The sequence below is a fragment of the Sorex araneus genome, chromosome 1 (assembly GCF_027595985.1).
Source record: "Sorex araneus isolate mSorAra2 chromosome 1, mSorAra2.pri, whole genome shotgun sequence".
In the NCBI taxonomy this organism is placed as follows: Eukaryota; Metazoa; Chordata; class Mammalia; order Eulipotyphla; family Soricidae; genus Sorex; species Sorex araneus.
In genome coordinates, this window is record NC_073302.1 from 79394458 (window position 1) to 79466546 (window position 72089).

Genomic DNA, 72089 nt, shown 5'->3' on the forward strand with positions numbered 1-72089 from the left:
TCAAGATGCATCATCACAGCATAGACAAGAGAAGAGGGAGCTTTGTGAAGAGACACAAAGTGCTGGCACAGGTCTTCTAAAAATTCACAAAAATTGGAAATCCTGAGCAATAAAAGTAGTGAAAATTCCATACATGCATTTATGAAAGATTGAAAGAGAACAGGATACGGAATATCATCCTTATGCTGTGATGATAAAAACCTGCCAGAAAGGATTAGTAAATTATGTTGTTTAGCCTCCTTATATTAAATATGAAGAAAAAGACACTTGAAAAGTTTCAGTAAATGGTCATCATTTTAGAACGTTACGTCATGGTAGAAGTGGGTCCGATACATTTAGAATTTAAGAATTTTATTTTTTTAATTAAAAGTTATTTGAGGCACCTTGTTTTCAATATGGTTGATGATGGGGTTTCATACATCCAATGTTCCAACACCACATCCCCTAGCAGTGTCTGCTTCCATTCATTATTGTCTCAGTGTTTCCATGAACTTAAAATTTTTCCATTATATCTTTTAAAATTGTATTTTTTAAAATTAAAAAAATTATATACTGAATATATTTGATACTCACTATTCAATTGTTATTCAATTATATATTCCATATTATCCCTGAGATATGTTAAATGTTATAATCAGATGCTGCATGGCACCAATAATTGGTCAAGAACATTAAGAGGTAATTTTTGGCTAAGTTTGTCTGTTGAAGCTAACAAGAAGAGGGGAAAGAACACTTGAAAGGAAGAAATCTTTTATGAAGGGAACCCACAACCTATAGAAGACAATTTAGTGGTAATTATTACCAATACACATTGAAATATCATCTTGGTACCATATAGTATATAAATTGTACAAGTTAAATGGAAAGAAATAAAATAAGTCAAATGGAAGACATCGTATTAAATGAAGTAAGACAGAAGAAGAAGGACAAGGACACAATGGTCTCACTTATATCAGGTATATAGAATAAACGGATTTGTGAATGCATGTCTCAAAGGGAATGTCTAGATCACCCTTGTCCCAAAAGTATGGAGAGGGGATGGGCAGAGAAGGATAGAAATAAGGGCTTAAGGAAAGATAAATGGAAAACAATGGGGAACAGGATCAATGGGCTCTGAACACACAGAGATGGAAAGGGGCAGTAAAGCTAGATGTCCAAGTCTCAGTCAGCAACACTGAAAACAAGAGATCCAAACTTCAATAGACATACATTAAAATGTGCTTGTCATGGTGGCAGGCTGGGAGCAGAGGGGCTGGGAGAGAACCTGGAAGGAAGAAGACACTGATGGGATTGGTGCTGGAGCATGTATCTAAAACCCATTTGTGAGTTGTAAGTCATGGGGCTTTAAGAAAATGTAAAAGTAACGGCGGCGGCGCTTGGGGTCGGCGTGCCGGCCACTCGGCCGGCAGTCCGGAGGGGAGGGAAGCCCGGGGTGCTCAGGGCCGCAGAGAAAGGTATAGTAGAGATGACATCTGCATTTCCATGTTCATTGCCGCTCTGTTCACAATAGCCACAATATGGAAAAAACCAGAGTGCCCGAAAACAGATGATTGGCTAAAGAAACTCTGGTATATTTACACAATGGAATACTATGTAGCTGTCAGGAAACATGAAGTCATGAAATTTGCATACAAGTGGATCAACATGGAAAGTATCATGTTGAGTGAAATGAGTCAGAAAGAAAGAGACAGACATAGAAAGATTGCACTCATATGTGGAATATAATGTAACTGAGAAGTACAAGTTGGCAACGATGCAACTTCTGGCAGATATCTCTCTGGACTTAGTTACTAAAATACTAAATTACAGAAACCCAAAACTGAGAGGCCGCTAAGTGTGGTCACTCGACCTCATACCTCTTCATCCTCAGCAATGGAAAACAAATTATCTAATGCTTCCTTTTCAGCAGGTCTGACTTTAGGGGAGAGACTCTCCAAACAATAATAGTGAGTTTTGTTGAAATATTGTATGCAATCAAAGTGAAAGTAAAGTGAAATTTATTAGTTACACAGGCGGGGGGGGCTTAGAGTGGGGGGGCTAGGGGCGTGGGGGGGTTTGGGGTGTGAGGGGGCGGGGTGGAGCTATACTGGGATTCTTGGTGGTGGAATATGAGCATTGGTGAAGGGATGGGTATTCGAGCATTGTATAACTGAGATTTAAACCTGAAAACTTTGTAACTTTCCACATGGTGACTCAATAAAAAATTTAAAAAAAAGAAAATGTAAAAGTAAAAATTTAAATTAATAAAATAACATAAATGAATCAGCAATTTACCAAATACTCTATGTATTAAAAGGAATTCAAATTGATGTGATTTCTTATTTTTAAATGCATTTTTTTAAAAAGAAGTCTATACAATATCAGAATTTTACATGTGCATTTGTCTATGTCCATTTTGTGACAATATGTCTATAAGGATGGGTTGCAGAGAAACTGAGAGAATGAAAGAGGAGGAACAGGGAGAAATATGAGAGGAGTGGAAGAGAAGAAAGGAGAAAGAAAAGGACCAAATCATAAGTTTGACTTATTATACTGACTATGCTTTTCTCCTAAGACTAAAAATTAAACAATATTTTCTGTTACCCACCTTTGCTGCTTTTAGAGTCTCTATCAGTGAAAAGCTCATTCTAGGATCTTCCTGGTCCTCTTTCCCCCCTGTCTTTTTTTTTACGCTTTCCCAATGGATGACTCATTCAGCTCCAGTGAAGGAAAAATCTTCATTCCGTTGAAAACGTTGGTAGATATAAAATGACATAGAACACATCACTATTTACAAATACTACTTTAAAACTATGTAGAAAGATTTTTTGCTCTAATATTTCTGTGGCAGTAAAATATGCATTTTTGCTTTTATTATATTGACATCTTATAACATTATATAAACTTTAGGAGTGCATCACTGAAAATTATCATGATTATTGTTTTACTAATTTCACCAGTTAATAAAACAGTTCTTCAGCATGCAATTGTCTCATTTAGCAATTTACCCGACTTGTTCCCTTCCTTTCTGGTAATCACAGACTGTTAATATAGTCTAAAAGTTATTTTTTCCTTAGCTTTCTATTGGTTTTTTATATTACACGCAGAAGTGAGATAATATCATGTTTGTTTTTCTTTGTTTGACTTATTTTACTGACATTTTTAGTGCACTCATGTAATTAACAGTATCATTTCTCTTTAGCTTAAAATAACTAAAATATTTCAGCATGTGTGTGCATGCACAAATGTATATATTACATCTATGTTATATAAATGTTACATACAGAAAACAATGGACAAAATAAAAGACACTGTACAGACTGGGAGGAAATATTTACCCACTGCTCATCTGATAAAGATTTATTACCCAAACATAAAAAATATTGGCAGAACTGGAAAAGAAAAAAATAAAACCCCATAAAAAATGGGGAGAAGGAGAGGAACAAAAATTTCTTCAAAAAATACATTTAGATGAGGGGATGGAGAGAGTGATAGTATGGGGTGGAGCACTTTTGTTACATGTGGATGATGAGAGTTCGGCCCCTAGTACCCTCTATGTCCCCTCATTCCTGCCAGGAATGATCCCTGTATGCAGACCTAGAAGTACAGACTGGTCTGCTCCAAAAACCAAAGCAAAAAAGACATACAGATTGCCAGAGGGTATGTGAAAAAAAAGTTCTGCGTCAGGGAATTGCAAACAAAACGGAAATGAGATAATTCCTTACTATAGAGTGACTGGCACATCACCAAGGACATTTTTGGAAAACAATATGGACACTTCTCAAAAGACTAGTAATTGAGCTTTCTTTTTTTTTTTTTAATTGAATCACCAAGTGGAGGGTTACAAAGTTCTCAGGATTATGTCAGTTATACAATATTCAAATACCCCTTCCTTCACCAGTGCCCATCTTACATTCCCAACCCCCCCAGTCTATCTGCCGCCCCCTCCCACCTCCCTAGTCCCCACCCTTATACGTGATAAGTTTCACTTCATTTGCGCTTATCTCGATTACATTCCATGTTTCAACACACAACTCACTACCGTTGCTGGGGTTTCCCCCCAAAAAGAAAAAGACAGTCCTATTGCCAATGAGGCATTTGATAATTCTCCATTACTAAGCATATAGAGATATTAAGTCCTGCTGTTTGTTACATAACTTTTCTTTTTCCCCCTTGCCCCGCGCCACCGAGTTCACGCCTGTTTAGTAATCGCCACGCTGTCTGACAAAGGGAAAAAAAACCGAAGAGGATGGTTATTTCCCGTCATCAGCCGGCGTGGGGCTCTGGCTTAGTTGATAGTCTAGTAGAGTGTCTGGAAGCAGTTTCTGGAACCAAAGCTCTTGCGCTGATATCGGCTCCGGCTCGAGATACCACCAGCGTCCCGCTGGTCCATGTACCTAATTTTTCCCCTTATTTCCCATTCCCACGCCACCAGGTCTGTTTGCTTAATGGACATCACACTATGTTTGACACCACGCCACGTTTCTTCCCGAGAAAGAAGGATATTTCTTCTCAGCCGGCGTGGGGATATAGCTTAGTTCAGTCTAGAGAGATGGCTACCATTTTGATTGCCTTCAATATTTCAACAAAATACTTACTATTCTTGTTAGGATCACCCACAAAAGTCCGACCCATTAAGAAGGAACCATTACATACTGCTGATACTAAGATGACATTAAGTCGCGCGGCCGCGGCAGCGGCCGCGCGGTTTTGGGTTTCTGTCTAAAGTCCAGGGAGAAAGTTGAAGGAGAGAGAGAGAGAGATTTCCGCTCGGGGGACCTGGCGGAAACTCTCAAGTCACATACTGCAGGTTGCTGGTGGGCTGCCGGTGTCCCAAGCAGCTCCGTCCTCTTCGTCAGTCATTCTGGGGGTGCGGGCGCGGAGAAATGGGCGTAATTGAGCTTTCATGCGGCCCAGCAATTCCACTTCTTGGTATCTACCTTAAATGTACAAAAGCTCTATTCAGAAGGACAAGTGCATTTATACGTCCACTGAAGCACCATTCATAATACCGAAATTTGCAAGCAACCCAAGTGTCTAAGAACATGTGATTGGATAAAGAAATTATGTTATATAAATAAAGTTAAATAAAATGAAAACTAAGGATACCAGTCTAATTGTTCATAGTTTTCAATGTGCAATCTTTTTACAGTCTTGATTTTCATCACTCCTGTTTTTTTCCCCTCATGTTCCTAAGATTAAATCCAGGACCTCTCCAGTGCTTGCCATTAAACACTGTACACTGTACACTGGCTCCACTTCTGTTGTTGTCAAGAACAAACAACTTGTTTGAATTCTTACTACTGCCTCTTTATTTTCTATTTGAATGTAAATTTAGCAAATCAAGGACAGATCTAAAATAATCTCTACAGGAGTCTCTCAGTATAAGTAGAGCTTGCATTATAGTACTTGCATTTTGGTTTTGGGTTAAATTCAGTAAAGACTGGGATAATAATACCTTTTTCTTAGTGAGTTGTGTTGTTTGCATATAAAATTTATTTTGGATATTCCCTTTCTAATGGTCTCTATGCACTTTATGAATTTACTGCTAGTATTGCATCATTTTGTACATAAATAACTTTTGTATTCTTGAATATTATTTGATATATTGTTGAATTCTTTGTTTTATTATTTTAATTTCATCATCATTTGAAACTGGCCAGTCAACAATTAGACATCTGATTAGAAATTAGATTTAGATTCTTAGAATGACTAGAGTGAAAATGAACAGTAACAGGCTTCAGTGAATTTTGCCGCTTTCTTTCTACCTTGTATTTTGAAATTTGTTGCCTTGAAATAAAAAGATATTGCTGATATACTGATATATAACTGATACTTGTTATGACCCCCCTTCACTTTGGTTAGCTTAATAAGAGTATGTCTTGTCTCAGATATCTTATGACACATTTTTTTTTGCATCACCAAGTGGAAAGTTACAAAGCTTTCAGGCTTAAGTCTCAGTTACATAATGCTTGAACACCCATCCCTTCACCAGTGCACATATTCCACCACCAAGAACCACGGTAAACCTCTTATGACACATATTAAAGAGAGAATATTTTCCAGAAGGATCACTGATGTGTTTCACAAGTAAACATAATTTTTACTGGGAAAGTGCTTATTTCATATTTTTTTCTGTTCTTAGTAGCATGTGGGAGTATCACAATTATATTTTTTATTTAAAACTTTTATTTTATAAATTAGTCCAGAATATTTGATTACACTTAATATTTGAACATTAATCCCACCACCATTATACCTAACCACCACCATATTTTGGATGTTTCCATCCTGAACCCTACCCCCTGCCCCAAAGCAGAACCAAAATAATATATTTTGTATTGTTTGTTATGAAAAACCACTGAAAATGTTACAAAAGTTTCTTTAGAAGAAAGAGTATGAAGACTATTGTATTTCACCCAGGGGTCATAAAGCACTTCTGTGACATCACAGGGCTGGAGCGATAGCACAGCGGGTAGGGCGTTTGCCTTGCGACCCAGGTTCAATTCCTCTGCCCCTCTCGGAGAACTTGGCAAGCTACCGAGAGTATCTCACCTGCACGGCAGAGCCTGGCAAGCTACCTGTGGCGTATTTGATATGTCAAAAACAGTAACAAGTCTCACAATGGAGACATTACTGGTGACTGTTTGAGCAAATCAATGAGCAATGGGATGACAGTGTTGTGATATGATAAGAAATCACTAACATGTTGTTAAAGGTTGAGACTTGTGTGCTCATATATATACATATATGTATACATATATATACATATCTGTAAAAGGAAAATTTCCCTCTAAAATTGATTGTCTCCTACTTTGAACTCCATCAAATATGGTGCAGTACTCTTGGAATATGGGTGGTGTATGATATGAAGTGTCACGTGGCTGCAAATGCTGCCACATGGTCCAGATATAGGTTTATTTGTGGGTGAGGCTTGGCCCGACTGTGGGGAGTGGCCGTAAGCATGGTGGCAGTTGAGTTCTGGAGATTTTCAGCTGTTGGGGCTGGATCCCTTGGGGCGAGGAGGGATCTCCCCCCACCCCGGGGTGCCCTGAATAAAACAGCCTGGTGCAGGGTCTGGCAGCATGGTCATGGTGTGTGTCATGTTATGCTCCCTTCAGGAAGAGAAGGATATGTGAGTCTGGATCATGCCAATGACGAAATTATCTCGTGCCAGCCAGAGGTGACTTGTGGGTGTGACTGCTGAGTTGCTGGAGATAGGGGGATAGAGGTGGAGGACCCCCATTTCCGGTTTTGTTGAACCCAGAGTTCTCAGTCAGTGTCCCGCACACCTGGGTTTTCTGGGGATTCACTCATGGGTGAGACTTGGCCCAAGCGTGCGGAAAGCAGCCGGTATCACAGTTCTTACATATGCTCCAAGGTCAGTTCCTGTGGCCTGACTGTGTCTTGGAGGATCTGGATGGAAAGGACCATGTATAGAAACTATAAAAATCTGTAACCAGGTACAATGTGTAGAAACCTGGATAGAAGAGAGTTTCTCACACAGTCCAGTGGGTAGGGTGCTTGCCTTGCACAGGACTGACTTGGGTTCTGTTACCAGCATCCCATTTGGTCCAGTGCGATCCACAAAGAGTGATCCCTCTGCATAGTGAGCACATCTGGGTATGGCCACCAAATCAAAAACCAAACCAATAAATGAGAGAGCTGCTGAGACCAAGAAAGTTTCTACTCTGGAGAACTGAGAGATTTACCTTTTGTAGAATGAAAAACTGGTTCTTTGAATCTCCCCAAATCCAAGTAAACCATGGTCCAAAATACAAAGCATAGTTTCCAGCCCCACTTTCCCATAGGGATCGCTGATGCTTCCTGGGGGAAACTGGAGTTGCCTTTGCCAGGGTGGATTTGCATTTAAATTAGATCTTCATTTCAATATCTCATTCACATTTTATTACCTCAGACATGGGAATAGAAATGATATTTGGTCTGAAAATATTAGTCATTGAAGCATTTGGCCATATCTTCCCAGTCTCTGTGGAAACAGGTAAGACTCCTCAGAGCCAAGTCCCATCTCTTCTTCCTTCCCAATTGTTTACCCTGACAGTTGTTGGCTCCTTCTTTCCCTTGTCTCCAGTGTAAGCCCTTTGTTTCCTCTTCACTATGCCTATGAGCACCTGGGCACACAGGTGAGCTGGACAGGATAGTTTAGGGAGATTTTGTAGGCTTGTAGGCAACAGGAAGACCAAATGATTGGAGGGGCCAGACTATTTCTCTGACTTTGTGCAGGAAACAGAAAAAAAGAGAATTCAGGATTTTTTAGAGGGTTGTGGGGAGCACATTGCCATATTTGTAGTGGGTATTTCCTATGGAATTTCAGTTAGGGGAAAGTGCTAGGATGTTGTAGACATTAGCTTCTTTAGAAAATAAGGACTCTATTATTAAAAAAGGATGCTTCAGAGACAGACAACATGGGAAGAGGAATAGGACTACAGACGGCTCTGGGTCATTCTTGGTACGCTCTGGGGACCTTATTGTGGGATTCTAAAATTTTTTTAAATCTAGTTTGATGAAAACACTGCCAGCTATTGATTACTGCTTTCACTGGAAGGGAGAAAAGTCCCCCTTTCTGGGCCTTACATTATTTTGTTTTTAGTTTTTGCTCAAGTGAAAAAAATTGTTTGCTCTCTCATTTTCTTACTAACCCACAAATCCATGAAGATTCTGTTGTTCCTCTGATCAGGTATTCTGGGGTGTGTTATTGGCATTGTTGAGAGGGTGGTCAGCAGAGAAGTTAGAAAGTACCCACCATCTCCCCGGGCAAGGCAGGAGGTAAACAGCTTTCATGGGCTGGGGAGGATTTTCCTTTCTCTGCTACAGCTCAACTGCTTTTCTAGCTAAAAGTGCCTGACCTATTGATTCCTGAGATATGTTTCTAAAAGCATCTGGGATCAGGCAATTAGTTTCTTCTTAATGTAGAATGCCTAATCAGGGCCACTGATTTTCTAATTGATCAATTGATTCATTATTTTCCTTGCAGGGTTAGTTGCAGATAAAAGCCAATGGGAGAAATAAGCCAGAAAAAAATGGAGAAATTAGAGATTTATTAGCCCCCACCCCCAAAGAGATATACTGTTTATCCATTCATTTCCCAGTAATTGCTGGTTTATTAAGGTGGCCACTCAACGAGAAAGCCAATAGCAGAGATTGTAAGTGATAAAATGGGGTTATGTGTTTACTGTAAGTAGAAGCTATTGTACTTCAGATGCCAGAGCTCTCAGATCATAAAGGAGAACAGTCAGCACTGAAGCTATAAAACTCAATGTGGGATATGACCATTATGAAAGGGAAGCTTACTAGAGCTTATAGGTTTCCAGAGAAAGTTGCTTTTGGATAAGCAGAGTGACCCACTGGATGTGACAAAGTTTATATTAGGGTCCTGTGCTTGGACAGTAGCATACTGTATTTTGGTCTACTAATCATGGTTTCATATGCCAGTTTGTCATGTATAAATATTTGGATAATTTGTAATTATGGACTTACTTTTCAGAACTTATGATTATCCTTATCTGAAAGGAAAAATACCCTTTTAGTTAAGAATGTGGACTTGCAAGCTAGTATACTAAGTAGGATTTCCAGTCCTGCCACTTTCTTGCTATGGGATTTCTGTCTAGCCATTCAGTTTTCCTGTCCATGCCTATTTTTCTCTCCACTGGCAAGATGAAAGCTAAATTGTATAGCAGAATTGGTTGATGCCCAAACCCAGACTCAGCAGAGCTGGTTGACCTGCAGATGAAGCTTCTCATCTCAACAGTCTTGTATACACTCTTCTCTGAAAGAGAGCTTTGTTCTGGCACCAGAGTTTGTTCCATAGCTCAGTCAAAACCTGACTTGTAGCTGGTGTAATTTATGGAAACTATCAAGAAATGGTGATGAGATATCCACCTGGTGGCTATTTTAAGGGAGTAAAAGTTCCTGCTGAGACTCCGAGAACACTGGTCTGACTCTCTCACAGCAGTGAAATATCTTTCACTGAGAAGTCTTCTTTTAGTGATTAGTCATTAAATCGTTTGCTTACCTCCTTAAATCAACTCCTATTCAAGTCCTTGTCTCAGGGTCTGATTAAAAGGGAGCACATATCTATCAAGAACTCTAATATTTAGAGTAAAGGCATTTAGTGCCTGACACATAAGTAAAATACCTTGCACAAGTTATTAAGTTTATTCACACTGTTTTCCAGAAATTTATTTCTCCAAATCTCCAGATATACCCTGAAGATTTGGAGAAATAAATCATTTGATGGTATCTATTTTCATGTCTGATACATCTTAGATACAAAGAACCAGCTTCCTACCTGTCTTCATTCTCAATTCTATCTTGACTTAGTACCTTAGTCAGTGCTAAAGGAATTTAAGAATTTATAGGTTCCATATTTCTGGAAATTTAATAAGGAAAATAACACAAAATCTCACAAATATAAAACATACTAGCAAGATCAAAAATAATGTACAAGAAATAATGCACTCTCTTTTTTAAAAAAATATTTATTTATTTATTTAAATTTTTTTAAAAAAATTATAAGTTACTTCATAATATTTGATTACATTTAATATTCAAACACCAATCCTACCACCATTACACCTTCCCACCACCAAATTCGGGATGTTCCCATCCCAAGCCCCAATCCCTGTCCCAAAACACAAACAAAAGAATATATTTTGTTTTGTCTGTTATAAAGAACTGCTGAACATGCTTACAAAAAAGTGTTCATATAGAAAACAGTGTGAAGATTGTTCTACTTTGGCAGGAGCCATTAAGACATTCTATAGGATATCACTAACATGTTAAAGTGGGTGATGTATATATGCATATATATATATTTCCCTCTATGATTTGTTGCCTACTGTCTGAACCCCATCAAATGTGATGTGATAACTATGGAAATGGGTAGGGAGTGACTTATGATGTTTCCAGGAATATGTTCACTCATATGTGAAGCTCGGCCCGAATGTGTGGAAAGCGGCCTGGAGCATGGTGGCAGTTGGGATGTGGAGATCGGCTCCCAGAACTGGGTCCCTTGGGTGAGGACTGCTCTCACCCTCCCTGCTCTGGGGCGCCCTGAGTGGAGATAGCCTGGCACGGAGTCCAGTGGCATGGTTATGGGGCCTCATGTTATGTTCCCTTCCAGGAGAAGCAGCCATGAGTTCTGCACTCTTACTCAACTCCATGGGAAAACAACACGGGGCTATTCATGTGAAATGGCCACATACTGAGCAGAAAAAAAAGATTATGTACTTCCACTCCACCTGTGATTACTTTAGTACTGTGTAAAAGCATGGTTTTACACATGGTTTTACCTGGTCTTGAATCACTTTTTTTTAAATATTGCCCATCTTTTACTTCCCCAAACATATCAGTATACATACTCATGTAATTTTCTGACCCATAAAATAAAATGGCTATAGCTTTAAGTCATTATATTTTATTGAGGTAGAATTAATATAGCTGCACACATTTAATATAGCATATATGTCTTGAAAAGATGTGCTGTAATTATGCATCTATGAAATCAGCATAATCAAGAGTGAATATATTCATCATCCCCAAATTTCCTTACACAGCTTGTAATGCAAATAATGAGCTAGAAGAGAAAGCAATCAGAGTCTACTCCATTCAAAATAGTATTAAAAAAGCAAATGCCTAGGAATCAGCAAAAAAAAGATAAAAAGTCTATAGCAGAAAAACTATAAGTCACTTAAAGAAATAAAAGAAGACCTTAGGAAGTGGAAAAATATTCAATGCTCATGGGTTGGAAAAATACTGTCAACAAACCATCCTTCCTAAATTATTTTATATATTCAATGAAATCTTCCTCCATATTCAGATAAAGTCAAAGTCTTTTCAAGGACTTAGAAAAGTCAATAACCAAGTTTGTATAGAAGCATAAAACATCAAAGCATCAAAGAGCAATACCAAACTGAGAAATAAGAAATTGGGGTTTATAAAGTAATAGTGATCAAAATAATGTGGTACAGGAATAAGGATGAACTCTCTGATCAATGGGTTAGAATTGCATACCCAAAGACACATATCCAGATCTATGGTTAAGTAATTTTCAGCAAAGGAGTTGGGTTTATGAAGTGGAGTAAAGATTGTCTTCTCAACAAATGCTGCTGGGAAAACTAGATAAGCACACCTAGAACAGAGAAGCCGGATTCATTTCTCACACGTCAAAGGTCACACCTTTCTACAAAGGTCAATGCAAAGTGGATCAATGACCTTGCTAACAGCAGAGTCCATAAAATACATTTAGGGTTATATAGGAAGACTTCCTTAAGATTTGGACCTCAGGTGTTTCAAATGGTATTATTTCAATGACAAAGGCAATAAAGATAAAAATAAACAATTGGGATTACATCTGATTATACCCTTTTTGCATGCAAAATAAACTGAAGGATAACCAATTAGTGAGAGAAACTACTTGCACTCCACAATCAGATAAAGGATTCATAGCCAAAATAGAAAATGTTCTGACAGATATATGTGTGTGCATATATATATATACATATATATACATTTATAAAACCCCTATTAAAATGGGAGGAGAAATGAAGACATTTTCTGTTACAAGCACATTAAGCTATGTTCATCATCACTTAATATCAGGGGAATTAAAATCAAGATTACAATAAGACATTATTTCATACCAATGTGTAGTATACATTAAAAAAATAACTGGAAACAATCAGTGTTGACTGGGATGTGGTTAAATAAAAAAGGAATTTCCATCAATTGATGGGAATGCTGTCTGTTTCAACCCCTGTGGAAAAGAGTATGATATTTCTCAAAGAAATAATAACAGAGCTGCAGTATCTATTTCTTGGTAGATTCCAAGCAATTCCACCTTTTGGAATCTGCTCCTAAGAAACAAAAACATTCTTTCAAAGGGACTTATGTATACTAATATTCACTGCAGCATTTATTACTACCTCACACACTATTCTAGCACAACAGCTAGGATCAGTCTAGGTTTCAGACAACAGATTAGTAGTTTATGATAGTGTGGTATATAAACATGATGGAATACCATGCAGCCAAAAATTGAGGATGGAGGTAAAGAGGTAGCAGAATATAACAGGGCCAACACTACTGACACTAAGGCCTTTGTCCTTAGGCACATCAGTGATGGACAGCTGTAGTAAAAGCCTCACAGCCAACAGCATGGAGTGCTTGAGATACAGACTGCAGCAACTACATTTTAAAATGTACCTTTCAAGGAGGTACAATGTAGGGGTGGGGTGGGTGGAAGGTAACTGAGAATATTAGTGAAGGGAAAGTGATGTTGGGGGTAGTGGGACTAGAGTTGGAATATTACGTGCTCGAAACTGAAGTATAAGCAACATTGTAAAGTAGGGCATATTTTCACCCCAAGGATAAATGTTATTTGACTTACCTATACTATTGAATGAGTATTTGACTTGGTTATGCTGTTTAGTATGATCTGCAACTATTTTTGGAAACCTTTATATCTATCATCTACCTATCTACCTGTCTATCTGGAATGCTGGTCTGTAATTTTATTGTTTCTTCATCGAGCTTTGGTATTAGGAGAATTTTGTCCTCAAAAAGGAATGTGGGATTTTTCCTCTTGCTTTTCAATTTTGGGGAAAGAAATTATGTTACTTCATCTTAAAATGTTGGATTAGATTTACCAGGGAAACCATTTAATCCTGTTTATTTTTTTCTTTAAAAGGTGGCTTGAAAACCACAACACCCAAAAGGAGAGAGAGAACAAAAGGGAATGCCCTGCCACAGAGACAGAGTGGGGGGGATGGATTGGGGGGGGTGAGAGGGATACTGGAATCATAGTGGTGGAGAATGGGCACTGGTGGAGGGATGAATTCTCGAGCATTGTATGACTGAAACATAAGCATTAAAATATGTAAATCTGTAACTGTACCCTCACAGTGATTCACTAATTAAAAAATAAGTAAATAAATAAATACAAGGTGGCTTGATTACTGACACTATATCCTTATTCTTTGCCTTTTTATAGATTTTATATTTATGTCTTATTCTTGGCAAGACTTATGTTCTTTAGAATTAAACATGTCTTCTGGATTATCTGTTTTACATATTTATATAAATCCATTACTTTTGTAACATTGATTGCAATGTCTTTCCCTTTTTCATTTAATTTACTTAAATATTTCCTTCCCCCCTCTTAGTTTTCTCTTTAAACTATTTTTGTCTATTTTGTTACCTTTTAATGAAGAGCTCTTGTTTGTTTGTTTGTTTGATTGGATTTGGGGCCATACCTGGCAGTTATCAGAGCTTACTCCTGGATCTGTGCTTAATGATCACTCCTGGCCATGCTTTGGGGACCATATGTGGTGTTCAGAATTAAACAAGGATAGGCTGCAGGCAAGGCAATTTTCTTCTTGATATTTCTGATTTTGTATCATAATGCTTAGAAAAGGTATTTGCTATTACTTCAATCTCATAAATTTATAAGAGATAATATATTTCTTCCTGGAGAATGTTCCATGAACACTCAAGATAATGTATACTGAGCTGCTGTTGATGGCTTGTTCTATGTATGACTTTCAGTTAATATACAGTTTTTGTTTAATATTTCCCTACTGGGGGTCAGAGCAATAGATTGCTTTGTACAAGGCTGACCAGGTTTGATCCCTGCATTCCACATAGTCCCCCAAGAACCACCAGGAGTAATTTTGAGTTTAGATCTAGGAGTAACCCCTGAACAGCACCAGGTGTAGCCTCCGAACAAAACAACAACAACTTCCCTATTTCTATCTGAATAATCTCTTCATGGTTCAATGTGGAGAAGGAAGTACTGTACAATTATTGCAATTTTTTCTGCTTCTTCCTTTAATATTTCCATGTATATTTAAGCCCTCCAATGCTGATTGCATATATATAATTATTTTTATTATTTTACTCCTTTATCATATTTATAATTGAACTTTGTTTCTCTTGCTACAGTTTGTATGATTTCTATTACTTAAACACAGCTCTATCTGGTTTCTTGCTTGGTTTACAATTTTTCCATCACTCATTTTGAGCCTATTATCTTCTTAAAGTTAAACTAAATCACTTATATTTAGCAGATAAATTTGGTTCAGTTTTGAATTTTTTAATCAAGTCACATTATAGATATTAAAATATTTTATTTTATTATTTTTACTGAGGCACCATGACTTACAATATTTTTGGCTACAATGTTGTTGTTTCATGCACAACATTTCAACACCACATTCTCCAACAGAGGGTCAGTTTTCCTCCACCATTACCCAGGGTTTCATTGTATCTAACTGTTTCCTTGTCTTTGGTAAACCCAGTTCTGTAGAGCAGTTCTCAGATTCTGTTGCCTTTCACCATTTTAATTGTCTTACTATGTTTCTTTACAATGCATATATGAGTGATTTCTTTCTGTATCTATCACTCTCTTTCTGACTGATTTAATTCAGCATGATGCTTTTGAGTTCCCCTATACAGTAGCAAGGTGCATTATTACATTATGCATATAATACTATTTCTTTATCTATTAAACTATTTTTAAATATTGAGTTGTTTCTAGATTTTAGCTGTTATGAATAGTACTGCAATGACCATGGGGGCAGCATGTCTTTTGGAAATAGGCTTTCTAGAATAGATGCCAAGAAGTGGAATTTTTGGGTCATAAGAAAGCTCAATCTTGTTTTTTTTTTTTAGATATTCTTATTGTTCTGTAGAGCTTGGATAAGATGGTACTCCCTCAAAAATTGAATGAGGATCCCAGCACTGACAGCTTTGTTTTATATACATATATACATATATGTACATATATGTCTGTATATATATGCCAATGTCTCTGTGTAAGGTGGTATCTCATTGTTTTTTGATTTGCATTTAGTGATGCAAAATGATTAAGGGCATTTTTCATCCATACTTTTATTGACCACCTGTATTTATTTTTTAGAGAAGTCTGTTTTCATCTCTTCTGCCAATTTTTTCAAGTTTCTTGTTTATTGTTGTTTTACAAATGATTTGTATATCTTGTATGGTAAAACACTATTAGATGAGTGGCTTATTACTATCTTTTAACTTTTGTTTTTGTTTTTTATTTTAATTTTAATTTTTATTGAATTACTGTGACATAAACCCTTATAGAACTGTTCATGATTAGCATAATTAGATTTTAGTCATACAGTGTTCCAACACCCATACTCCCTCTAGTGTACATTTCCCAGCACCAGTGTCCCCAGTTTTCTTCCCATCACCACCCCACCCCACTCCACCCCAAATCTGTCTCTATGGAAGGAATTTTTTTTCTTCTCTCTCTCTCTTCTTCCTTTTGGGCATTATGGTTTGCAATACAGATAATGAAAGGTTATCAGGAATCTCCCCTTACCTAATTTTAGCACTCAGTTCTTGTGTAACATGATCATTTCCAGCTATTATTGTCATACTATTCCATTTTCTATCTTACCTACTGTCTGCCCTGCACACAATTGTGGCTCACTGCAACCATTGATCAGTCCTCCTAGCTCCTATTTTCCCTGGCCATGAATATTAGTTTTCTATAATATATATGTCTTCTAATATATATATATGTATATATATCACAAATGAAAGCTGTCATTATATATCATTCCCTCTCCTTCTGACTCATTTTACTCAGCATGATACTCTCTATGTCTGTCTATTTATAGGCAAATTTCATGACTTCAATTTTCCTAACAGCTGCATAGTACTGCATTGTGTAGATGTGCCATAGTTTCTTTATCTATTCATCTGTTCTTGGGCATTTAGGTTGTTTCTAGATTCTGACTATCATGAATAGTGCTGCAACGAATATAGGAGTGCAGATGGTGTTTTTGCTGTGTGTTTTTGAATCTCCAGGATATATTCCCAGAAATGGTATTGCTGGGTCAAATGGGAGCTCAATTTCTAGTTTTTTGAGAAATGTCCATGTCCACATTGTTTTCCAAAAAGGGTTGGACTAGTCAGCATTTCCACCAACAATGAAGGAGAGTCCCTTTATCCTCACATCTGAGTCAGCACTGGTTGCTCTTGTTCATTTGGTTGTGTGCCAGTCTCTGTGGTATGAGATGATATCTCATTGTTGTTTTGATTTGCATCTACCTGATGATTAATTATGAACAGCGTTTTTTCCTGTGCTGTTTGATCATTCGAATTTCTTCTTTGAGAAGGTTTCTATTCATTTCACTGCCCCATTTTCAGATGGGATTGGATGTTTATTTTTTCTTGTAAAGTTCAACTAGTGCTTTGTGTTCTTTTATATTAACCCCACACCAGAAAGGTATTGGGTGAATATGCTTGACTATTTTGTAGGCTGTCTTTGTATCTTGGTCACTGTTTCTTTTGAGGTGCCATGTAATCTCATCAACAGTCAAGATCCATTGACTATAAAACAAAGCTCCCTGAAGAGAGTGATGCAGAATCTCCTGCCCCCAAGCCAGGCTGTCTTCACCAGGGACACCTTGAAGGGGCGAGGGGCTGTTGAGTTTCCCTTTCAGTTCCAGGCAGAGCCTTGGCAGCCGAAAACCTCCAGAACCTAGCCACAGCCATGCTCAAGGCCACTCTCCACACGCTCGGATGAACTTCACCCATGAAGGAACTGACAGAGGAACCCGGGTATTGTGGGACATGAGGCTGAGATCTCTAAGCCTGCTTGGATTGGGACTGGACCTTTTCCACCCAGATTCCCAGTTTTTCAGTATGTTGGCAGTCACACCTCAAACTTCTCCTGGCGTCATGTACTCTCATCAATGGTCAAGATCTAGAGACTGTAAAACAAAGCTTCCGGAAGGGAGTGACACAAGTTTTCCTGAAGCGACCTCTTTATTTTTATTTATTTATTTTTATTCACACATGGAAGAGCCTTGCAAGCTACTCGTGATGTATTTGATATGCCAAAAACAGTAATAACAATGTGCAACTCATGTTCCTGGAGTGCGCCAGGCACAAATGAAAATGTTACTGGTGCCTGCTTGAGCAAATCGATGAACAATGGGATGACAGTGATACAGTGATACAGTGATTCATGGGGGTTTATTGTTCCATGGAATTTCAGGAGTGTTTGATTAGTTTCTTTGAAAAATGTCATGTGCATCTTTGTAGGGATCACATTGAATCTGAATAATGCCTTGGGGAGCATTGCCATTTTGACAATGTTAATTCTCCCAATACATGAGCAGGGGATATGCGTCCATTTCCTTACATTTCTTTTAAAGTTGGTTTTGAGACTATAAAGTTCCTGAGCTTTTTTAAACCCATGACCTAGTGTATCGTTCCTTTGAATCTGAGTAGAGTCTAGCCTGATAATGTATTCTGGGTGAGGTGTTCACTTCATAGAATTGTTTTTCTATATCCCATCACTGTTTCCGGGCTCAGATGGTTTCCCTCTGATAAGTCTGCTGTAAATCTAAGGGATGCTCCTTTGTATATGATTTCCTTCTTTGACCTTGCTGCTTGCAGTTTTGTCTCTATCTGCGGTATTCATCAATCTGATTATGATATGTCTTGGAGTCTTTTTATTAGGGTCTCTATTAGCAAACTTCTTGGATGAGTATGCCTGCATTCTCCAGCTCTGGGAACTTCTTGGCAATGATATCTTTAACTGTTACTACATCATTGAGGTTGTCTCCCTGTCCTGGTACTCTGATGATTCTTATATTGTTCCTCTTCAATTCATCCTGTATATCTCTTACTCACCCTTGAGCTATTTTGAAGTATTTTTTCCATCTTCTGTTGTAATCTGTATGCTTTACACAGCTCATCTTCAAGCTCACAGATTCTCTCTTTGACTGTTGTCATTCTACTGTTGAGGGCACCCACTGATTTTTTTTAATTCCGTCTACCAAATTTTTTATTAGTGACACTTCTGTTTGTAGCTTTCTTATTTCTGATTTCATTTTTCCTGTATTTTATTGGCTGTTCCTTCCATTGTTTCTTTCATATCCTCCTGTAATTTATTGAATGTCCATTCCACTATTTATCTTACCTCATTATACATTCTCACCATTTTATTTCTGAATTCTTTATCAGAGAGATTGTGTATGTAGGTATTCCCTGTTGAGGCTTCATGGCATTTTTCTTTATCCACTCATTGTAGTGAGTATCTATATTGTTTCCCTGTTTTGCTGTAGTAGTATGGAGATGGATCCCTTTCATTAACTATCAATTTCCCTGTCTCACTGCCAAGGAGGATCCTGGAAAAGCTTGGTTGATGGTGATCTCCTCTTTCCCATTCAAGGATATTACCTTCCTCTTTCCTGCTCTTGTGTGACTTATCTGGCGTCTCTAGAGCAGATTTAGTGAATGTGTTGTTTTAGATTAGGTTTGTGCAAATTATGTACTCACCATTATTTCGGTGAGTTTTGGGAGTATTTTGATTGGGATAGGCTAGCGTACTATTGGCCTAATGTGGTTGAGGTAGCCAAGCTGTCTTCATAAGAATTAGGTAATGCCACAATACCACTTCTGGGAATATATATCCCAAAAGTGCAAAACAATACAGTAGAAATGACATCTGCACCTGTCTGTTCATTGCAGTTCTCTTCACAATAGCCAGAATCTGGAAACAACCCAAGTGTGTGAGAGAAGATGACTGGTTAAAGAAACTTTGGTACATCTACACAATGGGATACTATGCAGCTATTAGGAAAGTGAGTACATGAAGTCATGGAATTTGTTTTTAAGTGGATAGTCATGGAAAGTATCATGCTAAGTGAAATGAGCCAGAAAGAGAGGGACTGACATAGAGTGACTGAACTCATTTGTGGAATATAAAATAACATAATATGAGACTGACACTCAAGGACAGTCGACACAAGGGCCAGGAAGATTGTTCCATAGTTAGAAGCCTGCCTCATGAACTGGGGGAGAAGGCAGCTGGAATAGAGAAGGGATCACTAAGTCAATGATGGTTGGAGGGATCATTTGGGATGGGAGATGTGTGCTGAAAGTAGATAAAGAACTAACATGATGATAGCCTCTCAGTATGTGTATTGCAAACCATAAAGACCAAAGGTAGAAAGAGAGAGTATGGGGGGAGATTATATAGAGACAGAGAGGGGTTGGAATGGGGGTACTGGGGACATTGGTGGTAGAAAATGTGCATTGGTCAAGGGATGGGTGTATGATCATTGTATGACTGAAACTCAAACACGAAAGCTTTATAACTGTATCTCATGGTGATTCAATAAAAAATATTTTAAAATTAGTTAAACTTCAAAAAATATAGAGCATACTATGTCTAAATTACTTTGGAATGCATGATATTTAATCTAAAATTGATACATTCATTCAGACCTTAATCTGTACTAGAAACTAGACTCTAAGATATGCAGAGTGCTTGATAGACAGTATAATTTATATCAGTTTTGGGGTTAGAAGAGGTGACGGTGTCTTTAATAGAAGTGCTATTAGAGAAAAATAAAATGACAATATGAAAGAAAAAAAGGATTAGGTAATGGAGGCTGAGATGTGAGTTTAATGCTTTATGAAAAGGAGAAAATAACTGATGAACCATTGGAGGCCACACCCCCAGCAGCTGCTGTACCTGTGGGGGAGGGCCCCTATGTTGGTGCTGATTCTTGGTCACAGTTCTACTTCCAGTAGTACTTCTAAAACCGCAGGTGACCCTCTTGCCTATGTGCTCATTTGGGCACCTAACTTGGGTACCTAAGCCAAGGACGGTCCTTCCAGTTCACTGTCGCTGCTTGCTCAGCCCTCTGTCCCGAGGGCTTATTACTATATTCACCATTTATTTGTGGTGCACAAGAGTCTTAATTTGATGTAGTTTTATTTATTTTTCTTAGCTTGCATTTTCTTGGTCAGTGGCTTTGAGACATTGAAGATGCTGTTAAATTAAATTTCAAAAGTGTTTGCCTATATTTTCCTTGATATAAATCGTATATTTAGATCTTATATTGAGTTCTTAACCCATTTTCAAATGAATTTTATGTTTCTTGTAAAGTTAGTTTTAAGATCATAAAATTCTCAAGTTTTTTGTCATTTCTCACTTCAAATATGAATGATTATTTAGAGTAATCATATTGGTTAGGCATTTATTTCATTGATGATTTTTTTCTTTATCCCCAAATTTTCTTCTATACTATAATATCTCATTTAATATATATGCTGTTAATCTTAATGGAGATCCTTTGTATGTGAGTTCCTTCATTAGTCTTGCTGCTTTCAGTGTCTATTTCTTTTGTGGTTTGTTATTCTGATTCAATATGTGTTGATATTTTTCTATTTGGGTTTAATTTTTGTCTTTGCCCTTTGAGTCTTTTGCAAGTGGGTAGAGGTACTCTTCACTGTGGAAAGTTTTTATGATTTCTCTGACTAGCAGTTTGTAAAATTTGCTTTCCTCATCCTCAGGAACTTCTATAATTCTACTATTTAATTCTATTATATAATTCAAGATATCTATTTCTTTTATGTCATCCTAGTTTCCTCATGCGCTGGTAATTATTTTAATCTCTTGCTTTCTAGATTTTTCCTGCATGTCATTAAAGTTTTCCAGTCTTTTACTTAGTGGCTGTCACTCTGCCACAGAGGCTTTCTAACCGAGTGTCTTATGTTTACCTATCTTCAGTATATGAGCTGCCGAAGCGAGCACTGTTTACCTATCTTCAGTCTGTCACTCCCAATTATAGGTGTTTTCATTTTTACTTTCATAATTTCTTATACTTCATTGGCTACCTGTACCATTATTTTTTGAGTCCATTAAACACCTTCATTTTTATGTCTGAGAGACTCGGAGCTCTTTGGTACTGACCAAGTCTTCACTCACTAAGCTTGATGAGTTTCTGTGTTGCACCCCTGTCGTATCTGTTGTGGTCTGAGAGGTGAATCCTTGCAGTTCACCACAACAACTTTTGTGAGAAATCTCTGAGGCATTCAGATGGTTGTTGGTTGCTCTTTCACTCCTCTGCCATACCTTTTTTAGCAACAGTTTGCTGTTACTGATTTGACGTTTTGAAGTCCAGGCATGGATTGTGGACTTACTTTCAATTACATCTTGGTCCACCCTTCCTCTCTTTCTTAGGGCTATAATTTAGAGCTTTATAGTTTGTTATTACTACCACTATCTTGTGAACATTTTTCTGTGAGATAGATAGATGGAGCTAGGGATGAGTTACTATTACAATGAAGTTCATGGAGGGAACCAGGGTTATACTGGAACCCGTGACTTCACTGCAGGAACTATAATTGTGTGAAGAGTGTGAAGACTGAGAAGGACAAAAGTGGTGCTTTGCTGATAAGTGGTCACACAGTTCTGCAGACCTGGAGAAATGATAGTGAGCTACACAGGAAGATTCGGTATCGAGCAGGTGGGTGCCTGGATGGGTAGGATACACAAGAATCTAAGATGCCAGGTGCCCATGGAAGGTTAAGTGGGAAGGAACAGCCACTTCATGGTTCTTTGGTTCTCTAATCAGTTTTAATACATTTACATTTAGATGAATTACTGATGAATAATGGCATGCTATATATTATTAATTGCTATTTCATGGTTCCTTTATTTAAACTAGTTATTTTGCATTCTTGATTTCATGCTAGCTTTGTTTTTAATAAATGCTTTACTGAACTACAGTATATATAAATTTGGACCAGCTCCATTCATGTGCTTAATAGTCACACGTATCTGTAATTACTACACTATATCATGCCATTCACTGCCTAATTTCATGTATTTACTTCCTTTAGTAATACCTGTTTCTTCAGTATTTGCAAAATGAGTTTTTTTTTCCCATTCAAGAAGCAGTTGTTTTTCTTTTAAGTCCTCTTAAAGCCACCTCACAGTGTTTATTCATTAATGTACTAAAAAAACAAAAACAAAAACATAAAACCCCAAAATTGGGTGAAGCATTTGGTTTCTACTACCAGACTGGTAGATTCAGATACTTTCAGATACTTTAAATAAATAACAAATGTGTCTCTGTGCTTTATCTGGAAAATTTTGGTGATAATTACATGAGCAAGATTTAAAAAGCTGACAACAGTTATGTAAATAAATGTTTATCAGTGTCAGCTGTTATTTTCATCAGTGTTTTCATTTACAAAACATAGTGTTAGATATTACATTAATAAACATGTAAAACCCATGACCTCTTAATTTAGTTGGCATAGAATGAAATGTGAGGAAATTTGAACTATTCACTTCAGCCAGCACTGTATCTGGAGCATAATGAATATCTAATGGATGCTTAAGGAATTAGTTGGCCCTCTAAGCAAAGCATTTTCACAGTGACAATATGATTTATTCTATATTTGTTTCTTTTTTTTTTTGCTTTTTGGGTCATACCTGTCGATGCACAGGGGTTACTCCTGGCTCTGCACTCAGGAATCACTCCTGGCGATGTTCAGGGGACCATATGGGATGCTGGGAATTGAACCCGGGTCAGTCGTGTGCAAGGCAAATGCCCTACCCGCTGTGCTATTGCTTCAGCCCCTATTTGTTTCATTTTTATTCTAGAAATAATAAACAAATTCAAATATCAGTAAGTGTATTTAATTTAAATTGTATATACTCTACTTAAAATATCCATTTTTGTTTGCACATATACAATAAGCATCCCATACTTCACAGGGATTTATAAGCAGTAGCAAGCATTTTCTCTAATAGTTACTTGTTACAAACAAAATAACAATCCCTACTATTACAAAAAAAACTTAAAAAATAAGAGAGATCATCTTTGGTTTATTATTACAAGATTGTTTATGCATTTAATTTATTTATTATTTGAACTACTGTGATATACAGTATTGTTAATGTCTCTGTTAATATTAGTGATGCGGTTCCATGGACACAGAGTTCCAGCACCACACCCACCACCAGCGTGTCGCTTTCCTCCCCTGGAGTCTCAGGTTCCCCTTCCAACCCCCTTTCCACCCTTTGGAAAGTACAGTTTTGTGTAGCTTTTATATTATGCGTCTTTGACTATTTGTTATTGTCACAATATGTTTATTTATATACAACATGTGACAGTGAAAATTCTATATCTTTTGCAGAACAGAACCTTCTTAATTTGATGTTGTCCCATTAGTTTATGTTAGTTTCTATTTGCTTGGTCAATAGCATTGAGTCACGGAAGTTGCCTTTAGAATTAACGTCACGAAGGGTTTTTCTAATGTTCGGGCCATTTTGCAATTTATAAAAAATGTAGGAACCTTGATTTACAATATTGTTAATAATAGTGTTTAATCAAACCACATTCCAACTCAACACTTGCCACCAAAGTATTGTCTCCTCAAGCCCCCAAATGACTCTCCGTTCTTTCCTCCACCATAGTAAGTTAAGTTCTTTAACTCAGCTCTTAGATTTTTATGTCTTTGGACATTTGTTATTATCTTACTATTTTTTTAATATACCACTTATCAGAGAGATCATTCCTTATTTGTCCCTCTAATTTCATTTGGTATTATACTCTACAGAACCATGATCTAGCAGCAAATAGCATAATTTCATTTCTTATAGCCTAGTTCAATTATGTATTTATACAACAGTTTATATAGTCATCTGTTCTTGGACACATGGGTTGTTTCCAGATCTTTGCTATTGTAAATAATGCTGCAAAGTCTATGGAGGACAAATGTCTTTTCTAGTTAATGTAGGAGCCTTGGGGTAGATGCCAAGGAGTGAAATTGCTAGGTCATTTGAAACTCAATTCTTAAATTTTACCCCCAGAAGTCTGCCAGCTGAATGTTTCTAAGTGTGTTTAGTAAATATATAAATATGAGTTGTCAACATATAAATATGAGTCAGTAAATATATAAAATAATTTCAGAAATAGATATGAATTAATAGGACGGATAACTTAGCTTAAGAGTCAATGAGCCTTTCCTCCCCAATTGTGCTTGTACCTTAGGCCTCTACATTTTAACCCTTTTTGACCTAAAACCCCCCATTTTTTTAGGCGATAAAGGGACTGACCAGTTCATTCACCTCTGGACTGTTTAGACCAAACCAGACTTTTTCCACATAGGTTAATTTCATATTAAGAATGTATGCCAAATAATTCCAAACACTTGTATTTATCTATAGATCATTATAGAAATATAGTTTCTATAATGAGTTTAATATAGTAAATAATAGATTAAAACTATTAAAGAAAACATTTTCCAGTGTGGATGGTTATATTTATTGCATTAATTAGAGAATCAACTATATATATATATATATATATATATATATATATCACTGTATCACTGTCATCCCGTTGTTCATCGATTTACTCGAGTAGGTACCAGTAACGTTTCTATTACACTCAGCCCTGAGATTTTAGCAGCCTCTCCTTAACTCATCTTTCCCAATGATTGGAGGCTCTTACAGGGTGAGGGGAATGAGAACTATTATTACTGTTTTTGGCATATCGAATACACCATGGGAAGCTTGCCAGGCTCTGCCTTGTGGGCAAGATACTCTTGGTAGCTTGCCAAGGTCCCCGAGATATATATATATATATATATATATATATATATATATATCTGTTACTGTATTTTGGATATGAATATGCCATGGGGAGCTTGCCATGGCATATTTGATATCATCAGAATGGATATCATCGAGTTGCATAGTTGAAGAAATTTAAATATTTACAAAAAGATTATTAGCTAGAGGGAAGTGCTCCTTGGGTATATCTATGATGGGCAGAAAACTTTTCTTTTTTTTTCAAATTTTATTGAATCACCATGAGATAGTTACAAGCTTTCATGTTTGGGTTACAATCTCACAATGATCAAACACACATCCCTCCACCAGTGTACATTCCCCACCACCGATATCCTGGGTATACCCTCCCTTTCACACCCTCCCCTTGCGCTTCTATGGAAGACAATATTCCCCATGCTCTCTCTCTACTTTTGGGCATTATAGCCTGCAACACAGACACTGAGAGGTCATCATGTTTGGTCCATTATCTATTTTCAGCATGCATCTCCCATCCCAACTGTGGTTCCTCCAGCCATCATTTTCTTAGTGATCCCTTCTCTATTCCATCTGCCTTCTCCCCTCCGCTCATGAAGCAGTCTTCCAGCTATGGGGCAATCTCCCTGGCCCTTGTATCTACTGTCATTGGGTGTCAGCCTCATGTGATGTTATTCTATATGCCACAAATGAGTGCAGTCCTTCTATGTCTGTCGCTCTCTTTCTGACTCATTTCACTTAGCATGATACTCTCCATGTCTATCCATTTATAAGCAAATTTAATGACTTCATCTCTCCTAACAGCTGTATAGTATTCCACTGTGTAGATGTACCAAAGTTTAACCAATCATATGTCCTAGGGCACTCAGGTTGTTTCCAGATTTTGGCTACTCTGAACGGTGCTGCAGTGAATATATAGGTACAGATGTCATTTCTACTGTACTTTTTTGCATCCTCAGGATATATGCCCAGAAGTGGTATTGTGGGGTCATAGGGAAGCTCAATTTCTAGTTTTTGAAGGACTGTCCATATTATTTTCCAGAAAGGCTGGTCCAGTCAGCATTCCCACCAACAGTGAAGGAGCGTCCCTTTTCCCTCACATCCATGCCAGCACTGGTTGCCTTTGTTCTTTTGAATATGTACCCCCAGTCTCTGTGGTGTGAGATGATATCTCATTGTTGTTTTGATTTGCATCTCCATGATGACTAGTGATGTGGAGCATTTTCTCATGTGCCTTTTGGACATTTGTATTTCTTTTTGAATGAAACTTCTGTTCATTTCTTCTCCCCATTTTTTGATGGGGTTAGAGGTTTATTTCTTATACAATTCTACTAGTGTCTTGTATATCCTGGATATTAATCCCTTATCAGATGGGTATTGGGAAAATATTCTTTCCCATTCTGTGGGCTCCTTCTGTATTTTGGTCACTGTTTCTTTTGAAGTGCAGAAACTTCTTAGGCCGATGTAGTCCCATTTGTTTATGTTTGCATCCACTTGCATGGTCAGTGCTGTTTCATCCTTAAAGATGCTTTTAGCTTCAATGTCATGGAAGGTTCAGCCTACATTTTCTTCTATGTACCTCATGTCTGATATTGAGTTCTTTAATCCACTTTGATCTGACTTTTGTTCCTGGCATTAGACAGAGGTCAGAGTTCATTCTTTTGCAGTTAGCTATCCAGTTTCACCAGCACCATTTGTTGCAAAGGCTTTTTTTGTTCCACTTTGCATTTCTTGTTCCTTTGTCAAAGATTAAGTGGCCATATATTTGGGAGTCTGTGACAGGATATTCAACTCTGTTCCATTGGTCTGTAGGTCTGTTTTTATCCCAATACCATGCTGTTTTAATTACTACTGCTTTGTAGTAGAGTTTGAAGTTGGTTAAGGTGATGCCACCCATCTTCTTTTTCCAAGGATTGCTTTAGCTATTTGTGGGGGTTTATTGTTCCATATAAATTTCAGGAGTGTTTTGTCTAAGAAAACTTTTCTTATAGAAAATAAAGCACTATGGCATTGTCCTCCCGTTGTTCATTGATTTGCTCTAGCAGGCACCAGTAATGTCTCAATTGTGAGACTTGTTGTTACTGTTTTTGGCATATGGAATATCCACAGGCAGATTGCCAGGTTCTGTCATGTGGGTGGGATACTCTTGGTAGCTTGCCTGGCTCTCTGAGAGGGATGAAGAAATGGAACCTGGGTTAGTGCCCTACCAGTTGTGCTATCGATCCAGTCCAGAAAGAAATCAAAATATTATTTCCTTTATATATATTTTAAGGAGATGCAAATATTGCTTTGATCCTTTTTATTTGACAATAGAAATTGAGGATAGATGAGTAAGACATAGATGTCTTGGCTATTTTTTTTAAAAAAGCAGTTTATTGTACTGTTCAAATAGATAGGTCTGGGCTCCTTCCCAATGTCCTGGCCTCTCCTTTTCCCCATGCATGTCCTCACTACCCCTCCACCTTCCCTCCCCCTGTCTATATGGTGGACAATTTTCCTCTTTCTCTCTACTTATTGTCCTGCTTTTCTAGTGTGTTAAACACTGGAACAAGTAGATGATTCATATGTTGTAAGACAGAATGAGGGATATCAATCAGGGGGAAAAGATGAGACCTGCATTGGGGCCGGAGCGATAGCACAGTGGGTAAGGCGTTTGCCTTGCACGCGGCCGACCCGGGTTTGATCCCCGGCATCCCATATGGTTCTTCAAGCACCGCCAGGAGTAAATCCTGAGTGAAAAGCCAGGAGTAACCCCTGAGCATCGCTGGGTGTGACCCAAAAAGCAAAAAAAAAAAAAAAAAGATGAGACCTGCATATTGGGAAGGAGCCCAGAGACTGTATTGCGTGTGGGTAAAGCTCTTGAGCTCCTGTACTAAGCACCTTCTTACTGCATGGGTATTCAAGCCTGGCCTGAATCTGCTGCCTGCCCAGTTTGTGAGCCCTGCCTGTATTCAGCCATCTGTCCAGATATGCAAGACCTATTGGATCCTGCATTCCATCTGGGTGTTGGCGAGTTACTAATTTGCTCCTGTGCCTGTGTAATATAATCCAAACAGTTTTAGAGGCTGAGGAGATAGTATAGGAGTTAAGACCCTTTCCTTGCCTGTGGCCTACCCTAACACTGCACTATGTATGGCCAGAGGTCACTCCTGAGCATAGAACCAAGAATATCTCCTAAGTATCCCCACCTCCTGTCAAAACAGTAACAAAATTGTTTGAGAATCACTAATTAAGGACAGTATTTCCATACCAAAACCATCTGCAGATGCTGAATATTATGTCCAGACTTGAAGACACAATACATTTGAACACAGTGAAGATTCTAAGTAGTTGCAATATATTTAACAGTCTTTAATTAACATTTTTCACCAAAAAGCTTTGCAATCAAACCTTTTTGTTTCTGTTCACGAAATTTATAATCTTACAGATTACCAGGATTCTAAGACTCAATTTGGAAATTTGAGACTTAGGCTAATTAAAGAAAACACAATCTAAATCTGCACACAATCACAGCCAGGCTAACAAATTGGTAATTTTATTTATAAAATAGAATTTTTTCTTAAGTTTGCTGTCTATGTTAAACCATTACTGAGGTTACTGAAGAATGTGTATTGAGAATTCAGTACTATCGATGGAAAACTGGTGAATGATAACAGCACATGGCAAATTGTATACAAAAATTCAAATAAGCTTTTTCAGTTTCTCAAGGAAAAATTTACATATTATTTGTATGGAAGCTACCTCCTAGAGTAAATCATATATGTGCATATGTACAGGTGTATATGGACGTGGAATTGGAAAAATAAAGAACATATTTGACAGTACTAGGGTTTGAAACTGGAATCATTAATCTTTCTACAATAGGTAAGGAGTTAGGGAGAACATTTTCTCTTTCTCTCCCCAAACACCATAATTATTTGCCAAGTGAACAATTTATTCCTTTTAGTATTGTTGTCTCAAATAATTTATAGATATTTTCTTTACCTTTGGGAAATATACATTTAAGATTGCTTCATTGTTAAGGCAAATAGGAGTTTTCTGATGGTGGTAATCAAAGAGTAAAGATAGATTTAATAAAAGTTAACTTTAAATAAGATAATTGATATTAAAATACCCTAAAATATTCTTTCCATTTAGAAGTAGTGTCCTGACTTTTAAGCCCTTAAATTACTTTTTTGTTTTATTTTTACCTCTTACTTATGTATGCCTGAGGAATAATGCAGAAGTTTGACCTGTTTTTGACTGAAATATGAATGGAATTATTCCGTAAATTTGTGTCTTACATATTGTACCTGACTTTGTCAAATTGATCTATGAAGTTCTATATCATTCTAATTTATTTTCGTTGCAACATATTATTCTCAAATATGAACATGTTGTAATCAAAAATATATATAAATATATACAGATATGTCAAAAATATATACAGATATATGTATATATACATTTTTTTCAGTTTATTTTTAATATATGACTTTCTGAATGACATCTGGAGGAAAGCCACCAAGAAGATCTACTCAACTTGGATTCATGTGTGAGATGACTTGGAAATAAACCTTTGCAATGCCAGATCGCCAAGACTGAATATATTTACTACAATAGAATAGCCTGCCCTAATCTGAGCAATATAAAAAGGAATAAAATATTCTTATTGGGAAAATTCAAGACTACAGTTCCTATCAAGTGTTCCAGGAATTTCAAAGAATTCCCACTTAACAGTACACCAGAGAATTTTAAATCTCATAGAGGAATTTTCATATGGAATATGGTACCATTTTCATGTCTATATCTACCTTATTCCATATGTGAAATAAAGTTGATGCTCAGAGGGATCGTTGACATAAACATAAATGTCAAATTTATATAACCTGCACATGGTAATATAAAGTTATATATATGCTCTCAGAAAGAAAAATAATTTTCTTTCTGCAGCTCTGCGGAGATCCCGCCGGCTGAGGACGTCGGCTTCCAACCCTCCCCAGAAGACACCCCTCCTCCATACACCCCCAGTGAATAAAAAGCTTTGATCAAAAAAATATTTTTAATGAAAATCCTAAAAATATTAACTGTTAGCATATGTCATTTAGTGGGCTGCTTTCAGATTATTATCTTTTCTGCTTTTTTTCTCTATAGTAGGGTAAAGATATCTGAAAATGGTGATGCCTGAGATCTTTTTTCAACCGGCCTTCTATTCAGTTTGAAAGAATAGTTGTCACTGGGAGGAATACAGTGGAAAGGATGAGGAAGAAAGGTGCCTAACCTTTGAGGAGATTCCTTAGGCAACAATTTTATCTCATCTGTAATTCTAATTCCCAGACAACTCATTTTCTATCTTTAAAATACTAACAAAGGCTTCCTTTTGGACCCGGCTGTGGAAGGAGCATGATGGAGGGGCCCGAGGGAGCGCCCTCGGACCCCAAGCAGCCCACTGAACTAATTCCGGCATGGGACCAGAGACCCCACGGCGTGCTGAAGCTGTGGGACCCGGGCATCCCCCAATTCTTTTAACCTGTCTCTCTCTCAACTCCTCCCTCCTGAACACAGCGCAGGGGCCGCGGTTTTCCTGAGCGCAAAACGGAGTCGCCGATTCAGCCAAAACAGGACGTGAGCGCGCTTGCGGGAGTCCCCAGGGGGCGGGGGCGGCGACCCCCGCCCACCGCAGTTAGATACTTAAACCCACCTCCCCCACGTGTGCTTCCTTTTGGACCCGGCTGTGGAAGGAGCATGATGGAGGGGCCCGAGGGAGCGCCCTCGGACCCCAAGCAGCCCACTGAACTAATTCCGGCATGGGACCAGAGACCCCACGGCGTGCTGAAGCTGTGGGACCCGGGCATCCCCCAATTCTTTTAACCTGTCTCTCTCTCAACTCCTCCCTCCTGAACACAGCGCAGGGGCCGCGGTTTTCCTGAGCGCAAAACGGAGTCGCCGATTCAGCCAAAACAGGACGTGAGCGCGCTTGCGGGAGTCCCCAGGGGGCGGGGGCGGCGACCCCCGCCCACCGCAGTTAGATACTTAAACCCACCTCCCCCACGTGTGCTTCCTTTTGGACCCGGCTGTGGAAGGAGCATGATGGAGGGGCCCGAGGGAGCGCCCTCGGACCCCAAGCAGCCCACTGAACTAATTCCGGCATGGGACCAGAGACCCCACGGCGTGCTGAAGCTGTGGGACCCGGGCATCCCCCAATTCTTTTAACCTGTCTCTCTCTCAACTCCTCCCTCCTGAACACAGCGCAGGGGCCGCGGTTTTCCTGAGCGCAAAACGGAGTCGCCGATTCAGCCAAAACAGGACGTGAGCGCGCTTGCGGGAGTCCCCAGGGGGCGGGGGCGGCGACCCCCGCCCACCGCAGTTAGATACTTAAACCCACCTCCCCCACGTGTGCTTCCTTTTGGACCCGGCTGTGGAAGGAGCATGATGGAGGGGCCCGAGGGAGCGCCCTCGGACCCCAAGCAGCCCACTGAACTAATTCCGGCATGGGACCAGAGACCCCACGGCGTGCTGAAGCTGTGGGACCCGGGCATCCCCCAATTCTTTTAACCTGTCTCTCTCTCAACTCCTCCCTCCTGAACACAGCGCAGGGGCCGCGGTTTTCCTGAGCGCAAAACGGAGTCGCCGATTCAGCCAAAACAGGACGTGAGCGCGCTTGCGGGAGTCCCCAGGGGGCGGGGGCGGCGACCCCCGCCCACCGCAGTTAGATACTTAAACCCACCTCCCCCACGTGTGCTTCCTTTTGGACCCGGCTGTGGAAGGAGCATGATGGAGGGGCCCGAGGGAGCGCCCTCGGACCCCAAGCAGCCCACTGAACTAATTCCGGCATGGGACCAGAGACCCCACGGCGTGCTGAAGCTGTGGGACCCGGGCATCCCCCAATTCTTTTAACCTGTCTCTCTCTCAACTCCTCCCTCCTGAACACAGCGCAGGGGCCGCGGTTTTCCTGAGCGCAAAACGGAGTCGCCGATTCAGCCAAAACAGGACGTGAGCGCGCTTGCGGGAGTCCCCAGGGGGCGGGGGCGGCGACCCCCGCCCACCGCAGTTAGATACTTAAACCCACCTCCCCCACGTGTGCTTCCTTTTGGACCCGGCTGTGGAAGGAGCATGATGGAGGGGCCCGAGGGAGCGCCCTCGGACCCCAAGCAGCCCACTGAACTAATTCCGGCATGGGACCAGAGACCCCACGGCGTGCTGAAGCTGTGGGACCCGGGCATCCCCCAATTCTTTTAACCTGTCTCTCTCTCAACTCCTCCCTCCTGAACACAGCGCAGGGGCCGCGGTTTTCCTGAGCGCAAAACGGAGTCGCCGATTCAGCCAAAACAGGACGTGAGCGCGCTTGCGGGAGTCCCCAGGGGGCGGGGGCGGCGACCCCCGCCCACCGCAGTTAGATACTTAAACCCACCTCCCCCACGTGTGCTTCCTTTTGGACCCGGCTGTGGAAGGAGCATGATGGAGGGGCCCGAGGGAGCGCCCTCGGACCCCAAGCAGCCCACTGAACTAATTCCGGCATGGGACCAGAGACCCCACGGCGTGCTGAAGCTGTGGGACCCGGGCATCCCCCAATTCTTTTAACCTGTCTCTCTCTCAACTCCTCCCTCCTGAACACAGCGCAGGGGCCGCGGTTTTCCTGAGCGCAAAACGGAGTCGCCGATTCAGCCAAAACAGGACGTGAGCGCGCTTGCGGGAGTCCCCAGGGGGCGGGGGCGGCGACCCCCGCCCACCGCAGTTAGATACTTAAACCCACCTCCCCCACGTGTGCTTCCTTTTGGACCCGGCTGTGGAAGGAGCATGATGGAGGGGCCCGAGGGAGCGCCCTCGGACCCCAAGCAGCCCACTGAACTAATTCCGGCATGGGACCAGAGACCCCACGGCGTGCTGAAGCTGTGGGACCCGGGCATCCCCCAATTCTTTTAACCTGTCTCTCTCTCAACTCCTCCCTCCTGAACACAGCGCAGGGGCCGCGGTTTTCCTGAGCGCAAAACGGAGTCGCCGATTCAGCCAAAACAGGACGTGAGCGCGCTTGCGGGAGTCCCCAGGGGGCGGGGGCGGCGACCCCCGCCCACCGCAGTTAGATACTTAAACCCACCTCCCCCACGTGTGCTTCCTTTTGGACCCGGCTGTGGAAGGAGCATGATGGAGGGGCCCGAGGGAGCGCCCTCGGACCCCAAGCAGCCCACTGAACTAATTCCGGCATGGGACCAGAGACCCCACGGCGTGCTGAAGCTGTGGGACCCGGGCATCCCCCAATTCTTTTAACCTGTCTCTCTCTCAACTCCTCCCTCCTGAACACAGCGCAGGGGCCGCGGTTTTCCTGAGCGCAAAACGGAGTCGCCGATTCAGCCAAAACAGGACGTGAGCGCGCTTGCGGGAGTCCCCAGGGGGCGGGGGCGGCGACCCCCGCCCACCGCAGTTAGATACTTAAACCCACCTCCCCCACGTGTGCTTCCTTTTGGACCCGGCTGTGGAAGGAGCATGATGGAGGGGCCCGAGGGAGCGCCCTCGGACCCCAAGCAGCCCACTGAACTAATTCCGGCATGGGACCAGAGACCCCACGGCGTGCTGAAGCTGTGGGACCCGGGCATCCCCCAATTCTTTTAACCTGTCTCTCTCTCAACTCCTCCCTCCTGAACACAGCGCAGGGGCCGCGGTTTTCCTGAGCGCAAAACGGAGTCGCCGATTCAGCCAAAACAGGACGTGAGCGCGCTTGCGGGAGTCCCCAGGGGGCGGGGGCGGCGACCCCCGCCCACCGCAGTTAGATACTTAAACCCACCTCCCCCACGTGTGCTTCCTTTTGGACCCGGCTGTGGAAGGAGCATGATGGAGGGGCCCGAGGGAGCGCCCTCGGACCCCAAGCAGCCCACTGAACTAATTCCGGCATGGGACCAGAGACCCCACGGCGTGCTGAAGCTGTGGGACCCGGGCATCCCCCAATTCTTTTAACCTGTCTCTCTCTCAACTCCTCCCTCCTGAACACAGCGCAGGGGCCGCGGTTTTCCTGAGCGCAAAACGGAGTCGCCGATTCAGCCAAAACAGGACGTGAGCGCGCTTGCGGGAGTCCCCAGGGGGCGGGGGCGGCGACCCCCGCCCACCGCAGTTAGATACTTAAACCCACCTCCCCCACGTGTGCTTCCTTTTGGACCCGGCTGTGGAAGGAGCATGATGGAGGGGCCCGAGGGAGCGCCCTCGGACCCCAAGCAGCCCACTGAACTAATTCCGGCATGGGACCAGAGACCCCACGGCGTGCTGAAGCTGTGGGACCCGGGCATCCCCCAATTCTTTTAACCTGTCTCTCTCTCAACTCCTCCCTCCTGAACACAGCGCAGGGGCCGCGGTTTTCCTGAGCGCAAAACGGAGACGCCGAGCCTCTCTCTAGGTTTCTCCATCTTATGAGCACCATAAAAGGGTAAAAGTTTATAGTGATGTTATTTCTGGTTGTACTTTCCCTGGACTTTATACAGAAACCCAAAACCGCGCGGCCGCTGCCGCGGCCGCGCGACTTAATGTCATCTTAGTATGAGCAATATGTAATGGTTCCTTTCTAATGGGGCGGACTTTTGTGGGAGATCCTAATAGTAAGTCTGTTGCTGAAATATTGAAGGCAATCAAAGTGGTAGCCATCTCACTAGACTGAACTAAGCTATATCCCCACGCCGGCTGAGAAGAAATTTTCTTCTTTCTCGGGAAGAAACGCGGTGTGTCATCAACTACAGTGTGATGCCCATTAAGCAAACAGACCTGGTGGCGTGGGAATGGGATATAAGGGGAAAAATTATGTACAAGGAACAGCGGGACGCTGGTGGAATCTCGAGCCGGAGCCGACACCAGCGCAAGACCGTCGGTTCCAGAGACTGCTTGCAGATACTCTACAAGTCTATCAACTAAGCCAGAGCCCCACGCCTGCTGATGACGGGAAATAACCATCCTTTTCGGTTTTTTTTCCCTTGTCAGGCAGCGTGGCGATTACTAAAACAGGCGTGAACTCGGTGGCGCGGGGCAAGGGGGAAAAAGAAAAACTATGTAACAAACAGCGGGACTTAATATCTCTATATTCTTAGCAATGGAGAACTATCAAATGCCTCCTTGGCAATAGGACTGCTTTTCTTTTTTGGGGGAAACCCCAACAACGGTAGTGAGTTGTATGTTGAAACATGGAATGTAATCGAAATAAGGCGTAAACGAAGTGAAACATATCATGTGCAAGGGTTGGGACTGGGGAGGTGGGAGGGGGCGGCAGGTATACTGGGGGGGTTGGTGGTGGAAGATGGGCACTGGTGAAGTGAAGGGTGTTTGAGAACTGTATAACCGACATAATCCTGAGAACTATGTAACCCTCCACATGGTGATTCAATAAAATTTAAAAAAAAAAATAAATAAAAAAAAAAAAATAAAAAATAAAATACTAACAAAGGGTCTTGAATAATAGTAGAGCTGGTAGGGTGTTTGCCTTGCATGTAGTTTGACTCAACTTCAAACCTTAGTTCCCATATCATGCCCCGAGCACTGCCAAGAGTGACCCTGAGTGCAGAATCAGGAATAAACCCTGAGCCTTGCTGGGTTCAACCCAAAAGCCAAAAATATTTCAGCCAATACTCCCCAAAGCATTATACAGATTCAACGCTATCCCTATAAGGATACCCATGACATACTTCAAAGAAATGGATCAAGCAACCCTGAAATTCATATGGAACAACAAATGCCCATGGATAGCTAAAACAATTCTGGGGAAAAAGATGATGGGAGGTATCACCCTCCCCAACCTTAAATTTTATTAAAAAGCGGTAACAATTAAAACAGCATGGTACTGGAACAAAGGCAGAGCCGCAGACCAATGGAACAGAGTGGAATATCCCAACACACAACCGCAAAAGTATGATCATCTAATCTTTGATAAGGGGGCAAGAAATGTGCAGTGGAGCAAGAAAAGCCTCTTCAACAAATAGTGCAGGCATAACTGGAAAACCACATGCAAAAGAATGGACTTAGACCTCGACCTGACACCATGCACAAACATCAGATCAAAATGGATTAAAGACCTCAACATCAGACCACAATCCATAAGGTACATCGAAGACAAGGTCAGCAAAACCCTTCACTATATTGAAGCTAAAGAAATCTTCAAAGATGACACGGAACTAAGCAATCAAGTAAAAATGGAGATAAACAAATAGGACTACATTAAACTAAGAAGTTTCTGCACCGCAAAAGACACAGGGATCAGAATACAAAGGCAATCTACAGAGTGGGAAAGGATATTTACCCAATACCCATCAGATAAAGGATTGATAACAAGGGTATACAAAGCACTAGTTGAACTCTACAAGAAGAAAACATCCAACCCCATCAGAAAATGGGCCGAAGAAATGAACAGAACTTTTCCAAGAAAGAGATACGAATGGCTAAAAGGTACATGAAAAAATGCTCTGCATCACTAATCATCAGGGAGATGCAGATCGAAACAACATGAGATACCACCTCACATAACAGAGAATGGCACACATCCAAAAGAACAAAAGCAACCACTGTTGGAGAGGATGTGAAGAGAAAGGGACCCTTCTACACTGCTGGTAGGAATGACGACTGGTCCAGCCCGTCTGGAAAACAATATGGATGATTCTCAAAAAATTAGAAATTGAGCTTCTATTTGATCCAGCAATACCACTGCTGGGAATATATCCTGGAGAAACAAAAAAGTATAGTCGAAATGACATCTGCACTTATATGTTCATCGCAGCACTGTTTACAATAGCCAGAATCTGGAAAAAACCCGAGTGCCCGAAAACAGATGACTGGTTAAAGAAACTTGGTACATCTATACAATGGAATACTATGCAGCTGTTAGAAAAGATGAAGTCATGAACTTTGCATATAAGTGGATCAACATGGAAAGTATCATGCTAAGTGAAATGAGCCAGAAAGAGAGAGACAGACATAGAAAGATTACACTCATCTGTGGAATATAAAATGGCAGAGTAGGAGACTAATACTCAAGAATAGTAGTACATAATACCAGGAGGTTGGCTCCATGGCTGGGAAGCTAGCCTTACACGCTGGGGGAAAGTCATCCCAGATAGAGAAGGGAGCACCAAGTAAAATGTGATTGGAAATCCTGGGGAGAGAGATGCACGCTGAAAGTAGACTAGAGATTGAACAGGATGGCCACTCAACATTCCTATTGCAAAGCAGATCACCCAAAAGGAGAGAGAGAGAACAAATTGGAATGCTCTGCCACAGAGACGGAGTGGGGTGGGGGGGATGGGATGGGGGTGGGAGGGATACTGGGTTCATAAGTGGTGGAGAATGGACACTGGTGGAGGGATGGGCTCTCAAACATTGCATGAGGGAAAAACAAGCACGAAAATGTATGAATCTGTAACTGTACCCTCACTGTGACTCAACAATTAAAAAATAAATAAATTATAAAGAATATATATTTCAGCCAAAGATACATGCACATATATGTGTATTATATGTATATATACACATAAATATATATGAATATATGTATATATATATCTTTTGAGGTGATGCACATGAATGACAAAACAGTAGCTACCAAGGATAAGTGGATGATTAAATTTCAATTAATTTAATATTGACCAGTTCAGTTAAAATTTATACTGTTCAAAAAAGCAGGGTTGTTTGGGGGGGAGTTGGGATTGGGGGGTGGAAGGGATACTGGGTTTATTGGTGGTGGAGAATGGCATTGGTGGAGGGATGTGTTTGTGAACATTGTATGAGGGAAAAACAAGCTCGAAAATAAAGAAATAAAAAAGGTAATTAAAACCCATTCTCCATTAAAAAATGTTTTTTATTAGTGAATCACCGTAAGGTACAGTTACAGACTTACAAATTTCCATGCTTGCATTTCAGTCATGCAATGTTTGAGTGCCCATCCCTCCACTAGTGCCCATTTTCCATCACCAATGCTCCCAGCATCTGTCCCACCACCTCCACCCCATTATCCTTGCACCCCACCCCATCTCTGTGGCAGGGCATTCACTTTTGCTCTCTCTCTCCTATTGGGTGTTGTGGTTTGCAGTAGAGGTATTAAGTGGCCATATGTTTGGTTTGTAGTTTGCTTTCAGCCCACATCTCCCATCCTGAACAGGCCCTCCTAGCACCCTTTACTTGGTGGTCCCTTCTCTATCTGAGCTGTCTTTTCCTCCAGTATTCAAGACCTGTAGGATAACATGGGGTTTGTCCTTTTAGCCTTGTCGCAGGGAACTTAGTTTACATTAGAACAATGTCCTTTCTGTATGGACATAGGAAGACAGTTAATATTATGCTTTGTATGTTGATCGACTCCAATAATATTTACTCCTGGGCATCTGCTTTCTCAACTCAGTTGCTCTTAGTTCCTAGCACATAAACAGTAGGGTCCCGACAAGGGACAGAATGGATCCAAGACAAGATGTGAACTACCTTGGCATCGAAATGGGCCAGGCCAAAGCGCCACAATACGCAACTATAAGTTGAGGGCATGGTCATAGACAAATGCTATCATGACCTAAAAGTAACAACGAGACTAGGACCCTGCTGGGGTTAGGATGACTAACCTGGCATGAGGACTATGATCTGGAATATATAGTGAATGTCCTCAGGAAGAACCAAACTTTAAGTCTGATATATCTATTATTGTGCTCATACATAACAACATTGCTAGAAATATTAGAAGTAGATTTACTACAACTAACTAAGTGAATTACTAGTTGAGGAAGGAAGAAAGGGATACACCCTTGTTTGGTTCCCACCCTTGAGCAGGTCTCCTAGTAATCTGGAGTAATCTCTTTAGATGAGATTTTGTTACTCTCCTGGAGGAATGGTCTTACCCCTCTTTGTTGATTTGTTAATGTTCAATCCACCTTTGTGTTACTGCCCTATGTGATTGCTATATAAATTAAGACTGTAACAGAAGTAGTGGGAAGACACAGAAGCAAGGGAGAAAGACAGAGGCATGACAGAAGTGGCAGAGTAAGACAGAAGCAAGGAGAAGAGACAGAAGCCAAGAGAAGGCACAGAGGCAAGACAGAAGACACAGAAGTTGAGAGAGAAGACACAGAAGCAAGAGAGAAGATACAGAAGCAGAGACAGAGAGAGGTCAGAAGAGACCAGAGGAGAGACTACAGAGACAGAGAAAGAGACAGAGATAGAGAGACAGACAGAAGAGAGCACAGTGCCACACACAGAAGCAGAGCACAAGGAGGAGCCATCCTGATCCGGTCTATACACAGTGGCTCGAGAGCACCAAATGTGAGTCAAGAGAGAGAGAGAGGGCAAGAGAGAGCAACACCCTAAGAGCCCTAGAACAACACAACACAACACACATCACCCACTCCCTTGAGCGTGTCTTTGTATTTTTTACAGAGGCCAGCTTCTAAGCTGTGGAGTAATCCTCCCAGTACTTATCTCTACTGTTCTTGGGTGTTAGTCTCCCATTCTGTTACTTTATATTCCACAAATGAGTGCAATTCTTCTATGTCTGTCTCTCTCTTTCTGACTCATTTCACTTAGCATGATACTTTCCATGTCGTTCCACTTATTCGCAAATTTCATGACTTTATCTCTTCTAACAGCTGCATAGTATTCCATTGTGTAGATGTACCAAAGTTTCTTTAACCAGTCATCTATTCTCGGGCACTTGGTTTTTTTCCCCAGATTCTGACTATTGTAAACAATTCTGCAATGAGCTTGTAAGTGCAGATGTCATTTCTACTATATTTTTTTGAATCTCTGGGATATATTCCCAGAAGTAGTATTGCTGGGTTAAATGGGAGTTCAATTTCTAAATTTTGAGAATCGTCCATACTGTTTTCCAAAAGGGCTGAACCAGTCGGCATACCCACCAGCAGGGAAGAAGACTCCCTTTCTCCCCACATCTGAGCCAACACCATTTGCTTTTGTTTTTTTTTTTTTGGATGTGGGCCAATCTCTGTTGTGTGAGATGGTATCATGTTGTTTTGATTTGCATCTCCCTGATGATTAGTAATGAAGAGCATTTTTTTCATGTGTCTTTTGGCCATTTGCCATCCTTTATTTTATAATAAATTATTTTTATTCACTCCAACTTCCACTTTCATGTATGTACATACTTTAATATTTTTATTTGTGTAAGTATGAATTCATATACCTAGCCAAAAAGATTACTATATCACTGTCACTGTCATCTTGTTGTTCATTGATTTACTCAAGTGGCCACCAATAACATCTCTATTTCTCACAGATGCCCTGAGATTTTAGCAGCCTCTCCTTACTTGTCTTTCCCAATGATTGGAGGCTTTTTCAGGGTCAGGGAAATGAGACCTATTGTTACAGTGCGGCACATTATAAGACACTTCCTACCCATTTTTTATAATATATATATATATATATATATATATATCACTGTCTGTAGCACTGTCCACTGTCCTCCCATTGTTCATCAATTTGAGCGGGCACCAGTAACATCACAACAAGTGGTGAGACTTGTTGTTACTGTTTTGGCATATCAAATATGTCATGGGTAGCTTGCCAGGTTCTACTGTGCAGGTGAAATACTCTCGGTAGCTTGCCAGGCTCTCTGAGAAGGATGGAGGAATCGAACCCTGTAGGGAGAGCCTGTGAACACATACCCCTTGGCGTGTTTAATTTTTTTAAAAATTTTTTTTATTGAGTCACCATGTGGAAAGTTACAGTTTTCAGGTTTGAGTCTCAGTTATACAATGCTCGAACACCCATCCCTTCACGAGTGCACATATTCCACCACCAAGAATCACAGTATAGCTCCACCCCGCACCCCCAAACCCCTAGCCCCCCCACGCCCCTAGCCCTCCCCACCCTTAGCCCCCCCCCCGCCTGTGTAACTAATAAATTTCACTTTACTTTCACTTTGATTGCATTCAATATTTCAACAAAACTCACTATTATTGTTTGGAGAGTCTCTCCCCTAAAGTCGGACCTGCTGAAAAGGAAGCATTAGATAATTTGTTTTCCATTGCTGAGAATGAAGAGGTATGAGGTCGAGTGACCGCACTTAGCGGCCTCTCGGTTTTGGGTTTCTGTATTTTAGTATTTTAGTAACTAAGTCCAGAGAGATATCTGCCAGAAGTTGCATCATTGCCAACTTGTACTTCTCAGTTACATTATATTCCACATATGAGTGCAATCTTTCTATGTCTGTCTCTTTCTTTCTGACTCGTTTCACTCAACATGATACTTTCCATGTTGGTCCATTTATATGCAAATTTTATGACTTCATGTTTTCTGACAGCTACATAGTATTTCATTGTGTATATGTACAAGAGTTTCTTTTTTTTTAATTTAAATTTTTTTATTGAGTCACCATGTGGAAAGTTACAAAGGTTTCAGGTTTAAATCTCAGTTATACAATGCTCGAATACCCATCCCTTCACCAGTGCACATATTCCACCACCAAGAATCCCAGTATAGCTCCACCCTGCACCCCCACACCCCTAGCCCCCCCACGCCCCTAGCCCTCCCCACCCTTAGCCCCCCCCGCCTGTGTAACTAATAAATTTCACTTTACTTTCACTTTGATTGCATTCAATATTTCAACAAAACTCACTATTATTGTTTGGAGAGTCTCTCCCCTAAAGTCAGACCTGCTGAAAAGGAAGCATTAGATAATTTGTTTTCCATTGCTGAGGATGAAGAGGTATGAGGTCGAGTGACCTCATACCTCTTCTTTAACCAGTCATCTGTTTGGGGGCACTCTGTTTTTTCCAGATTCTGGCTGTTGTAAACAGTGCTGCAATGAACATAGAAATACAGATGCCATCTCTACTATACCTTTTTGCCTCTCCGGGATATATTCCCAGGAGTGGTATTGCTGGGTCAAATGGAAGCTCAATTTCTAATTTTTTGAGAATCGTCCATATTGTTTTCCAAAAGGGCTGAACCAGTCGGCATTACCACCAGCAGTGAAGAAGAGTCCCTTTCTCCTCGCATCCACGCCAATACCTGTTGTTTTTGTTTTTTGGGATGTGGGTCAGTCTCTGTGGTGTGAGATGATATCTCATGGTTGTTTTGATCTGCATCTCCCTGATGATTAGTGATGTTGAACATTTTCTCATGTGCCTCTGAGCCATTCGGATTTCCTCTTTGGGAAAATTTCTGTTCATTTCATCACCCCATTTTTTTTTATCGGGTTGGCAGTTTTCTTCTTGTGGAGTTCAACCAGTGCATTGTATATCCTTGATATCAACCCTTTATCGGATGGGTACTGCGTAAATATCCTTTCCCATTCTGTAGATTGTCTTTGTACTTTGGTCACTCTTTCTCTTGAGGTGCAGAAGCTTCTTAGTTTGAGATAGTCCCATTTATTTATCTTTGTTTTCACCTGCTTGGCCAGATCCGTGTCAGCTTTAAAGATACCAGTGTCTTCAATGTCGTGGAGGGTTTTGCCAACCTTGTCTTCAATGTACCTTAGTGATTCTGCTCTGATGTTGAGGTCTTTAATCCATTTTGATCGGACTTTTGTACATGGAGATAGGTGGAGGTCTAAGCCCATTTTTTTGCATGTAGCGGTCCAGTTTTGCCAACACAATTTGTTAAACATGCTTTCCTTGCTCCACTTCACATTTCTTGCTCCCTTATCAAAGATTAGATGGTCATATATTTGGGGGGATGTGTCAGAGTATTCACCGGGGATGCAAGGATGATTTAACATTTGGAAATCAATCAACATAATCCATCATATCAACAAAAGAAAAGATAAAAATTATATAATCATGTTAATAAATGCAGAGAAAGCATTTGACATGATCCAGCACCCATTTATGATGAAAACTCTCACCAAAATGGGTATAGAAGGGACCTTCTTCAATATAGTCAAAGCCATCTACCACAAGCCTACGGCAAGCATCATCCTCAATGGGGAAAAACTAAGACCCTTTTCACTGAGAACAGGGACAAGACACGGATGCCCACTCTCTCCTCTTCTGTTCAATATGGTACTGGAATTATTGCAATAGTGATTAGGCAAGAAAAAGATATTAAGGGCATTCAGGTAGAAAAGGAAGTAATCAAGCTCTTAACTATTTGCTTATGATATGATATTATACTTAGAAAACCCTAAAACCTCCACCAAGAAACTCCTAGAAACAATAGACTTGTATAGTAAAGTTGCAGGCTATAAAATCAATACCCAAAAGTCCATGGCTTTCTTATATACAAATAGTGAGAGAGAAGAAAGCAACATGATAAAAGCAATCCCGTTCACAATTGTGCCTCAAAAAATCAAATACCTCGGAATAAGCTTATTTAAGGAGGTAAAGGACATGTATAATGAAAACTATAAAACACTACTTCAGGAAATAAAACAATACACGAGGAAATGGAAAAATATCCCCTGCTCATGGATTGGAAGAATCAATATTGTCAAAATGGCAATTCTCCCCAAAGCATTGTACAAATTCAATGCGATCCCTATAGGAATACCCTTGTCATTCTTCAAAGAAATGGAGCAGGTGCTCCTGAAATTCATATGGAATTGCTAAAGCAATTCTTTGGAAAAAGGAAATGGGAGGAATCAATCTCCCCAACTTCCAACTCTACTACAAAGCGGTAGTCATTAAAACAGCTGGGTACTGGAACAAAGGCAGAGCGGCAGACCAGTGCTTAGTTTTTTACAGAACCCAGGTCGGCCGCGTGCAAGGAAAATGCCCTACCTGCTGTGGTATCGCTCCAGCCTGTTTTACATATATATATGTGTATATGTATATACACATATATATATACACATATATATATATATATAGTGTCTCGGAGAGCCCTGCAATCTACTGAGAGTATCTTGCCCACATGGGCAGAACCTGGCAATCTACCCATTGCATATTCGGTATACCAAAAACAGTAACATTAACAGCCAAAAAGATAAAATGAATATATGCAAAACTGAGAATAGTCATTATCTTTTTGATAATAGGTACCTTCTTTGCATGAGCCAATGCAGCATCTATGTTCTCTCTTAACAAGTTTCACTTCTTTTAGATGGATCTATAAGATGTATCTATAAAATGTATCTATAAGAAAGCTGGCCTCTGTCATTCTAACTACATGCTATAGAATATTACTATGTGGACTAATAACATTAAACTTGCATTATAATTTTAATACTATAATGTCAAAGGAATTGTAGGCTTCCAATTTATATTTTCTTTATTGTGAGTTGAGTTAATGAATATTGAGAATAATTTTTTGGTCAAAATTTTAACTAGTAAGTTATCATTGAAAGAGAAACCATACAAGAAACCTAGGAAATACATAGTGTAATAGTTCTTATCTTTAGTTCTAATTTTTTTGTTTTGAAAAATTCTAAAGATACATGTTGGAATATTTCCCCTTTTCCAGCTGCCTTCTGGAGTTTTGTCACAGAAACCTTTTGTCACAGAAACCTAGCTGATCTTTGACCCGCAGATCTAAGGCTTGACTTGACATTGTAGATTCCAGGCTCTGGCCCAGCCTAGTCTTTGGGATGTAAATTTCAGGTGCTGTCTAGTTTGTAATTGACATGTAGATTTCTTGCTGCAGCCCATCCTGGTCTTTGGGATGTGAATCCAAGTGCTTTCAGCCCAAAGAAGGCTTAGGTTTTGGTTTTGTATCTTCTTTCTGGGGGCCTAGATTAAGGGCCTGCAGATACAAGAGAATTATGTTGCCTCAATGTTCTTCCTCTAAGATCTCTTGGTGCTTTTGGTCAATGTATTGCGCCCTTTGGAAGGGCCATGAGGAATAAAAGGGGTTCGGAGAGAAGGTGAGGGGGCGGAAAGTGTATAGAGGGCGGAAAGGTGTAGAGAGGACGGAGAGTGTATAGAGGGAAGACTGGAATAAACTGCAAGTGAGACCAACTATCATGGCTCCGTTCCTTCCTTCGCCTGCCACATCTTCGCCATCAACCTCCCCGGGGTGGGGGAAGTGGCTGGAGACTACCCAACTCGGGTGGCGGGAGAGACAGCTGCTGCCCTAGGCCCTGTGCCTGGCTCGATGCGGTGAGGCGTCCCTTTCCTCGCCCGCGCCTTTTCTTTTTCTTTTTATACAGATACATATTCTAATGCATTTATGTTTTTGATAAAAAATATAAGCTGCTGGGGCTGGAGTGATAGCAAAGCAGGTAGGGCATTTGTCTTGCACACGGCTGACCCGGGTTCGAATCCCAACATTCTATATGCTCCCCTGAGCACTGCCACGAGTAATTCTTGAGTGCAGAGCCAGGGGTAACCCCTGTGCATCCCCGGGTTTGACCCCAAAAGCTATATATATATATATATATATATATATATATATATATATATATATATATATAAGCTGCTGACCAAAGGAGAGAAGGGAAGTTGGGAAGGAAAGATGTTGATTAGTTGATTACTGACTTCCTTGTTTTTACTTTGGCATTACCCTTGGCCAATGGAGGCCTAATCTCTTCCCACTTAGTAAAAGAAGTATGAGCCTGTGTTCATAGAGCTTGTCTTCAATGAATATGGCTTCAACTGTAGCTCTTCTGCCTCCATTCTTTGCCTAAAAAGAGCAAACCATTGACAGCCGTGATCTCCAGCTCATTTTCTTGCCAAAAGGAGTGATGTTAGTAGATTGCCTAAGAAGGACCTGCTGGCATCCTTCAGAATGTTTACAGTTTCATTTCCACATATGCTCACACTAATCCTTTCCAGTTCTTCTATCAGAAGAGGACATGAGGGCACCCAAACTTACCGCTTGGTCATATACAGGGTTCTGGTAGATAAATTACTTCCCTAAACTGTTTTGTCCTTGAGTAAATGGAGGGGAAGACTGTGCAGTTGGAACAGTTCCTGCGGTCATTAGGGCTCCAGAATCCCCAGCCATGTGTATCCCCTCCCTCTTTTGTGGTCTCTTTGGCCTGAGCCTGACACACAGACATATCCAATTTCCCTGAAAAGCCCTTTATCCTTAGACAGCTTTCCTTGTCTTTAGTTCCTCGTCCATTTGCCATCCTCATCTTTAAATTCCAATCTCACATTTAAACAGCATTCTCTCCATTTGGTTTCCTGGGTATACCACACAGAATTGATAAGACTGGAAAATCTAATTTTTCAAACCTTAAAGCATCATCATCTAATATCAACATAGAACCATTCCAAGGATACACCTGAGTCTAACTTCTTGCTCTTCTCACCAGTTTCCTGAGCATGGCCTGAACTTAGATTTTTTAAAAAAATTTAAATATTTTTATTTTTTATATTTTTATTCATTTATTTATTTAAAATTTTTTATTAGTGAATCACCATGAATACAGTTACAAACTTATGAACTTTCATGTTTGCATTTTGTTTATATCCCTCCACCAGTGCCCAGCCCCCTCCCCCAATGTTCCCAGTATCCCTCCCATGCTCCCTCCACATCCCCCCACCTCTGTGGCAGGGCATTCCGTTTTGATCTCTCTCTCGTTTTGGATGTTGTGGTTTGCAACAGAGGCACTGCGTGGCAATCGTGTTTGGTCTATATTCTATTTTCAGAGTGCATCTCCCATTCCAAGCGGGTCCTCAAACCACACTTTACCTGGTGTTCCCTTCTCTATGCGAGCTGCCCCTTCCTCCAGCATGTGGGGCCAGCATCCAAGACTTGGAACCAAACTCCTGGTACTTATCTCTACTATTCGTGGTTGTTAGTCTTCTATTCTGTTATTTTATTTTATATTACACAGATGAGTGCAATCTTTCTATGTCTGTCTCTCTCTGACTCATTTCACTTAGCATGATACTTTCAATGTTGATCCACTTATATACAAAGGTCATGACTTCATCTTTTCTAACAGCAACATAGTATTCCATTGTGTAGATGTACCAAAGTTTCTTTAACCAGTCATCTGTTCTTGGGCACTCGGGTTTTTTCCAGATTCTGGCTATTGTAAACAGTGCTGCAATGAACATTCGAGTGCAGATGTCATTTCGACTGTACTTTTTTGCCTCTCTGGGATATATTCCCAGAAGTGGTATTGCTGGGTCAAATGGGAGCTCAATTTCTAATTTTTTGAGAAGCGACCATACTGTTTTCCAAAATGGCTGAACCAGTCGGCATTCCCACCAGCAATGTAGGAGGGTCCCTTTCTCCCCACATCCACGCCAACAGCTGTTGCTTCTGTTCTTTTGGATGTGTGCCAGTCTGTGTGGTGTGAGGTGGTATCTCATGGTTGTTTTGATCTGCATCTCTCTGATGATTAGTGATGAAGAGCATTTTTTCATGTGCTTTTTGGCCATTCGTATTTCTTCCTTGAGAAAATTTCTGTTCATTTCCATCCCCCATTTTTTAATGGGGTTGGGAGTTTTCTTCTTGTGGATTCCAACCAGTGCCTTGTATATCCTTGATATCAGCCCCTTATCTGATGGGTATTGGGTAAATATCCTTTCCCATTCTGTAGATTGTCTTTGTGCTTTGGTCACTCTTTCTCTTGAGGTGCAGAAGCTTCTTAGTTTGAGATAGTCCCATTTTTTATCTCTGTTTTCACTTGTTTGGCCAGTGGTGTGTCATCTTTGAAGACACCATTGGCTATAATTTCGTGGAGGGTTTTGCCAACCTTGTCTTCAATGTACCTTAGGGATTCTGGTCTGATGTTCAGGTCTTTAATCCATTTTGATCTGACTTTTGTACATGGTGATAGGTGGAGAGCTGAGACCATTTTTTTGCATATAGCTGTCCAGTGTTGCCAGCACAATTTGTTAAACATGCTTTCCTTGCTCCACTTCACATTTCTTGCTCCCTTATCAAAGATCATATAATCATATATTTGGGGTAGTGTGTCACAATATTTAACCCTGTTCCATTGGTCTGCAGGCCTGCCTTTGTCCCAGTGCAATGCTGTTTTAATGACTACTGCTTTGTAGTAGAGTTTGAAGTTGGGGAGGTTGATTCCTTCCATTTTCTTTTTCCCAAGAATTGCTTTAGCTATTCGTGGGGTCTTATTGTTCCATATGCATTCCAGGAGTGCTTGCTCCATTTCATTGAAGAATGTCAAGGGTATCCTTATAGGGATCGCATTGAATTTGTACAATGCTTTGGGGAGTATTTCCATTTTGATAATATTAATTCTTCCAATCCATGAGCAGGAGATATCTTTCCATTTCCTCCTGTCCTCTTTTATTTATTGAAGTAGCGTTTTGTAGCTTTCATTATACAAGTCTTTTACCTCCTTATTTAAACTAATTCCGAAGTACTTGATTTTTTGAGACACAATTGTGAACGGGATTGCTTTTATCTTGTTGCTTTCTTCTCTCTCTCATTATTTGCATATAGGAAAGCCATGGACTTTTGAGTATTTATTTTATAGCCTGCAACTTTACTATATGAGTCTATTGTTTCTAAGCGTTGCTTGGTAGAGAGAGGTTTTAGGGTTCTCTAAGTATAGTATCATATCATCTGAGACTAGTGAGAGCTTGATTTCTTCCTTTCCTATCTGAATGCCCTTAATATATTTTTGTTGCCTAATCACTATTGCAAGTACTTCCAGTACTATATTGAGCAGAAGTGGAGAAAGTGGGCATTCCATGTCTCGTCCTTGTTCTTAGAGGGAAGGCTCTTAGTTCTTCCCCACTGAGGATGATGCTTTACGTAGACTTGTGATAAATGGCTTTGACTAGCTTTGACTATATTGAGGAAGGTCAATTCTATACCTATTTTGGCGAGAGTTTTCATCATAAACAGGTGCTGGATCTTTTCAAATGCTTTTTCTGCATCTATTGATATGATGATATAATTTTTATCTTTTCTTTTGTTGATATGATGGATTATGCTGATTGACTTCTGAATGTTAAACCATCCTTGCATCCCCGGGATAATCCCATTTGGTCATGGTGTATGATTTTTTTGCTGAGTTGTTGAATCCTATTTGCTAATATTTTGTTGAGAATCTTTGCATCTGTGTTTTCAGTGATATTGGCCTCTAGTTTTCTTTTTTTGTGGTGTCTTTGTTTGCTTTCGGTATTAGGGAGATATGAGCCTCATAGAAACTATTTGCGAGGGAAAACTTGAGAATAACTGGCAATAGGTCCCCTTTAAATGTATGGAAGAATTTGTTATTGAATCCGTCTGGACCTGAGCTTTTGTTTTTGGGAAGACTTTTGATAACTGCCGACTCGATCAAAAAATGGGGTGATGAAATGAACAGAAACTTTCCTAAATAAGAAATCAGAATGGCTGAGAGGCACATGAGAAAATGTAGAACATCACTAATCATCAGAGAGATGCAGATCAAAACAACTGTGAGATATCATCTCACACCACAGATACTGGCCAACATTCCAAAAAACAAAAACAACCAGTGTTGGCGTGGATGTGGGGAGAATGGGACTCTCCTTCACTGCTAGTGGGAATGCTGACTGGTTCAGCCCTTTTGGAAAACAGTATGGGCGATTCTCAAAAAATTAGAAATTGAGCTTCCATTTGACCCAGCAATACCACTCCTGGAAATATATCCCGGAGAGGCAAAAAGGTATAGTAGAAATGACATCTGCATTTCTATGTTCATTGCAGCACTGTTTACAATAGTCAAAATCTGGAAAAAAACAGAGTGCCCCAAAACACATGACTGGTTAAAGATACTTTGGCACATCTACACAATGGAATACTATGCAGCTGTCTGAAAAGATGAAGTCATGAAATTTGTGTATAAGTGGATCAACATGAAAAGTATCATGTTGAGTGAAATGAGTCAGAACAAAAGAGACAGACATCGAAAGATTGCACTCATATGTGGAATATAAAGTAGCAGAGAGGCATGAGCCACCAATAATGCAAGTTCTGGTGGAAATTTCTCTGGACTTAGTTACTAAAATACAGAAACCAAAACCTCGCGGCAGCTATTGTGGCCACACGACCTCATATCTCTTCATTCTCAGCAATGGAAAACAAATTATCAAATGCTTCCTTTCCAGCAAGTCCGACACTTGGGGGCGGGGAAACTCCAAACAATAATAGTGAGTATTTTGTTTGTATGTAATCAAGATAAAGTGAAAGTAAAGTGAAATTTTACAGTTACACAGGTGGGGTGGGGGTTGGGGAGTTGTGGGGTGGAGGAGTTTTACTGTGATTCTTGGTGGTGGGATATGTGCACTGGTGAAGGGATAGGTGTTCGAGCACTGTATAACTGAGACTTAAACCTGAAAGATTTGTAACTTTCCACATGGTGATTCAAAAAAAAAATTAAGAAAAAGAGATGCAAATGGCCAAAACGCACATGAAAATAATATGTTATATAACTAATTATCAGGGAGATTCAAACCAAAACAACAATGAAATATTATCTTACACCATAAAGACTGGCACACACTAAAAATAACAAGAACAACCAATGCTGGCACGAATGTGGGGACAAATGTACTCTCTTTTATTTTTGGTGGGAATGACAACTGATCCAGATTTTCTGGAAAACAATATTGGCATTCATAAAAAAGTTAGAAATTGTGCTTCCATATGATCCAATACCAGTTCTGGGAATATATCCAGGGGTTGCAAAAAGTCACAGTGAAAGGACATCTCCACCTGTATGTTCGTTGCAGAACTACTCACAGTAGCCAAAATCTGGAAACAACCTGAGTTTCTAAGAAGAGAGGACTGGTTGAATAAACTATGGTACATCAGCACAATGGTATACTATACAGTTGCTAGGAAAGATGAAGTCATGAAAATGGTTATAAATGGATGGTCATGGAGACTTTCATGCTACGTGAAATGATTCAGAAAGAATTGGACAGACAGTATGACTTCACTCATTTGTGAAATATAAAATATTGTAATGGGCTGGAGCTATAGCACAGCGGTAGGACTTTCGCCTTTCACGTGGCCAACCTGTGGTCGATTCCTCCGCCCCTCTCAAAGAGCCTGGCAAGCTACCGAGAGTATCGAGCCCGCACGGCAGAGCCTGTTAAGCTACCTGTGGTGTATTAGATATGCCAAAAACAGTAGCAATAAGTCTCGCAATGCGAGACATTTCTGGTGCCTGCTCGAACAAATCGATGAGCAACGGGATGACAGTGACAGTGAAAATATCATAATTTGAGTTTATCACCCAAGGACAGTAGAGACAAGGGCTAGAAAGATTGCTCCACGGTTGGAAGCCTGCATCTTGAGCTGGGAGAGAAGGCAGCTAAGATAGAGAAAGGATCAATAAGTCAATGACGATTGGAAGGATCGCTTAGGATGTGAGACGTGAGCTGAACGTAGATAAAGGAACAAGCATGATGGTCTCTCAGTATTTGCATTGTAAACCAAAATGCCAAAGGTAGAGAGAAAGCAAGAAGGAAATTGTGTGCTGTAGAGGCAGGGTATGGTGTGGGATGGGATTGGTGGAAGGGATACTGGAGACATTGGTGGTGGAAAATGTACACTGGTGGAGGGAGGATGGATGTTCGATCATTGTATGACAAACTCAAACATGAAAGCTCTCTAACTGTATCTCATGGTGATTCAATTAAAAATAATTAAATTAAATTTAAGAAATGAAATTCATGAGTCAAAGGGAGAGGGACAGATTATGATTAAAAATTCATAGTATCTACCCAATACCATGCTGTTTTAATTACTACTCCTTTATAGTAGAGTTTGAAGTTGGGGAAAGTGATGTCACCCATTTTCTTTTCCCCAAAGGTTGCTTTAGCTATTTGTGGGGGTTTATTGTTCCATATGAACTTCAGGAGTGTTTTCTCTATTTCTTTGAAAATGGTCATGGGTATTCAGATAGGGACCGCATTAAATTTGTATACTGCTTTGGGCAGTATTTCCATTTTGATAATGTTAATCCTCCCTATCCATGAGTAAGGGATGTGTCTCCATTTCCTAGTGTCCTCTTTTATTTCTTGAAGTAGTGTTTTGTAACTTTTCTTGTATAGGTCTTTCATCTCTTTGGTTAAGCTGATTCCAAAGTACTTGATTTTCTGAGGTAATATTGTGAATGGGATTTTTTGTTTTGCTTTTTGGGTCACAACAAATGCATAGGGGTCACTCCTGGCTCTGCACTCAGAAATTACCGATAGCAGTGCTCAGGGGACCATATGGGATCCTGGGAATCAAACCTGGGTTGGTCGCATGCAAGGCAAACGCCTTACCCACTGTGCTATCACTCCAGCCCCCGATTGTTTTTTTAATGTCTCTTTCTTCTCCTTCATTATCTGTATATAAGAAAGCCATGGACTTTTGGGTATTGATTTTGTAGCCTGACATTCCACTTAATCTTTGACAAAGGAGCAAGAAATATGAAGAGGAACAAGGAAAGCCTCTTCAACAAGTGGTGCTGGGAAAACTGGATGGCTACATGCAAAAAAATGAACTCTGGCTTCTGTTTAATGCCAGGCACAAAAGTCAGATCAAAGTGGATTAAAGACCTCAATGTCAAACATGAATCTATAGGGTACATAGAGGAAGATGTAGGCAGAACTCTCCATGACATTGAAGCTAAAAGCATCTTTTATTTTAAATTTTGTTAAAAGCATCTTTAAGGATGAAACAGCACTGACTATGCAAGTGGAAGCAAACATAAACAAGTGGGACTACATCAAACCAAGAAACTTCTACACTTCAAAAGAAGCAGTGACCAAAATACAGAATGATCTCACAGAATGGGAAAGAATATTTTCCCAGTACCCATCTGATAATGGATTAATATCCAGGATATACAAGACATAGTAGAATTTTATAAGGTAAAACCTCCAACCCCATCAAAAATGAGGAGAAGAAATAAACAGAAGCTTCCTCAAAAAGTAAATACAAATGACCAAAAGGCAAATAAAAAAATGCTCCGCATCGCTAGTAATTAGGGAGATGCAAATCAAAACAACTATGAGATATCATCTCACACCACAGAGACTGGCACACATTCAAAAGAAAAAAAGCAACCAGTGCTGCTGTATATGTGGGGAAAAAGGGATGCTCTTTCACTGTTGGTGGGAATGCCGACTGGTCCAGCCTTTCTGGAAAACAATATGGACAGCCCTTATGAAAACTAGAAATTGAGCTTCCCTATGACCCTACAATACCACTTCTGGGAGTATATCCTGAGGATGTAAAAAAGTACAGTAGAACTGACATGTGTACCTACATGTTCATTACAACACTGTTCACAATAACCCAAATCTGGAAACAACCCAAGTGACTTAGAACAGATTACTGGTAAAGAATCTTTGGTATGTCTACACAATAGAATATTATGCAGCTTTTATGAGGGTGAAGTCATGAAATTTGCTTTAAAATGAATAGAAATGGAGAGTATCAGGCTAAGTCAAATGAGTCAGAAAGAGAGGGACAGGTTGGCTACAGGGCTTGGAAGCTGGCCCCACATGCTAGAGGAAGGGGCAGCTCGCATAGAGAAGGGAACACCAGGCAAAGTGTAGTTTGAGGATCCTCACGGGATGGGAGATGCACTCTGAAAATAGAATGTAGACCAAACACGATGACCACGTAGTGCCTCTGTTGCAAACCACAACACCCAAAAGGAGAGAGAGAGAACAAGGGGTAATGCCCTGCCACAGAGGTTGGGTGGGGTGGGGGGTGGGGTGGGAGGGTGGGAGGGATACTGCGAACATTGGTGGAGGGTACTGGGTACTGGTGGAGGGATATAAACAAAATGCAAACTTGAAAGTTCACAAGTTTGTAACTGTAACTCATGGCGATACACTAATTAAAAAAATGAAAAGAAAAAGAAAGAGGGACAGACATAGAAGGACTACACTCATCTGTGGAGTATAGAAGAACATAACCTGAGGCTGACACTGAAGGACAGTAGATACAAAGGCCAGAAGGATTGCCCCATAGCTGGAAGCCTGCTTCATGAGCGGCGGGGAGAAGTCAGATGGAATAGAGAATGGATCACAAAGACCATGATGGCTGTAGTGATCAGTCGGGATGGGAGATGTGTGCTGAAATTAGATAATGGACCAAACATGATGACTTCTCTGTATCTGTGTTGCAAGCCATAATGCCCCAAAGTAGAGGGAGAGAGTATGGGGAATATTGTCTGCCATGGAGGCAGGTGGAGAGTGGGAAAGGGGAAGTTATACCGGGGGTATTGGTGGTGGGGAATGTGGACTGGTGGAAGGATGGGTGTTTGATCATTGTGTGATTGTAACCCAAACATGAAAGCTTGTAACTATCTCACAGTGATTCAATAAAATTTAAAAAAAATCATAGTATGAGACATGCGCTGGATTGATAGTACAGTGGATAGGGCTTTTGCCTGCACCCGGCCGACTCGGATTCAATTCCTCTGCCCCTCTCAGAGAGCCTGGCAAGCTACTGAGAGTATTCCGCCTGCACAGCAGAGCTTTGCAAGCTACCCATGGCGTACTTGATATGCCAAAAACAGTAACAACAAATCTCACAATGAGGATGTTACTGGTGCCCGCTTGAGCAAATCGATGAACAATGGGAGGACAGTGCTACAGTTCTACAGTATTATGAGATATACCCAAGGACATACCCAACTACATTGGAAACAAGGGCCAGGAGAATCATCCATGGTTGAAAGTTTTCCAAAAGTGGTTGTGGGGTGAGGGCAGTTAGTATAGAGAAGGAATCACTATGATGACAATAGTTGGAAATAATCACACTGAAGAAGTAAGTACTGAAAATAGATAAAGGGACAAACCTAATAAACTTCCAGTGTTTCTATTGTGAACCACAAGCCCAAATGAAAAGAGTTATAGAGAGAAATAGTGAGAGAATGAGAAGAGGAAGGAGGAGGAGGAAAGAAAGAGGAGGAGGAGAATAAGGAGGAGGATGAGGAAGAAGAAGGATAAGAAGAAGCAGAAGAAGAAGAAGAAGAAGAAGAAGAAGAAGAAGAAGAAGAAGAAGAAGAAGAAGAAGAAGAAGAAGAAGAAGAAGAAGGAGGAGGAGGAGGAGGAGGAGGAGGAGGAGGAAGAGGAGGAGGAGGAGGAGGAAGAGGAGGAGGAGGAAGAGGAGGAGGAGGAGGAGGAGGAGGAGGAGGAGGAGGAGGAAAAAAAGACCCATTTAAGTAGTCTTGGGCAAGAGAAAATGGGAGGGAAACTGGGGACATTAGAGGTTGGAAATGTACACTGGTGAAGGCACAGGTGGCAGAACATTGCATGACTGGAACCCAATTCTGAACAACTTTGTAACTGTCTTACGGTGATTGAAATATATGTATACATATATACATATGAATATATGTGCAAAATTATATATTTAAATAAAAATGTGACTTAAATAAATATATGTAAATATATTTGTAAACCCCCCAAAATAAAGTTTTACCATAAAGCTTGAGCATCCAATATAAAAAATTAAAAAGGAAAAGTCTGAAATATTTTATATCCTATTGTTAACAACTTGGTGAGACTATGTTTTACTTTAGATGTGTATTTAAATAGGAAATGCTATACAAATAGGTTGGAAGATGTTTTTTCTCCTTTTCTATATGACCATTTAATTTGAACCTTCTCTATCATTACAAGTAACACATACATACAAGGAGTTGCTCTATTCTTTGCCAAAGTAACATTTAGAAATCTCTGTTCTGTTCTCTGAACCACTATAACCCACGAATCTAATTTGATGCTTCACAAATATTCCCTTCCATATCCTGACATTTATTTTTAAATTCTGTGAAAGCACCAGCTCACAGGATGTTGCATTTGCTATTATTTTTTCTGCTGTTTTCCAGCTGTTTGAAATATGTTGTGGCTTTGACTTCTTCAAACTATCTCCTGTGATGAAGATTACTTTAATTGCTTGTTTATGGAACATTCAGTCAGAGACAGAATATGCTGTAACAATTACCAATAGGTGAATGCTGACATTTTACACTCCTTGTTATTTCATTAGCAGTTCCTTAGGACTTGTTTGTTCTTTATTTTTCCTTGAAGCCAGAATGTCCTTTGAATATTTGTGATTAGTTTCATTATTTTCCTAACAAACCATTTCATGGTCAGAGAAAAAGACCAGTTATCTTTGAAACACCATTTGATAATAATTTACTGAATTTACTATATGAGAGACTCTGGTCTATAAGCAGACAAGACAGATGTGAACATTTTATACTTGCTTTTGCTTCTGTGGTACTTATATTTTAGTGGATGAAACTAAAAATGGACAGGTAAACAAATCAATCTGAGGCAATTTCACAACATGAGGAGGAAAATAAAAGAACAACTAATTTTTTGCTTCTTCTTCTGCAGAGCTATGTTATATACACATAAAAGGAGAAATGTTATGTTCAATTCATATTCAATTTTTCTTCCTTTTATGCCCAAAATTTATCAAAGAATAAATATTCTTATTTCCTTCCCTTGTTTCTTAGCCATATATACATCTTAGAGATAATTTTTCTTGTATGAATGAATCTCTTTATTTCTGATTATAGAATTTCATTTTGCAGGAGTGCATACTTATTTCACTGACTATTGCTGTTTGGAATATAGATTATTTATAGCATTGTGTTTTTGGGATTTATTTTAAAAGAAATTTCTTTTACATAATTTTGAAAATGCAAAAATATATCTGTGGTGTAGTTCCCTAAAAGCAAAATGGTTGTATGAAAGGTATGTGTATTTATAATTTTTAGAAAAATGCATTGTAGCCATACATATTATGAATAAGCAACATGTGTGCATAATGAATCTTTGAAAGAATCAAAATTGCACGTAAAGAAAATAAAGTCCTTCTCAAACCTCTTATCTCTGCCTACTAAATTCATCTCTTCAGAAAGGCCACCTGTTTCTCACTTGATTCTTGTAAGATAGTTCAGAGGCACTAGATTATTATGCATATATATTTGTGCCTGGATCATAGCATTGTGCCCTGGAACACCATTAGTAGGGTGTTGGTTCTTTGGTTCTCTCTACAACTTTCTTTATTTTGAGGGGGAAAGACTATAGAAATTTGTTTTTAATTAAACATTGATTTATAATATATAGTTTTCAGGTACACAGAAATGAATAAATCATGATCTGTGTACATTATATTATACTTGCCACCAAAAGTTTAGTTTCTGTACATCATCTAAAATTGGTTTGTTTAGTCCAGTTTACCACTCCCTTTTCCTTCTAGTAATCAATACTCTACCTAGAGTTTTTGTTTATTTATGATAAATGTATTATATCACATGGTATTTGTATTCTTCCACGTGACTGACTTCACTTAGCATTAATGTCCTCCAGGTCCTTGTTGCTGTCACAATGTTGCATATGGCAAGATTTATTTTTTTTTAAAATCCTACATAGTGTTCAATTGTGCCACAGGTTTCATAAAATAGTTTCAAATTTCCTCATTTCCTTTTCTGCTTGGTACGTACTGGGAATTTTCTTTAAAAATCACCAATATTATTTATTTTTTATTAGGGACCAGTACATTGATGCCCTGGTCCACTCTTGACAGTATTCTTCTCAGTGCCATAAGCCTGGTGGTTTGGACCTCAGGCTGCTGATGAAGTGCTACTCAGGGCCCAGTACCAGGATTCATCAGGTACATCCTAAAATATTGAGAGGTGGTGGAGTTCCAGAGAGCAAACTCAAGGTCTTGAATCACCACCTAGGGACCCTTGTTTCCTTAATAAACCACTTAAAGAGTCCTTAAGCAAAGTTGTTGTGTGTGTGTGTGTGTGTGTGTGTGTGTGTTTCTCCTATTGCCTGTGTCCACTGAATTATAGTTTACTGATTGGTTCTTCTCATAAGTGATGCGCTCTTTGAAAAATGGTTTAGCAGAGGTGAAATTCCTTGATGGATTTAGTTTTTGAGTAAATTTATTTTTCTATCTTCTCACATAACTGTTCATACAAGTATAAAATACTAAGGGAAAAAACTTTTCTTCAGAATTTTGAAGGCCTTCTTTCTTTGTCTATTTTTAGGGGTGTTGTTGAAAATTCAAACACTAATGCTTTGGTTTTGATTACAAGTACATTGGTTTTCTCTTTCCTTTCTGTAATTATTAAGAGCATTAGTTTCTTAGTGTTTTGTAATTTCACAACGTTGTATCTCAGCATAAGTTGATTTTAATCCAAAGGCTAAAAACTAATCTAAGTATCTCTCTTAACATGAAAAACATGTTTTCATTTGAAGTAATTTCTTCTACTTTCTCCACTCTGCCTTTGTGGGTTTTCTATTATTGAGACACAGAAAATTTTGAACTAGTGACCTTTATTTTGTTAACTTTAAATTCCTGGTGGGCAGGGGTGGGAAGGAGAGTGGGCAACAATGCTCTGGGAACACTCTGATTCTCCTGGTGGTGTTTAGGGCATCTGCAGTGCTGGGGATTAAGTTGGGGCTTTTGTGTTCAAAGGAAATGCCTTACTTTATCTGTACTATATCCCCAGCCCCTATTCTTATCTGTATCTTTATTCTTATCCTTGTGTCCTTTTACAAAGGTTTTGGAAGGATTCCTCAATTTAGCCTCATACCTTTAGCTTTAAAAGTTTTTTGGGGGGTTGGAGCAATAGCACAGCGGGTAGGGCGTTTGCCTTGCACGCGGCCTGCTGGGGTTCATTCCATATCATCCCCGAGCACCGCCAGGAGTAATTTCTGAGTGCATGAGCCAGGAGTAACCCCTGTGCATCGCCAAGTGTGATGCAAATAAATAAATAAATAAATAAATAAAAGTTTTTGGGATTTTTCTTCCCCCACCCTGCCCTTCCTGCGTCTTTCCCCTTCTACCTCCCCTCTTCCTTCTCCTCTTCTTCCTACACCTTCTCCTCGTCCTCACTCTCCTCATCTTCCTTGTTCTCCTCTTTGTCCTCCTGCTTGTGTCCCTTCTTTTCTTTGTACTCAGCATTGTTCCCTCCTCCTCCTCTTCCTCCTTTTCTTCCTCCTTCTGTTTCTCCTCCTCTTCCTCCTCTTTTTCTTCCTCCTCTTACTCCTCCTTTTTTCTGCTAATCCTGCTCCTTCTCCTGCTCCTCCTCTTCCATCACCTCCTCTTTATTTTTCCTCCTAACATTCCTGGCTTGTAGCATTACGTAATAGCCTCATGGAAGAAGAACATCCCTTTCTCTCTCCCTCTCTTTACACACACACAACACACACACACAACACACACACACATATATATCCTTCTTTCTCTTTATTACATTTACAGAAGGACTTTGGAAGACCAGCTAATAATGATATTGACATAGGAAATGAATGAGTTATCAAATGGTTTCACTCATGTGTGGAATATGGATTACTGAAATGTATGAACTGTCAATAAACAATAGAACTGACATTTAGATAGTGAAAACCATGGTGGTTGCCAGAAGAGAAAGAAAGGCACATATAAGGAGTGAGCAGAGATTTCTCTTTAGTTGTGAGATGACCCTTGAAATTTGTGGTGGGAGTAGGAACAATAGACACTTTAGAAGTAGGAAGCTACATTAAAAAAATCCTTTAGTATAATGAACCAATGATAATTAAGTAAAAAGAAAAATTTAATAATACTGAAATAGTACAGGGGTTATAGGAGAAGGACTTACATCACCAAGACCCAGTTCAGTCCTCAGAACTGTATGCTATCTCCCCATGCCCCTCACCACAACACACTGAAAACTTCTGGGTATAGCACTTGCTGGGTGGGGCCCTGGTTACCCTCAGCACTGCTTGGCTTGATGGACACTGCTACACTGTCCCCAGCTCTGAGCCATTTCAACTTATTGCCTAAGTACTTCAGTAATCCAAAGGCCCCTTCCTCCTTTGGTGGGATCTCCAAAAAACCACTTGGAAGGTTCCACCAAAATTAACAAAATATTACTAATATCCATTAAATTTACTGGAGTAGAATAGACAAAATTGTCTTCTCAGGATAATTAGAGGTTCAAAGTTAAAAACATACATGTGCAAGACTGGAGAGATATAAAGTGTGGGAGGGCATTTGCTTTGCATGAGGCCAACCCCAGGTTCAATTCCTAGCATCCCATATGGTCCCCTGAGAACCACCAGGAGTAATTCCTGAGTGTGGAGCCAGGAGTAACCCCTAAGCATTGCTGGGTGTGACCGCCCCAAAAAGTAAAAATTAAAAAAAATATGTGCTCATAAAAATAAACATAAAGCTTATAAATAATGAGTGATTCTATAATCACCTTTGTTTATATTTTATGTTTATTTTTATACTTTTAAATAGTGATTATGTCCCCACCTATGGAATAATTTCTGTGTTTAATTTTTTTTTTTTTTGCTTTTTGGGTCACACCTGGCGATGCACAGGGGTTACTCCTGGCTCTGCACTCAGGAATTACCCCTGGCCATGCTCAGAGGACCATATGGGATGCTGGGATTTGAACCCGGGTTGGCCACGTGCAAGGCAAATGCCCTACCCGCTGTGCTATCTCTCCAGCCCCTCTGTGTTTAATTTTTATCTATGGATGATATGACATGGGTGTTTGACTACCAAGTGTCCCTGCTCTTCTAAGTGTCTTCTCAGCCAGAGAAATATAAATCCCATAGTCTCTTGAATCTAGGTGAGGTCATATGATTAATTCTCTCCCAAAGTATATGAACAGAAGATTACTGGCCATTCCCAATTTAGGGTTTGGTAGTAGTAAGTGCATATTCCCTATATTCATTTTCTTCCCCTCATGAAATCGCTTAGTCACAGGAAAGTAGCAGTCACAGGATCCAAGTCATCACTTAAGGAGAAACAAGCTATGAGCAAAATAAACATTAAAAATTTGGGGCCAGAGCGATGTAGAGTTGGTAGGGCATTTATCTTGCATGTGGCCAACTTAGGTTCAATATTAGCATCCCATATGGTTCCCCAAGCACCACCAGGAGTAATTCCTGAGGGCAGAGCCAGGAGCAATCCCTGGGCATTGTGGGGTGTGACCCAAAAAGCCAAACCATAATGCCCCAAAATAGAGAGAGAGTATGGGGGGAAATTGCCTGCCATGGAGGCAGTGGGAGGGTGGGAAAGGTGGAGAGATTGATGGAGGGGAATGTGCACTGGTGGAGGGATGGGTGTTTGATCATTGTGTGATTGTAACTCAAACATGAAAGCTTGTAACTGTATCTCACAGTAATTCAATAAAGACAAAATAAAATAAAATAAATAAAAACTGGGTTAAGTCACTGAGATATTAGTGTTGTGTGCTATCCTGGTCAATATACTTCATAGTTACATTTTATCTCCTTACTTGAATGAATCCTAACTTGAATGAAGAGTTACGTTGATATTGTCTCATATCACAAAGATCACAAAGATTCTTCTCTATGAACATTACATTTTGAAGGCACTCTTTTCAAAACTCTTCTAGCAGAGATATATCATTATTGACCTGGTAGTTACTATAAGGTGCTACCAAATGCAACGCTCCTGGTAACTAGTAGGTAATCTATGTTCTAATATGGTTATTGGGCACAACCAACTGGAACCCTCAGCTGTTGTCCAGATCTGTACACCATAGCCACAACCAAGTATCAAGAACTGTTGAAGTCTGAGTCACAGTTAAGTTCCACAAGATCTCAGTACTGTTGCTACTGCAAAACACTTGTGACCATAAATTCTCAGTGATGTCCAGCTACACACAAATTAAGAGTCATAGTCATTGCTTGTAATTTGTGATGGTGACCCCCACTGACAAGCACCTGATTTCTTCCCAAGTCTGCTTGAATATGAAGCTTCATGTTAGATCAGAAAATAATTAAGAAAAGGTAGGATTTGCCCACATTTATGCATGAAGCTGAAGGCCTTGGAAAAGTTCCAACCACATCAAAGCTTTCTGAACTCCCTGACAAACACTTAAAACAACAACCCAAATGATGGTCACTGAAATGAGGAAATCAGTGGAGGAGAACTCTAATAAGAACAGAGAAATCATAAAAAGTCCAAACAGAAAACACTGATACAAGGCAAAGGAGATAGTGCAGGAGGTAAGGTGCTTCCCTTTCAATGTAGCCAACACTGGTTTGAGTACCCAGTATCACATATGGTCCCCTGAGCAATGCAAAGGATCAGCATTAGAGGACTATAATAGAGGGGGAAAAAACCTCAACAGCAGAATAATAAGCCATATACTGAAAAAGTGAGTTCACTTAAGGTAGAGGAAACCATAAGGAAAGAACAGGAAAAGGAAACTAAATATGAGAAAAATAGAAATACATCGGACATCATAAGTAACATGTGCAGTATAGGTTCCAGGAGAGGGAATGAGAAAGAGGGACAATTTTTAGTTGACGAAATTATAACTGAAAACTTCCTCAAACTATGAAAAAATATCCAGATCCAAGAAGCTCAAAGTGTTCCAAACAAACCCAAATAAATAAATGTAATAAATATTGTAATTTAAATGTCCAAAGCTAAAGGTTGACATGAATTTTGAAAAGGAGTAAAAGGGAGTGGAGCAATAGTACTGTGGGTAGGGCATTTGCCTTGCATGAGCTGAACTGTTCTCATGTGATCTGAGCACTGCCAGGTATAATTCTTGAGGGCAGAGCCAGGAGCAATCCTTAAGCACACTGCCAGGTATGTCCCTAAACCTGCCTAAAATAAAAATATCAACAAGAGAAAAGCAAGATTTGCATATAGCAGAACTGTCATTAGACCTAGTAGAATTATCAACTGAACATCTACAGAACTAAAGGAAATGCCACTATAAATCCAAAGTTAATGAATTTACTGCCTGTGAAAACATGAACAAGTTCAGTCTTCAAGATAAAAATGGAGATTTCCATACTTTACACCACTAATATATCAGAATAATATCTATATCTATATCAACCTTTAGCAACATGTTATTAATCTCTTACAGAAGGGTTTAATGGCTCCTGGGTGAAATACAACACTCTTCACACACTTTCCTCTAAGAAACCTTTTTGGGATCATTTTTAATGGATTATTCATAACAAGCAATAACAAATAAAATTATTTTGGTTCTGCATAGGGGGTGGTGAGATTGGTGTTCAAATATTAAATTTATCAAATGTTGTGGACAACTTTTACGAATAACAAAATCCCGTTAATCACCGATTTCTGAGGCGGGCTCAGTAACATCTCATTTCATCCTTTCCCTGAGATCTTAGAAGTCTATCTCGACTCGGCCCTCCTAAGGATGTTGCACTGGGGGCTCTTCAGGGTCAGGGGAATGAGATCCAGCTTGTTACTGGACTTTGTGTATGAATACACCATGGGAAGCTTGCAAGGCTGTCCCATGTGGGCAGGAAACTCTCAGAAGATAAGCAGGCCAAAGATATTGCGCGGCTGCTTTGCGGCCACGCACTTCTGAGAGCTTGCTTTTAAGTCTCTCTGGATGTTGGCCGTTGATGGGATTACACACACCTGGGTTCCTCTGCTGGTACCTTCATGCATGAAGCCTGTCCGAACGTGTAGAGGGGCCTCCAGCATGGCTGTAACTAGGTTCTGGTGGTTTTCAGCCACCGGGAGCTCTGCTCAGGGTGGGGAGGGAAGCTGGAGCCCATCCCCTCCGAGGGGCCCCGGGGAATACAGCCAGGCATGCGGGCAAGAGACTTTCTGCATCACTCTCTTCTGAGAGCTTGCTTTGAAGTCTCTCTCTGGATGTTGCCCCTTTTAAGTCTCTCTCTGGATATTGGCCGTTGATGGGATTATACACACCTGGGTTCCTCTGCCGGTACCTTCATGCATGAGTCCTGTCCAAACGTGTGGAGATGTAACTAGGTTCTGGTGGTCTTTGGCCGAGAGTCTCTTGCCCGCATGCCTGGCTGTCTTCCCCGGGACCCCTCGGAGGGGATGGGCTCTAGCTTCCCTCCCCACCCCAAGCAGAACTCCCGGACTTTATGAAAACAAAATAAAATTGAAAAAGTAAAAAAATTAAAAAGGGAGATTTATAAAAAATATTAAACTAAAACAACCTCATGATTCATTATTTCTATTCATAGGTATTTATTCTAAAACTAAACCATAAATTGAAAGCAAACAAAACACTTATATTTATTGAAGTGCTATTTACAATAACCAATGTCTGGAAACAGTCTAAGTGCCAGTGATAGATGACTAGATAAGGAAGTTTTGTCCATACACACAGTGCAATACTGCTCAACTACAACAAAAGATTCTTGCCTTTTGCTGAGACTTGGTGGAGTTAAGGGGTGACATACCAAAAGTAAACAGTCAAAAGGAGAAATACAAACACTGAATGATCTATCTCATATCTGCTATATCATTAAACAGTGTCCAAAGGAAGCAAACCTTTAGACTTTTATCACATAACTGGTTATTGCAGGGGACAGGAGAGTGGAATGGGAAATTTCCCTGTATGAGAATGAAGGCATATTGGCACTTTGATGCTAGGTGTACTGTGTACATTGGACTCTGCAAAATATAAATATTTATACTCTTATTAACCAATTTTAATTCAATTTAAGGAGTAGAAAAAAACCACATGTAATAAATTACTTAATTGATTTAAGGAGATCTTGAATTTCAAGGTAAGAAAGGTGTAGAGCAAAAATAATAAATTGTAGTTATTGGACCAGATCTAGATTACTACCTGTTTTCATTAAATAATTTTTAAATGAAATACATCCATATATACAAAGAAACATGAATAGGGAGAGAGTATTAGATAATTAAAAAGAAAAGACAACATTAATAATTATGAGGATTAGTAGAAAACTCAAGGGATGATAAAAAGATTAAAATATTAAAAGAAGTGAAATGCAATGAATGATTAAGCTGTATACATGCTTATGAGCATAATTTATAGAACTGGTTAAAACTGAGAATTTAAGGATGCAATGTTTTGGAAACAACTTTTGAACTAGTTAAATAAATTCAGTATTTTCATGATGAAATAGTTTCTTTGGACCCCAGTTCTTAGACAACTAATTCAATAATATAATCACTGTGCATGCATATAAAAAATATAGCCCACACAGACTGTATAGACTGAAAAGCGCAACTTACCATTTATTTTACGTCACAGTATGCCAAGATGAAGTCATAATACAGAAATTGTCCAGACTATTTTCAAATATTTGAGTAGATAAACAGATAAATCAATATTTTATTTATATAAGTTCTGCTTTGTGAATAAGTTATAATATGTATGGCTAAAATTATCCATTACATCATGTTATGGAGGATAAAAAGTTTTCACTGGGTATTTTGCAGAGTCACGATCTATTAACATTGACATTTAGAAGTTCTGATCAAGTTCAGAGTAACCTCCAAGTAATTAAGTCTGAAGAAAAGGTGACTTGAAACACGAGTCATATAAAAGTTTGAATTTCATTATTAGGGATTTTCTTCTTTCTGTTTACTTCAGGATCAAAATTGAGTTCAGGAGTCAAGTTTTAGATAGAATACTGATCACTGTATCACTGTCACTGTCATCCCATTGTTCATTGATTTACTCGAGGGGACGACAGTACATTTCCATTCGTTCCAGCCCTGAGATTTCAGCAGCCTCTCCTTACTCATTTTTCCCAATGAATGGAGGCTCTTTTCAGGGTCAGGGGAATGAGACCTTTTATTGTTATTGTATTTGGCATATAGAATACACTATGTGGAGCTTGCCAAGCTCTTTCGTGGAAGTTCAATGTAGCCATAAAAATCACCAACTCTTATTTTCACCTTCAAACTAATTGCTACTTAGAACCAAAGCCTTCTGGTGAGGAGAAAGAATAAAAAAGTTCAGAAAGTTGTCCTTAATCTGCTTCACTGTCCAAAGACAATGGATAGTTACTTCACAAACTTTTATTTTTTTATTTATTTTTTTTCGTGTAAATGATGACTATTTAATATTACCAGAGGGGTCTTGAGCATGGCTGTGGCTAGGTTCCGGAGATCTTTGTTGTTTTTTTTTTTTTAATTTTTTATTGAGTCACCATGTGGAAAGTTACAAAGTTTTCAGGTTTAAATCTCAGTTATACAATGCTCGAATACCCATCCCTTCACCAGTGCTCATATTCCACCACCAAGAATCCCAGTATAGCTCCACCCCGCCCCCTCACACCCCAAACCCCCCCACGCCCCTAGCCCCCTCACCCTAAGCCCCCCCCCGCCTGTGTAACTAATAAATTTCACTTTACTTTCACTTTGATTGCATACAATATTTCAACAAAACTCACTATTATTGTTTGGAGAGTCTCTCCCCTAAAGTCAGACCTGCTGAAAAGGAAGCATTAGATAATTTGTTTTCCATTGCTGAGGATGAAGAGGTATGAGGTCCAGTGACCGCACTTAGCGGCCTCTCGGTTTTGGGTTTTTGTAATTTAGTATTTTAGTAACTAAGTCCAGAGAGATATCTGCCAGAAGTTGCATCGTTGCCAACTTGTACTTCTCAGTTACATTATATTCCACATATGAGTGCAATCTTTCTATGTCTGTCTCTTTCTTTCTGACTCATTTCACTCATGATACTTTCCATGTTGATCCACTTGTATGCAAATTTCATGACTTCATGTTTCCTGACAGCTACATAGTATTCCATTGTGTAAATATACCAGAGTTTCTTTAGCCAATCATCTGTTTTCGGGCACTCTGGCTTTTTCCATATTGTGGCTATTGTGAACAGAGCGGCAATGAACATGGAAATGCAGATGTCATCTCTACTATACCTTTTTGCCTCTCCGGGATATATTCCCAGGAGTGGTATTGCTGGGTCAAATGGGAGCTCAATTTCTAACTTTTTGAGAATCGTCCATATTGATAGCTCTGCAAGCATATCTCAGGAAGGAAGAAAGGGCCCACATAAATAACTTGACTTCACAGCTCAAGACCTTAGAAAAGGACCAACAAAAGGAGCCAAAACCAGGCAGAAGGAAAGAGATAATAAAACTTAGAGCAGAAATTAATGACATGGAAACCCAAAAGACAATCCGGAAGATCAATGAAACCAAGAGCTGGTTCTTCGAGAAAATAAACAAGATTGATAAACCACTAGCAAGACTCACAAAGAAAGAGAGAGAACCCTTATAAGCCGAATCAGAAATGAAAAGGGGGACTTCACAACAGAAACCAATGAAATTCAAAAGATCATCAGAGACTACTTTGAAAATCTCTATGCCATGAAACAAGAGAACCTAGAAGAAATGGATAAATTCCTCGACTCCTATAATCTCCCAAGGCTTCACAAACTTTTAGGGTGCTTCTTCAATTTTTTTCCTCATTAAACTTTTTTTTTTTGCTTTTTGGGTCACGCCCAGCAATGCACAGGGGTTACTCCTGGCTCATGCACTCAGGAATTACTCCTGGCGGTGGTCAGGGCTGGGATTCGAACCCGGGTTGGCTGTGTGCAAGGCAAACACCCTACCTGCTGTGCTATCACTCCAGCCCCTAAGCTTTTTTTTTTTTTTAAAAAAAAAGACTTTAATCATTTCCCCCCATTGAAATGGAAAAGAACCTCTTATGCTTCTTCTTTTTTGAATTAAAAAAGAATTTCCCTTTATATACATTGAATAAAGATACACAAAAGCTGGAGAGATAGCAAAGCATGGTTTGCAAGACCAGGGTTCAGTTCCCAGCATCACTAGTGTTGTCCCCAAACCGAAACTAAAGGAATCTTGAAGGAGCCTGACAGTTAGTATTAGGGTTAAGATGCCTGCCTTGCATGCAGCCAAATGCCTGGCACTGCATGATCCCCAGCCATGTTGGGTGTAGACCCCCTAGAAAAACAACAAGTACGAAAGAAACAATTTCCCTATTCAACAATTTTTATATCATCTGAACTACATAAATAATATGTTTTTTTAAAAAGGAATACAAAACCTTTTTAATGACTCACCAAGTAAAGAACAATTCCCTCCCTCTAGCCTCCCCTCTCCCCCTTTTATACCAAACATTAAGCCAAAAAGTCCATTGGGGGAGACTTTTTGTTTGTTTTGGTTTTGGGGCTACACCCAGCAATGCCCAGGGGTTAATCCTGGCTCTGTATTAAGCAATCACTCCAGGTTATGCTCTGGGATGCTGAAGATCAAACCGGTTGGTGGTGTGCAAGGCAAACACCCTACTCACTGCACTATCCCTCCAGTCCTTGGGAGTTTCTACTCTACAGAGTATTCTACAAAGTATTCTACAGAGTATTACAGAATACTGAAAATAACTGGAAATATATAGGAGCAGTGGCAAGGGAGCAAATAGGATCATGAATAATCTAAAGACCAAGTCATAGGAGAAAAAATTGAAGAAGCTTATTTCATAGTTCATTGTAGAATAATGGAGCTCATGAAATAGCTTTCTTCACAGTATTACATTTAGTTGAAGGGACAGGTGTATACCAGATTTTAGTGTGGTACATTAATATTTATAGTATGAATTAGGAACAGAGTACCGGGGAGGGCACTTTGTGAGGGGGTGGCAAGGAATGTATCTGAAAGGATATGCAGTTGATGGAGAAAATTAATAAAATAGCCAGACAGCACTTACTAAGGTCCATGAGGGAGAAAAAGATGTGTCTGGGAACTGGAAGTGGTACACAACCCAATGTCTGTGAAAGGCAAGGTCTGGGAAGTGATGCACCTGGAGAAATAAATAATCATAGAGACAAAAACTGTTTAAAAATTGAGCTTTACTCAAAATTGGTAAGAAGTTATCTGTAGGTTGCTTTCTAATGAATGTTTTTACTAGAAATACTATTCAGGCTAATGTGTTAAGAATGAATTGAAGGCAAAACTAGAGGCAGGAAAGACTTCTAAGATATAGTAAATAAATCAAAGGGAGAAATTATCTACTGACAGTAAAAATGGGGAATTCAGGTAATAAGTACATTTAATAAAGAACTGGATTTGATAAAAATTTATGTGTGATAGAGTAACAAGTTGTCTTAAAATATTTAAAAGACTATTGTTTGGGAGTTCTCGTGGACCAATGGCAAAAGTGTGATATTTCATCAAAGTTTACAATAGAGTGGATTGACTTAGGAAGCTATGGAGTCCTGATAATCACTGGATGCCCAAAGAAACTTCCGCTCTAAGTTGGAATCAATGCTTGTCAGAGATATTGTTCAGGATATTCTTAAACAGCACTGTATTAAGGAATTTGAATATATAAACAAATTCTGAAATCTGATTGAAGTGGTTTATGAGGCATCCTGAAGACTCCAGGCAAGCAAGAATGTTCTAGCATTTTTGTCTTGTTGGATCTGTACTACAGATATTTAAGAAAAATGGAGAATATAGAGGATATTGAATACAAACCTTGTTTTTCTCCTTACTAAAGTCATTCCAGGCCTGTATACTATGTCTCTCCAGCAGAGTGACCCTTGGGTATGGTGAATAGGTCAGGAATGAATGCAAACTGCGAGTTTCTAATTCTCTGTGCTCTGTCCACTGGCCTTATTGATTCCAAATGTCAGTATTAAGTTGCTGTGGGCATTTACCGCATATAACCCAAGGAGTTACTAACTCTGGAATCCTCCAGATGTGCTGAGAGAAACTAACATAAAACAAACAAAACACTAAAGGAAATTCTACAACAATTAAACCACAGTGTAGATACATCAGGTTAGGCAATGAATCCTGATCTGAGAGAAAAAAAGAAGAGAAAGAAAGCACATTCTTCCTTGCAGATAAATTGCATTTTTTTCCAAGATTCTCAAGGTTTCAATTCATAAACTCACATCGAGATTTCTTCAATATTAGAAAAATTGGGGTATATTACTTCCCCTTGGTTTCCTAGTTTATAATAGTTGCCTTGCCCAGAGTAAACTCTTTGAAGGTACAAACTTACCTTTGAAGGTATAAATTATTTTTAACTTGGGTAAAATACACCTAGTTTTGTTATATATTAAAACCTCACAAAAATGGGAATATTTCATGGCATAAATCTAAACTTTAGAGGATATTGTGCCTGTAATAATTTTTACGAAACTTTATTATTTTTACATTATGGTTCTTCTAGGAAAGAGTATTTATCTTTCTTTTCAGATGCCAATGTATCTTCCTAGGATTCTTTTGCTATTATAGTGCATATAGGAAATCGGGACCTTAGGTAGAAGGTTCTTTGGAATGGGAGCTAGTAGAGGCTAAGACACCAAATTTGGTGGTAATGGTGAGCAAAAGATCAAATTTTAAGGAAAGTGGTGCCATTAAAGTCTTTCAGTATCCTCCAAATAGGCATTAAAATCATTGACAAACCATGTCACCAGATCCTTGACCTGGTTTAAGGTGTTCCTGCATGCATTATTTATAATTCTGGAAGTCATTTGTGAACTGCTCAATAGGCTTATAAGTAAATTTAGTTTTTGCTTATGATCAGCTAGAGTTGTTTTCTATTTTGGGAACTAATGACCCTAATCCAAAGGGTAATTAAAAGAAAGATTGTCCTCTAATTTTACAACATTTCTAAATGAAAAAATAATGTTGCATTGGAAAGTGATTTTTCTGTTTACTGTTATGCTATAAATAATAAAAGTTGTTTGCACTGTATAGAAAACAAAATTGGGGTGTTGACAACTATATTGCTTACTATTCTGTTAAATGGAAAAGGATTCAGTAATAAAAGTTTTACAATGGAAACTAATTTATGCTAAGGTATAAACTGAATCTATGACTAGATTGTGTTCAAAATAAAAACCTGCATTTCAACCAACTTTTTAAGGCAAATGAAAATATTTTTAGCAAGTTCATTTTTATCCTAAACATCATTCCACTGCAAATATCCTAGCTACCTTGAATTCTATACAGGAAATAAAGAAAGATGGTGATCTAGGGAGGAGAGGACTCATTCCCCATAGTTTCTTTTGCCAAAGCTTTCTCCAGAGAATGGAGTCTATTTGTTTACTTTGGACTCTATGATCAGAGTTAGGTTGTTAAATATTTAAATATTCCAGACTAAGACACTGAAATCTCTCAGTCACAAGGGAGCATCAAGAGCATTATCCCATTAATACCTTGCTTGCATAGAGAGGATTTTGAAGTTAAAGAAATAGAGTTATAGATGTTCTTTTTCAGATTATGGTATTCATTTTTGTTGTTTTTGTTTAATGAGTTTTGTCAACTTTTAATGAAAAACATATAAAGATTATTGTCACATGTCCTGTGTTAGTATTCTAATTACAAGTCTATCACTTATTTAAATAAGAGTATCTCCCTTATTTAAGGGTTTTAAGAAGAGAAAATATTGGCCAAGTGGATTTTCTAATGTGGGATAAACACATTTTTATCGTTTAATAATTCTAGATAAGGAAAAGTTCTTTGAAGAAGATGAAGCTTGGGGAGATAGTATAGGGGTAAAATCATTGTCTTTCTTATGGCCGACTTAAGGTTGATCTGTAACACCACATACAGACCTTTGAGCCTGCCAGAAATGATCCCTGAGCATAGAGCCAGGAATAAGTCCTGAACACCATGAGTGTGGCCCAAAAACAAACAAACAAATTAAAAAGGAGTAACTCATAAAAGCAAAATTCAAACTCAGTGATTATGATTAATCAAAATTTCGTCTTGTTAATTCTAATGAAATAATTTTAAAGAAATTTGATTTTCTTCCTTCCTCAAAAAATACATACTAACTATGCAGTGTGCCAAATTATGTTCTAGGCACTGAGAATTCAAAGATAGAATGAATCCAAACCCACTAGAAACAGGACCTCAAGCTCTAATTTTGAAAAGATGTTGAGGTTCCTGTGTACACATTGTTGTTATTTTCTTTTTAGGTGCACTAGAATAACTTTAAATTTTGCTTACCACACTAGAATAATTTTTAAAGCATTACGGGCTGGTGTTCACTGAGGGGGAATTACTCATGTAATTTTTATTAGTGCAAATGGGAAAGAGGTGTAAATCCACAGTGAAGTAGTTGAGAAAACAAACATTCCTATTTTTGCTTTCTCTGTTTCTATTTGATCTAGGTTGAGTCAGAG